At 43.6% G+C, this 72,089-nt stretch overlaps 1 long non-coding RNA gene across 2 annotated transcripts; it reads right to left on the bottom strand.

Annotated features, from left to right (window-relative positions):
- Positions 1 to 13,139: 13,139 nt before the first annotated feature.
- On the bottom strand, positions 13,140 to 71,539 carry LOC142767615 (uncharacterized). Of its 2 annotated transcripts, none has more exons than XR_012885054.1 (4): positions 71,321 to 71,539; positions 57,091 to 57,322; positions 14,616 to 14,670; positions 13,140 to 13,274 (listed from the first exon to the last, which is right to left on the bottom strand). It is a non-coding gene; the product is annotated as an uncharacterized LOC142767615 (long non-coding RNA). The 2 variants fall into 2 exon arrangements; XR_012885055.1 differs by lacking the exon at positions 71,321 to 71,539 and adding an exon at positions 57,978 to 58,218.
- Positions 71,540 to 72,089: the final 550 nt, after the last annotated feature.

The raw sequence follows: 72,089 nt of genomic DNA, 5'->3' as shown, positions 1-72,089 counted from the left end.
AGTGGCGACATCAGCTGACTGCACTGGCCCGCTTGCTTCGACTTGCTTCAGAGCAAAGAAATGTCATACCTTGAAAGATTGCGCACTGCACTATGTCAAAATGTTACTGCTTTGTAGCCGTTGTATTATTCATTGAGAATTGATAACTCTGATATCACTACTGTAGAGCTTTGCGTCGGCGACACGCACCGAACGTGAAACCGCACTACGTCTGTCGTAGAAGCAGTAGGAGGCTGTCGTCTGCTAGAACAAAAACAAAACAAAGACCTGCGAAAATATTCATAAGTTGTAACTTGTTTTTTGAATAACCGTTTATCCCTTTTAAAGTTATTTTGCCAGATAACATACATTTTTTTTTTCAGTTTATAGCAGCGACAGATGTTTTTTTTTTCCTCACACAGATATCCAAGCCAAATCCATTCACAGCTAAAGCCACATGTTGTTTGTCTTGTCTCTGTGGGTAGCTCTCTCCTGTGTTCGCGCTGCTACACACGAGAGCACGAAATGTTAAATTTACGCAAGGAAGCGCCGTTCCTCGTTCGTGTGATGTGCTAAGATTGCGCCCTATTCCCGCGGTTGTGCGAGTGTGGTTCAAGTGCGAGTCGTCCAAGGAATCGGCGGGTTTGGCGGGCGCTCGAAGGACTCCGAGGTGACGGCTGACGCATGTGGTTGCTTCCCTCAGGACAGTGTGAAAGAAACTAAAGGTAAGGGGGACACTTTTTTATGTAGACCAAATATGCCACTCAGTGCAAGTGTGTGTTGCTGCACTCGAACGAGGCGTCGTGAAACGGCAACCTTACGCGCCTTTGCGAGTGCGGTTGCCGATTCGCTTTGACAACGCTAACGCTAGCAGAGCCATGGCGCATCGGCGCGGCCTTACTGGAGCTCATTCGAGACAACTGCGGCAACATGCATGTGTATGGTGATCGATTTTTTCATATGTGCAGTGTAGTGAGGAAGACGCACACGGCGCTTGCTACGTTGTTGATTAAACGAAGCCTGCAGTGCCATTTGATGGAAAGCAGCATTTTGTTTACGTTCGCGGGCGATACAATTCGTAACTTGGCTCGATTCACCTAGCCAACCGCCTAAGTGGGTTGATTAGCATACGTTCACGGTAGAGCGTTATTATGCCCCTAAACAGTGGCGTGTGCTTGTTAAAAGATATAATGTGTGTGCCTAGTGTAGAAAGAGAGCTGTTCGTGCAATCTGCATATGTACCTGCAAGACGCTTTAGCTTGTAACTAATAATGTACCGGCCAGCACCTACATTGTACGCCTGACTTTGAAGAAAACTTGCATGCACAATGTGAGATTTTGTAATCTGCCAGAGTTGCTTTTTATAAAATAATACACTGCCAGCATGTTCAAAATATGTTTCGCTGCTGTGTGGCAGGGGTGCGGTTATCACGCTGTTGTGTAGTTGCTGATGCAAGCACTTATAGTTTTGATGCGTTAATATTTCTCATCTAACTCATCAGGTGTTTGGCTGTTTCAGCACAAACAAGGCAAAGAGAGAAGGAAGACGGGTAATTACAGGGCGAGTGTCGATTTTTGTTTGCAGGAGAATACCCATGTTGGTGTATTTATTGTGAGAGCCTTTCTGTGTTGCTTTTTTGCCCAATTTCTGCAACAACACAGTTGTCAGCAATATGAGAGAGAACACTGAAATTAGCTTTTAAAGATCATGGTGACTAAATGCCTAGTAATTCACAGCACAAAGTAACAACAAAAGACATCAGTATGATTAATGTGGACGAGTACAGTCGTGCATCTAGAAAATATATTGTGCAAAATGTTGCCTAAGTAAGAAACCTCTCTATGTTTGCAAATAGTGTGATGTCACTTCGAGCGCCGTGCCAGCCATTCCCTCCCTCTGTGCAAAGGCTGGTTGGCAAGGAAGTTGTTTGTGACGTTCCTGATAGACCACTGAGATGTATGCGATTCTAAACCTGTAGCCTAATATATACGTAATCTTTTGCGCAGTTACATCGCTGCATCTGACACCTACAACTTATTTGCATATTTACATTGCTCCCTTAGGACCTAACACACAAACTTGTTGTTTGCGTTGTCACTTCATGAATATCGAGTGGTAAAGGTACTGAGTATATGTGAAACAAGAATCTCTGCTTATTACATGAAGACATATGAGGCCTTCGATAAAACGAGTTATACCTTTATTGGGCTTGCGTACTCGTCGGGGCGATTCATACATGCAGCTTCAGCAAATGGTATCTTCTAGCCCGGTGACCATGCAATTTTTTTCTGCACATAGCGCAAACATCGAGATGTACCCACTCGCAGATGGTCGCGTCAAGTGCATATTTACCTGGACTAAAATGTCGAATCAAGTTTTTTCATCGACCGGTCCTTGCCATGAGTGCTAACGTCTTCGCAAACAAGACACATTGTTTGCGAAGACACACCACACACAATACTCTCACACACCACACACAATATTCTCAGTTGAACCAATATTCTCAATACCTTTCAATGCACACTACATGCCGCAATCAACAGTGCACATTTTTGAAGACTATGCCACTGTTCCTCGCACAGGCCACCACGTGTGTTCACTTCTTCAAGATAAACAGACTGCGTGGCAAATATTTTACCACACAGCTAGATGTTTGCTGACACATACTACAGCTAATGTCGACATTGTAACGTGAAGTGTAAGCTTTGAAAAATTAAAACTTGCCCCAAACACCGCACGACTGTACCGGGCTGAGCCACCAGCGGGAGTGTTTTTCCAGCCACACCTTTTACATGTGCCAGTGACATCATGCTGTGACGTACCTCGGTAGGGGCCTATCGCTGCACACTTTATGTGAATGAGGGTCCTGTTAGTGAAAGCAGGCATTGTTGATTTCGTAACTTGTTCATTCCCAACTGGACCTTCATTTGCACGAGTTGTCTGACTGATATTCAGGCGAACTTTTGTGCAATAAATTATACAGTTGGCAGTCTGTGCTTGCTCCATACTGTTGTTACTGGTGTTTCTTGTTGTTACTTTGCACTGCTCATTACTGCTCACCTACAGAAACTAGCCTATCTTGCTGCTGTTTTGGACAAGATGCAGCTGGCAAGTGCGATAGTGTTCATAACTCTAAATTCTCAAGCAAAAATTATCGTTTCATATTCAGTCAGTTGCATTCATATCAGTACATTATAAGAAATCATTGATTAAACATTAATCCATGTTCCTTCACATAATGCTCACAACTTTTATATCAAATTGAATGGTGTTTATAAAAAACATGGGTTTTAGCTAAACTTCATGCTCTTTTCTTGAACAGCTGACAAAATGCGATTGGATGCTTACTTGCCATGAATTGGACTGTGTTTGAAATACATTGCAATTCTGCACCGGACTGCCAGTACACTTCACATTGGGGGAACATTTATTAACCATGGATTGATTAATTAAGAACGGAAAGAAAGAAGCGGCAGGCCGGGATACTTGATATTGGCATCCGTTTTGCTACCCAGCACATTATCATGCAAACTTCCTATAGAGTGGTTATGCGTCTTGCATGTGTGTCTGTAAACCAAGAACTTTGGGTAGAACTATATTTTTCTTACAAATGGTTGCAGGACTGTGGAGGCTGTAGGGCTGCTTAGGAATGGTGGAATCCCTGGACATGTGTTCAACCTTGCTGCATCAGCTCCTTGGTGTTTTCACGGCATCTTTACAGAGGTGTTGGGTGAGTAAAGCAAGCAGGTTTCAACACAAGAAAAAGTATAATATGGCAGCACCTCTTGTGCGTGCCTTACATCCCAAGTATATCAAATATTTATCTTGCCCCTTGTGGCCTGTAATTTTTAAAGAGACACTTCTTTTTGCTTTATATTTGAGTCTTGATGCTTCGACAGCAATGTATTTGTGTTTGACAGCAAGTGTTCTTGAACAAATAACTGATCTCAATAATGACAAAACACCCTTCATACTTGGTCCTTAGCATAAGCTAGCACATACCTGTAGCGGATTCAATTACTCATTTTTTGCTGGGATTATAATGGGCAAGTAGCAAAAGCAAGTTCAGATTGGAGTGGTCGGTGACGTCTGTTTAGGCTCTGCCATATTGCTTTGCAACCAGAGTTACTTGTGGCCACATATACAATGAAGCCACATGACGTGCATTCTAAATGAGATTACCATATCACATTTCGCTGCATCTCAATGTGTACCAAACAAATGCAGATATCATTAGCTTGCCACTACAAAGGGATACTAAACCAACACAAGGTTGAAATTTAGTCGTGGTGTTGCAGCTGTGTATGACTCTACAATGGATGCATAGCCGTGATAATTTGTCTATATGTTGTCGCAATAGTAATGTTACACACATTGTACGATACAAAAGAGGTCCTCGCTTATTTCGCGTTTTTTCGCAATGCTTCTTTCTTGTCTCTTCTTGCCATGTGCTCCTCCTCACTGTACAAGGAGCAAGAGTAGTGGGCACACAAACACGTATTTAAAAAAAATGTTGTAAGATGAGCACTGAGAAGCTGAACACTTCCGAAAGGCTCAAAGAGGTAAAGGTATTGTTTCTAGCTACTTTTTGGGCACCCACAGCTAGTTGTGCTGCTGCAGTTAAAAATTGAGTTAAATGTTAAAAATTAATTGGAGGTGGTTTGGCACCCATAATTGCAGTTACATACAGAACTAGGTTTCAATTCGTAAGCAAAATCTGTTCACTCTAAATCAATCCTAATGATATCTGAAATTCAAGAAATATTCACAGAAAAGCTCAGGAAAAGGCTAAGTGGTTGCCCCTTGAACGTGAAGGAGATACCCTTCTTCTGAAAGGTCAATAGACAGTCTAGTAGTCTCGATATTACATGCACTATAAAATATTCTGGTGTGGTGCTTTTCATGCATGTTGTAATGAGAGGGGTTTTTAATAGAACTGTTGTAACTTTGCCCTGCGTTGCTGAAATTGTTCACATAGTTATAATACATGAATCACTTTATGCCTTTTGATTTTATGCATATGGTTTGCTTACCCAGTCGGTTTAACTTGATTTTGATAAAAACATAAATGCTCTAAACTTTTTTTTATTATACAGCAGGTTTATTTTTAAAATACGCGACCATTGATGTGAACACAGTTGGTGGCGTGCTCGATTAATCCTTCACTATCACCACTCTAACTACACCTGCTACAGTGCATAGTGCGACAAAAGTAATGGTACTTAACATTACTGGCAGCATACACTTTTATGTCTCAAAATGTGTTAAAAAGCCTGGTAAAAATGTGTGTACGTTTTTTTTTTTTTCGCTCCAACTAAATATTCTGGTCTACTCAAAATAGCTTCCGCTCTTTTAAGGTCCTCAAACTATTTGGTGTTCAAAAGAAGTATCAATGCCATATGCTTTCTTTGTCAGCCTACTCACCACGCTAATAATGAGAATTACCCGACAACATTACCCAGTAAAATATAGGGATGTTATAAAAAGTAATGTCAATTCAATTGTCAAGAAATGTTGCCAAGTTACGTTTTTGTTCACTTTTCTTTTCATAATTTTGTTAAAGTTACTTTTGATAACATCTCCTAGAGTTTGTTTGGCATCATTTTCTGCTAGTTCTCATTATAATGTGTTTAACAAAGACAACAAACCCTTAAATTTATAGTTCTTTCCTTTACTCATGAATCTGAAACAGTGAATCTCAGTAATCTTAGCAGTGTGTGACTTGTTTTTTTCTTTTTATCAGTTGTGCATGTGTTCAAGTACATGCATTTAGGTGGGGGGTGAACCATTGCCACCTCCTGTGACTAGCAGATTTTCTGAGAACTGACAGATGCATAATGCTGCCAAAGAAGTATAGGGATATTGGAAGTAATTGTAACGTAATTGCAATCGTAATGTAATTGCCAGTAGGCAAAAAAAAGGTGTTCCACACTCGCCATAATGGTAACAAGCAGCGCTGACTTACTCTTCCATGTCTAAATGCACATATATACCGTACAAAACGGAAGAGGGATAGCCGCCATGGTAGCTCAGTTGATAGAGCATCGGACATGTTATTCGAAGTTCGCAGGCTCGGTCCCTGTACAGGGCAGGTTATATTTTTTTCCTTCTACTTTTCTTTCTTCACAATTACAACACTTCTATTCTTCTTGAAGACTTTCTGGTGTAAAAAAGGTACCTTATAATCTGAAGAGGCAAACAGAATCCGCCAGTGCACGAGTTAGCTCTTGTAGTGGTTACAAGTAAGATATGTTTTGAAGAATAAATCATTCTGCCACTTGCCTAAAGAATGGCTACAGGACATGGCACTGGATGCACTTTGTTATTTTTGAATCAAGCTATCTTGTATTCTATCTTTATAAATTACATGGGATGCACATGACAGTATCACACACTTTAATGCCACAAAGATTATGCAGCGAACAATGTTATAAATGCGAAATTGCATAAGGATAAGGTGAAAACTGCACCCTCAACGAGAATGTACAGGGAGCACAGGGTGCAGGCGTCATTCCTTCTGCCCGTGCTTTTCAAGTGCGAGCTGTTTTCACCTCGTTCTGACCAACTAACTAAATTGAGATGTGTTGTTATAGTGCAAGAAGATGCTCCACGGGAAACTAGGTTTGTCTCAAACTCTGTGTGTGTCTTTCAATCTATATGGTGCCCGGTTCAAGAGTTCATGCAGACCAGATCGTGTAAAACAGGACCGTGTAAAATGGACCGTGTAAATAAAATAAAATGGACCATGTAAATAAACAGGATCGTGTAAAATGTCGTTTTCGTGTGCAACTGTAGTTGTGGTTGTGCTGAATGACCTTTCTTTATATACACTACATAACAAACTTGCTCCTTTAGAGTCGAGTGCATCTTTGGATCGATTGTAAATGTTTGCATATGCGAGGCCTTAAGTTTTATAAGAAACTGCTCAGTGTGCCACGAGGAAATGTGTGTTCAGCGAAAATTTGCATATCATTATATACAACTCTTAAAGCCTCGTCTACAACTTTGTGCAGGTTGGCCTTGAGCAGAAAACGAGGAGCAGCAGCAGCCCCCAGAAAAGAGCAAGCACCCTCCAAGCTCCCGAAGCTCTCTTCGACAGGAACATCATGGTCACTGTGTGTCATTGAAAGCCATTGCAAGGAGTGCCTTATCAGTACACTGTGCTGCTCTTTCATCGCAGAAGACGAAGTTGACCACTCCAGAGGAACTTCACGCTGTGTATTGTGAGTGCTTCAGTGGTTTTGTTTTTGTCCAGCCAGCAGTTAAGAAATCATGTGTCAGATTCAGCCGGGATGGCTAGAGGGAGTCGGGCAGGCATGTTTGGACATTTGTCTAGCCAAGTAGTGCCAATTTTCGCACTGGTCCTGTTGGAGTTACTGCCACAATCACAGAAGCTACGTCACCTCTCTAAATGTACAGATGTGTCGGGGAAGATTAGCTGCATTAGGTTTTTCTATAACTGATAGCTGCCAACATTCTTCATTATATAGGAGTTTTGTTCCTCACTTATGGGTGTAAAGTCCTCCACAGAAAAAATGCAACACGTCTACTTCCAGAAGGCTCCAAGGCCCTACTTGTAGGTTTTTTCGGCTTGTATCATAAGCACCTCGTTTGGGTGTACATGAACATTTTATAAACATGTACAGCGAAAAATTTGGGTGGCCGGTCGTTTTGTCGTTATCATGTTCCTCGCAGTATTCTTAAGCATGTTGTGCATTACGTTGTCAATCTGGTTCATGTGCATAGAAGACATTACGAAGTTTTAGGCTACAGTATAAAAAGCCTGGAAGCAAGCTATCAATAATTTTTTAACAGAGTTGCATAATCTCATACATGATACATCACTAAACTTTCGTGGGTATTCATCAATGTAAGCTCGTCTTAGTGTTATCCAAAATGAAGATGTGAGTCGACAGATGGAAACATCTAGTAATCAGGGTGAACAGTGGAAGTGCCTCAGACAGGCTGGCCGATGTTGCGAAAGGAGGACCTAATTTTTAGAAGTCACCTTGTCATCCTTGGCGTGTTAGTTTAAATAAGGTCAGTAATGACATCATCTTTTGGTGTAGGCGTGTGTGCCTGTTGGAAATGTTTGTCTGAAAAAAAAAAAACCTATAACGCAGAAGAGTGCAGCCCTTGCGTCTTTTCAAGTTAGGTTGCGCTGATACAAAGTGTTCTCCTGTCGGAGGTTGGGGGTAAGGGAAGCAAAAAAAGATAAATGATAGAAAAGAAGAAAAAAGAAGAAAGAAAAGGGGGATGAAGTAGTGCTACACTGCTCCTACTTTGCATCCCCCCCTTTTTTCTTTTTTTCCCTTGTTTTCTTTTTTCACCCTTTTTGTTACATTTGCATTGTCCCATCTAATGCATGAATCAATGACACATGGCTTTGCTATAGCAAAGATGCCTATGTGGTGTTGGATTGAACAGTGCATTGTACTTCATTCAGTTAATTACAGACTGATCATTCTTGCAATAAGTGCTTCCTGTCTATCACCACACATGTTCAAATGAAAAGTTTGTGCTTGGCTCTTAGTATGCTGGTATATAGCTTGTGTCTTGGACTACTCAAAATGAATGTTGTTTTGCTGCTGTTTATGGTAATGAATTTATCCAACATGAAAATATCTTGCCTTGCAAACTTTGTCGGACCTGCCTTTCTTTTTCTTTCCTATGCAGGCATTGTATGTGAGGGAGGCAGTAACAGAGAGGTGATAGCTTGAGCTTCGGAAGAATAAATGCTGGCAGTGAAGCAATTACACATCAAACATCCCAGCCAATTTGCCAACCGTACTAAATGTGTTTTGAAAAAAAAAATATTGTGCTCGGTTACTGTATTGAAAACAGCAAAATGCTAAAATATATCGCAGAGAACAAAATATTAGGCCACGTTGGTGCCTTCTGGACTTCCCAGGATGTCGTCTGGGTGTTGTTTGTGAAAAGTAAAAAGTGTTTCAAAAATACTGCCTCTTTTACACCAAATTTGGTGTAGGTATTAAGTAGAGGTGATTGTGTGTAGTGTATGAAGCTCAGTAATATTAGTGCAATTTTTTTGCAGATCAAAAGCAAGGAAGCAGTTCTCTTTATATGGCAAGTTATATGATTACACTTTGTCTTAAAGTAGAAATGAATTTTTGAAGTTTTGTTATGATGGCTGTTTTCTGCATTTGATATACGACAGCTTCCATTCCGAAGTTCTCCATGGCCCTCAATAGGAGACTTCAAAAATCATTTTCCTCATTTAAACAAAAATTGTAATGATAACACTTGTCATATAACAAGAACTGTTTATTTGCTTTCAACTTACACATAAAAGTAATATTCAATTAGACAAACACACAGCTCAAGTTGCATCTCAATGTGGACAAAAACGATTATATAGTGATATTTGTAATCTGGACCTAACATTATTTTTTTTCGTGAAATATAACTTCTGTGCAGTGAGTATTTGTGGCTCAAATATTCATACAAAGTGCAGTATTGCCATACAAGAAATGCAAACGATAAACAGTTTGGCTGAATTCTTCAAAGCCTATGTAGGGGGAAAATTGCACTAATGTTACTCGGCTTCAAATACTTTAAGAAGCACCTTTACTTAATATGTAGATCAAATTTGATATGGCAAGAAAAAGCGGTACTTCGAAATTTTTCTCACAAATAACACCCGCACGACATTCTGCGAAATTCTGATGGTACCCACGTGACCACTACTTTTTCCTCTTCAAAACATTTCTGCAAATTGCTATTTTCAGAAGAAAAAATTACCATCATTTTTTGAACTATACATCTGTGATGGTCGCCAGACAGTATGGTTTGTATGTTTGGTGTAGAATAGCCCAGTGCGAAAAACAACAAATGTCTGAGCATCCTTTGACGCTCCGGCAATTTCGAAAGCATTTGTTTGTTAGCAGCAATTCAGTTAAGCCCTTGTCTTTATGCTTAGGCCCAGAAACAAAACACAAGTAACCAAAGTAGTCCTAAGAGTCATGCAGTCTCGCTGTTCCAAGGCTTGTGGAGCCTAATTTAGTGCAAGCTTCACCATTTTTTAAAAATTCAGATTCAACCAACAGGTTTTGGAGGCACAGTGCATTTTCAGCTAACTTGTTTCACACCAGTTACTTCGATAAAAAGTGGGAAGTAGAGGTAAAAATACCATTTTAAAGGCATTGTAGATAATAACAAAAAGGACTGCTTTCTTTTTTTGTGTGGTGCTTTGCCTGAACGCTGTGCTTTTTCTGGTATATTTCGTTGTCTAGTGAACAGAGGCCTTAAGAACTAACATCAGCCATTTTGAGGTCGATTTCTTGGTTATAGTCATAGTAGCCATATTAAAAATATATGACTTCAAAATGATTGTTCTTTTGAAGATGTTTTCTTGCATAATGATATTTCAGAGTCTTAGTCAATTTTGTTATAAGAAAACGTGATGTCATAATAGGGTCACTTTTTGTAGGGTCGTTCAGTTCTACCTTACCTTTTATATTTCTAATAGAGCAGTTATTTTCAATATTGGTATTTAAAATGGAATGAGCATGCTGTATGTAGTAAGGTGTAAGCACTTACAGATAGCACATGCACCCAACTTTTCTGTTGGCAGTTTATTTCTGTTATTCTTGATTTATAAGTGGGGTTTCACGTCCGAAAACCACGATATGATTATGAGAGAGGCCGTAGTGGAGGGCACTGGAAACTTCGACCACTTGGGGTTCTTTAACGTACACCCAAATCAGCACACGTGCCTACAGCATTTCTGCCTCCATCGGAAATGGAGCCGGGATTTGATACCGCGACCTGTGGGTCAGCAGCCGAATTTCTGGTACTCTTGCTCCCCTATATGTGTGCAGTTCAATTATAGTTATCTGGCTTGCACAGATATTTAATGGCACCTGCCTTGTCCTGCTTGCTTTCATGGTGATTTTAACCTTCATAAGTTACATAGGTTTAACTCTCAAAATTGTTCAAGATGCCAATTTTGTGCACAAACTGTATAGTATAAAGGCAGCAGATATACATGCACACACTATTAAATGTACATTGAGAGCTTTCACTTGCAGTTTCTAAAGTTTTACTGTGCAGGAAGCATTTAAATCATAATTTCATAAGGACATATTAATCGATTATCTCTACCATTAAAAAGCGTGACAACCTAGTTATTTTCACTGTGATAAGCATGCTGTTTTCTTTGATGTGGCAGAACTAATTTATACACTCATTCCTTCTATTATTCACATATGCATAACATGAAGGATTGTGTGCCTTACATTTTCAGTTTCATTCTGTGTGTTATATTTCTTGTGCATGTGAACTAATGTGCTAACATGTGTCTCTGACATTATTTGTGCCAATTATTTTCATTTCCAGGTGCCTATGAAGGACACATAAGTTCTATGGCAGTGACCTTCCAAATTTACGGTGGTGCCGGAGCCTCAAGCAGCATTTCGCCGATCTCCACAAGGCGTTCATGATACAAACACAGCGCCACACTTTCACACTGCTATGAATATTATTTATGTTTAAACATTTCGTTCTAAAATTGCTGTTACATTGTGTTTTGTGCCACCATCCTGTGGCTTAGGTGGAGCTCGTGAAATTACGGTGTAGTCACCTCATTTGTGTACCATCAACACTGCAATGTCACTATTCTCAGCTGGAGCATACAGACAAATAAAAAATATATTGATTGTAGCAGGGCTGGTGTGTATAATAATGCTTCTCTATTGATAATAATAACTTTATAAGCTCTTTAGGTCTTGCATAGAACACTGCAATAATGTGTTGCAATGTAACCACCATTATGATCGCTAGCATGTTAATTTAGTAGTTTTGTAATCTATTTTATTTGAAAGGTAATTTTGCTTCCGCATCACGACAATTAGAAAGATGCCGATGATTCAATCCCTCATTAAGTAGCTTCTTAACACATTTGTTTCTTTCAAGCCTTTGTTTACTCATCAAGGCTGTTTCAGATAGCATATTTCACCTTAATGACACATTAAAAATGAAATATTCATATATATTTCTACACTGTACTTGCTTTTGCGAACAACGTGAATGGCCAATTGCTTTTACTCGAAATCTAGGATGTCCATTTGATCTTTGCAAGATGCAGCAGATAGCTGCATAGTTTCTGCATTATGCTAATTTCCGTAAGCTGCTTATCGGGTAATTTAGCATGATATGGCACTTTCCGTAAGCTGCGGATGTCCGCAACTTTCTGCACGATATGGCGCTTTCCGTAAGCTGCGGATGTCCGCATCTTTTCGCATGATATGGCGCTTTCCGTAAGCTGCCGATGTTCGCATCTTTCCGCATGATGCGGCTTTCCGTAGTCCAATAATTGCGTATGTACGGATCCGTATATGCGGAACGTTTCAGTAGGGAAATCAGGAAATGTTTTGGAATCTTACCGATTCCAAAAAACATGCACCCCGAACATCACAAAGCAAGGAGAGCTGAAAGAGCGAAAAATATACATAACAACGTAAAAGATTTACCGGAAACAACATACGTAGACGCGGCCAAATACAATGGAAATGACAACATGACTATAGCAGTAGTGGACTACAAAGGAAATCATAAGGTCAGCGGCTCGGTGAGAACGAGCTTTGCAGAAGAGGCGGAGGAAGCAGCTATTGCAATGGCCATAGCATCCACCTCGACTTCACTCATTGTTAGCGACTCACAGACAGCTGTGAGAAACTTTGCACGAGGGCGAATATCCCAAATAGCTTTAAGAATATTGGCTGGATGCAAAGACCAACAAACAATAGAAATAGTCTGGGCACCCCCTCACTCCTCCTTGCCCGGCAATGAGGCTGCACACCAGACAGCTCGAGGACTTACAGACCGAGCCTCTGGATTGCCCTGGTCGAACGGGGAGGACAATGAGAGATTTGAGAGGATGACCACTTATAGAGATATTACGCAGTATTACAGGCTAAGCAGGAAAATTTATCCTCCCGCACACTCGTAATTGAACAAAGGACAGGTGGTGGCGTGGCGCCTACTCCAGACCCACACGTTTCCTAGTCCGGTAACAATGAACCCCTGCGTGCCGGAACTTCATTCGGACAAGTGTAAATTTTGCCACAACAGGGCCGACTTAAGCCACATTTTATGGACATGCCCGCAGGCCCCCATGAGAGGCGAATTTCCAGACGGGAGTGGATGGGATGCCGCGCTCCTCAGCTCTGACTCTCAATTACAAGTCCGCTTAATACGGCAGGCCGAAGACGCCGCCAGGGCCCATGGGATCATGGCCGTCGTCTAGGTTTGGTCCTCCCTTCTCCTCTCGCACCTGAAAGGCGAAGAGGACCTTTCTGTTAATTAAATAAAGTTTGATCATCGTCATCATCACCACCAACTAGTCCAGCTCTCAACTCTACTGAACAAACAGGACAACCTGTTAACGTTTCATTAAATAGGCATCAAGCAAGCATGGCAAATGACTGGAAGCAATGGTGCAGCAATTTATAGTGGCAGGACATATCTTCAACAATCTTAAACCTTAAATACAGTAACCAGCTTTTCGAAAAAGTAAGATTGCCACACCTTATTCACTAGTTTAATACATTCCAGCCAAAAAGTATAAATGTTTCAAAGGAGGCACTTGAACCGATTTGACATTGCACATACACAACAAAAAGCCTATAAAAAATAATCTATTCTTCAAGGAATTCTTAAGGCTAATTATCCACATTGTCAGGTGGTGCTTCCTCGAGGCAAAGACAATTCAGCAAAATGTCTTCTCCTTTCCTACCCATCCATGCAAAACACTTGCTCCCTCCTGCCCCTCATTTCTTTCTGTTTCATGAGCTTTTGATTGATTGCCCCTTTTACCCTGGCACAATTTATTACGGGGGATTGGCTCTTAACTCACCCAATTCAGCGTGCCGACTTCTCGTTTTCATCTCCCCGTTTTCGCATGTGACCTACCCTGCTTTGTTCAGGTTGGTGGAGAGGGTATGAAGAATATACAAAATGCACTAAGGTATGCAAGGGATGAATTTCGGCCTTGTTGGTACAACATATGTGAAATGTTTTGTGGTCATTTGCTGATTGTTAGCACCAGTGTACCCCACATTCTCTTCATCTTGATAAATCTGCCCTACACAATTCAGATAGGTCGGCAGTTGCAGCCTTGAAGAAGTCTGCATGTTGAGACGATGGCTATAGCGACAACCCGTGTTCACAAATGTTTCATCTTTTTAAGCTTGTCTTCCTCCCAACTTCTGTGTTTTTTGGTTTCATAACATGACACTTCTGATTTCAAAAAAAATAATAAAATTGGTACTGCCTTGTATAATCCGTGTTAATAATAGCTCATTTTTGTCTGTATTTTGGTAAATTTTCAGTGCACTGATTGTCTTGGTTTCTTTTGAGCAATCATTTGACTGAGTTAATGAAACAACGATTGCTCTTCTTCGTTTAATTCCTGCCATCTTTTGTTTATTTCCTACCATCTTGCGTCTACAGACTAGTACGTACTATACTAAGACTGAAAGTATGAAAGAAACAAAAAGAATGATGTTTTTACACTGTAGCACCGAAATTAGAATATTTAGTAATTGCGTCTTTTTATTTTATTACCAGCATGTCAAGTGCCGGAGGCATGAAGTGTCAGCGCAGCCGATTTTACCTGGTTGGAACGCTCCCGCTGCAGATTGGGCACAGCAGAAGAGCAACACGTGATCCTAAAACAAGCAACGTGTTTAAATTACACACACAATAAATGGACATCATGAGTACACGTATCGCAACAAGAGAAGTACGCAACACGTACGGCGGAAGTACAGTAAACAATGAAAGTCTTACTTTTGTTGTCAAGATTTATATTATCCTTTACGATAATTTCATCAGGCTGCTGTACAAACCGAGCAACTTGTGCAGCGAGAACGTTTTCGAATTGTGGTACGTTAACACAGAGCGGTATTACTATCACTGCCACGAAATTTACGGTGCAAAAGTGCGTTCACCCGGAGATTAGTTAGAGGTTGACAGCTTGCCCGTCCTTGACATTAGGTGCACTATGAACCTGTGAACATTTGTGTTCATCACTGTCATCACTGAAGAGTAGATTTATCGCAAGGAAGAGTGCTTGCCGCAAATAAACACGTAGCTTGAACTTCGCGCTGGTTCAACGAGAAAACCGGAAGCCGTCATGCCCTTTTTCTCACAGGAAACAAACGCAGTGCCAACGAGTCAACATAAGCCTAAGTTGTTGCAAGCAAAATTCAACGCAGCTACCATCTCAGACACAGAAGCGATAACCGGCGATTTGTGCTTAATACGTTTTCGTTTTTAATCTGTCATTTTAAATGTTTGACGAAAACGATCTCTTCACATGCTTGAATACCATAGTCATCATCATCAGTAAGCCTGCAAAAATTGAATGCGGAACTTCAATGCACCCAAAAATGCCATTTTTATTGTTATTATTAATAATAATATTATTATAACTTGCAGAGAACCTGCAAGGCCCCTCTGAAAATGGAGCAGAGCCACAGTCGCATGCATTCTCAGCACAGCCCTAGAACACTCGTGTGCGAGACCTTAGAACAAGAAAAAAATTATGACTTAGAGAAAATGAACAAAACCATAAGTACATTGATTCCTAAAATGCAACTGCAGTCAGGTTAAAGCACTGGGGCAAGAAGTAAGCAAACTCTCACAAATCACAAAAAAAAAGAAAAAAAGGAACAACAATCTACAAAGGCTACCCACTCAAGATCTAAAGTTTAATTAACTCAGCTAAAAGGGCTGATGAACAAAAAGAAAATTGCCGACATGGGGATTTATAGCACCAAAGAATTACAAGAATTCAAAGAAAGGACAGAGCATGACAACAGGAAAATAATTACGAATGTGCACTCCAGCAGATAGAGTAATATAATCAGCAGTCTCAACATCTATTGTAAGGCGGCAGAAAGCTTTTACTAGAGCTCATGAATAAGCCACCTAACAGAGAAAGAAGTCAAAGCTCAACAAAACACTTAAACTCCATGAGTGAATGTACAATGGCTCCATTTTCACAAAAAGAGTGGGAAAGAGCTGAAAAAAGGGTCCCTAGTAGTACATCAACAGACCCAGATAGCAATCCAGTTATGCTGATAAAGACATTAAGTCCGAAGTCTAAGCACACTTTGAGAGAGGCAGTGAGCAAACTAATAATCGATGGTGACATTCCCGATGGATGGAAACTTAGCAGGATGAGCATGATCTATAAAGGAAAGGGGGACAAAGATGACATAAACAACTACTGTCCTATAACAGTGACATCAGTGGTCTACAGGCTGGCGATGCAGATTATAAACCAAAGGCTGCAGGCATGGATAGAGGATGAGGGGGTGCTGCGGGAAGTGCAGAATGGGTTTCGGAAACACAGGAGGTTTGAAGACAATCTGTTCTCACTGACGCAGTGCACCGAAATAGCAGAAAAGGAACACAGGCCCCTGTGGCTAACATTTCTGGATATCAAGGGAGCGTACGATAGCGTGGTTTAAGAGGAATTGTGGGGAATACTTAACACACTAGCCGTCGAAGATGTAGTCACTAATCTTTTAAAGGATATCTATAAAGGTAACAAGGTAATTATAAAGTGCGAAAAACAGGTATCCAAGCCTGCAGAGGTAAAACGTGGCAGGGGTGTCCCCTGTCACCGTTATTTTTCATGATGTACCCACAAGGATTAGAGGCTAAATTAGAGGGAAGTGGACTGGGCTTCAACCTCTCTTTCGTCAAACAAAGAAAACTCATTGAACAGGCACTACCAGCATAGATGTACGCAGATGATATAGTGCTAATGGCTGACAACAAGGAAGATTTGCAGAGATTGGTGGACATCTGCGGCAATGAGGGAAATAGGTTAGATTTCAGATTCAGACAGGAAAAATCAGCAGTCATGATTTTTAATGACAACGAAGGTAGTGAACTTAGAATACAGCAGGTCACGCTAGAGATATCAGATAAATACAAATATCTGGTCGTATGGTTAAGCAATTGGGCCGAGTACCTAAGAGAACACGAATTGTACGTGTCGACTAAAGGTAACAGGAATGCATCGGTAATGAAAAACAGGGCACTGTGGAATTACAATAGGTATGATGTTGTGAGAGCAATATGAAAAGGGGTCATGGTTCCTGGTCTGACATTCGGCAATGCGGTCTTGTGCATGAGATCAGAAGTTCAAGCAAGATTAGAAATTAAGCAACGTGAAATAGGTAAGCTTGCGTTAGGAGCTCACGGGAATACACCAAATCAGGGGGTACAAGGTGATATGGGATGGACATCATTTGAGGGCAGGGAAGCTAGCAGCAAGATAAAATTTGATAAGCGATTGAGAGAAATGGGGGAGGAGCATTGGGCTAGGAAGGTATTCAGCTACTTGTACATGAGGAATGTCGATACAAAATGGAGGAAGCGAACCAGAAAATCGACTGGTAAATACTTGGAATACAGCAGGGGGCCAAACTAAAGAGAATTATTGGCTAAGAAGAAGGTGAAGGAAGCTGAGATCGATATGTGGAGAATTGGCATGATTAAGAAGTCCGCACTGGAGATCTATCGAACTTTTAAGCAGGAAATTGCCAAGGAAAGGATCTATGATAATACTCGGGGTGGTTCTCTACTGTTTGAGACCAGGCTGGGAGTATTGCGAACCAAGACATATCGGGCCAAATACGGAGGGGTACACACGGAATGCAGTGCGTGTGGAGGGGAAGAAGAAACCGCTGAACACTTGATAATGTTCTGTAAAGGGCTTCACCCTATAGTTCAGGATGATGGCGCAGAGTTTTTCAAAGCACTGGGGTTTAGGGACAGGGAGGGCAAAATAGACTTTAAGCGGGTAGAATTAACTAGAAGGAAGTTATCTGATTGGTGGCTAAAGTCAAGGCACGAGTGAAAATTAAACTCTTCACTGCAAAGTACGAATCCTCAACCTCACTATTTAAGGGAAAAAAATCTATTTTTTGGTTCATCAAGTATTACGGCTTTGTGGCGCTAGCCACCACCCGGTCTAAAGGGTACAGCCATATCAATCCATCCATCCAGCAATGGTGCTGGAATGTAATGTCGCCACCCGGTCATAGTAGCCTGCGACGGAAAAACTGTAGACCTAAGCGCGCAGTTGATCCGCACGCGTCCATCAACCGCATTCAAACGAGGCGCGAAGATCAGCTGGATTCGCTGTGAATTGAACGAGTATATCTGTGAACTTGGCTGGCGATGATTCGCGACAATGCAGCGGCGGCGTCGGGAAATCCCGAGCACCAGCTTCCCCGCGTTGCGTGGTTGCTAGCGGCGCCAGCAAATTTAGGACAGATGTAGGACTCTGCTAACACGTAGTGACACGAGCATAGAGTTTTAATATACTGGCACGAGGGACACGTTGCAGTGAAACAGCAGCATTATACTATTTATAAAACTTCATGGCAGTCTATAATGTCATAGCCTCCTAGATTTCCCTTGACTGCCAAATGAGCGCGAAACACCCATCATTTACGGCGGTGCTATCTACGTAGGAATAAGGGTCTTTGTACTTAGCCTTTGAGATGGGCAATTTTGGCGTTTTTACGGCCATGCCTTGTATTGAGAAGGTTGCCTGCTGAATAACGACGTAACTTACGTAGGGTTATTTATAGTTACGTTTACGCATCTTAAAAATTTTTACGTTATTTTTGTTGCATATAAGTTCTAAAAATGTAAAAACTTATTTGATGAGACCCCTACTTAGGTAGCGCTACCACCATAGTTTCGACGACGGCCACTTTCCAAGTGACCGCCGATAATCCCGCAGGCAAGGGAAATCTAGGAGGCTATGGCCCAACAGCACCAAATCATCATCACCACATAAGCGCCATTCGTGTTGATGCGCCAATGCTCAAAAGCTTTCGCAAACCAAGGAGAGGCATTTTGCTCAAACTGTGATATTGTGCTCTGTGCCGTGGTGTTGGAGGAGTTGGTTGTACTGGCGTCGTCCACATATCTACCGTGGATTAAGAATTACCGCAACGGATGTGTGTTGTGAAGCTATCGTTCGTGAAACAGCTGCCCAAAAACTAACGGCGCTCTTTTCGTAATGGCGACCATTTGCTAACGACACAGGCCTTGACATACGATGAGGGAAGCTTCAAAAATGCCGGGAAAACGTTGTGGTGACCGCACTTCTGTGACGCCGTTGCTCAAGTACAGCCGCGACAAAGCCAACGGTTCATACGGCAGCACGAAGTGTGAGCTAGGCCTCGCGAAGGTTACCGACTACGTTGTTAGCACCGACACCTGGAAAGGTCGGCTGGATTTTGATCGTCCTTGTACAGCGGCGGTGCCAGGGAAGAGGTGCTGGTTGAGCAGTGAATTGACTTTGTGGAATCGTGTTTTGTGCAGCCTCAACTATGAGCTCGTTGAGACGCGGCCCGGCTTTAATTGCTTAAAGGAAGCTGACTGCTATAATTGCTACTCCGACAAGTCATTGGAGGATGTCGCCCGGGAGGCAGCGTTCCTGATCTCGCGGCTTTTGGAGCACCACTTCTGCATCGAAGAGTTCAGCCTGCTTTGCCCAATGCAATGTGTCTACGAGGCCCCTCCTCCTGCACCTCTCCCAATTCGCTTGAACGGGACGAACACCGACCGCTACTTCAGACACGTGGAAATCGAGATTGACCAGTCCCCCTGTGTCAACTGTGACACCGATGATCACGTAGGCTATTTGTTCGCTCTTGAATGCCTCAACACTGTCCATGGTGTCGAGGAGCTCGAAATTACATTCTGCAGCATCACATTCAAATTTGCCGTCGAACTTGAGTCTCTGCTTCGACACAACGCCAGCACCCTCAAAGTGGTGAAGCTCATGAAAGCGAGACTGCTTAGGAACGTCGACTATGCGCTGCGATGTCTCATGAACTGTGAGTCGCTGACGCTGTACCAGCAATTCAGAAGGAACTGCCATGTGTAGAACCTGGCCTCAGTGGCGCAACTCTTGCGCACGACAAGTGCACTGAAGGACCTCATCATTTATGTCGGTCCGATCAAAAGGCAGAAACAAATGACTGCAATCGGTGAAGCCATCAAGGACAACGCTTCCTTGACGAAGCTCTCTGTGCACTCTGAGAAAGTCAGCTTCTCACCTGAGCCAATACTTGCTGCACTTCCGGCAAACAGTACCATGAAGGAACTGCTGCTTCGGAACTGTACCTTAGATGTGTACTCTGGACAAGTGCTGGGAAACGCTCTTCGCATGAACATTAGCCTTTGCAGCTTGCGCATTATTGAAAGTGTAATTTCTCTCTACGGCATGCCACTGCTGGCAGACGCGCTGACGGTCAACTCCACATTGGAAGAGATTGAACTTTCAAGCAGGGGGTCATTGAACTAGGAAGAAATCGTATTTCTATTGTTTTCTCTGGTCAAGAACAAGACATTGAAAAAGCTAACCCTAGGCAAGTTTCGAGCTGACAAAGTAGAACGGTACGAGTTTCACATGATCCTTATTTAGCCATGTTGTTTCCAGTTCAAAATTGAGGAAACGTTTTGGAGCGAACTGAATATTTAGTTTAATTGTTTTCTGTCCGAATTCAGTTGGCACCAAAATATTTCCTCAATCATCAATTCTACATGCTTTTCTTTTGCAGTTTTGTTTTTCACGAGTACATGGTATCCATTTCTTGGTCAAAAAGGAAACGCTTGTAGAACTACGCTTGTAAAGCAAAAGGCAAAATCAGTGTCTTCCTACGTAAATTGTGTTGAAACTGAAGAATCGTACTTTATAAACCGCAGAGAAGCTCCAACTGAAATACCTTAGTGTTGTGTTGAAAACAAGTTTGTTCAGGGCTGCTGCTTCAGGAATGAGCCACGTTAACTTATGTAATTGGGCATACTTTCACACTTGAGGCGACCAACAACTGGTGAAAATGTGCGATTGCTGTATGGTGGAAACGAAAAGAATGTTCGATATACTTATTGATTCAAGCATGCTTCTGGTTGTTTGAATAGGATTACATATTTAAATCGCATTTAAGAGTCACAAGAGTATCTGTGTGTCACACCGCGTAGCAATGAACCTTGATGCCGCACTTTGATGCTGTCTGCAAAGTATTAGGACTCGGCCTGGTAAAAACAATTTATTGATGGAATCAGGACGTATTACTTCAAATTTTCAATACATTTCTAACAATACTAGACCAAGTACAAAGCAAATTCCATGCTAAAAAGGTTGCAAGTCAGTGGCCGTGACCTCTCTTAGAGATTCTATGACAGCTTGCTAAACAGGATGACCTACTGAGTTGACTTTTGAGGATTCTCTTGCGATTTGAAAACAGCGACAAGTCTGCTGGGCTTACATCAGGGTTGTATCGCGACTTTAGGCGATTGATAATCATAGGGTTCTCGATAGCAGACTTGTATTTCAAAACAGAACGGTCTTAATGCTGTAAAGTTGATCATAAACTGCATTGTAAGTATAAGCAAACTGATGATGCGCCTTATTTACATCATGGCTCGTAGTTATGTGTCAATGAACAATCTCGTTGATGGGTTCTGTGATTACATGTCCTTTGTGTTGTAATAACTGAACTCTGTCAGTGGCACCCATTTCCATCAAAGCCAACTTTTGAACTGCTTTACAGGGAGGCTTTGGCACGTATGCTGGCAAAACACGATAGCTAGGGCCACGTTCAACTGTCTTGGCGAAACCCATATGTCAACAACCTGAGGAGCATCCTCATCTCTTCTAAAACATGCCCTGAGGAAGTACGTCTTGATAACATTCGCAATCTATTAAAAGGCGGCCTTCGGCAACTCTTTGATGCGATTGCCTCGAGCAAGTGCGTTCGTACTTTCAGGGCTGCGTGGAAAGGGAATGTCCAGAAAAAAGGAGCTACTTTCTGTAAAATGCTCAAGTCCAATCGATCGATCGGAACTCTGGACATCTTCATAGGAGTTGCTAATGGCAATCTAACCCGAAACATTTTTCGCGCCCTTGCAGAAAACGAAGGGATAAAAAAGGTCATAGTTTGGATAGAAAGTGCAAGCGATGACACTATAGAAAGTGCAAGCGCTGAGACTGCCACAGACATCTCTTACTTTCTGGCTTGTAACAAAACAGTCACAACCTTTCACATGACCATGTGCCGCACTCTTGAAACTGAGTTTCTGAAGGAGTTCTCAAAGGGTATGTGGCAGAACAGTTCATTGTAGACTTCAATCTGGATGCCAACTTGTTTTGCCATGACAAAACCTTCACTGTTTTTGAAGCTGTGCGAAAAAACAAGGCCACTTTGAACCGTGCGGTTTATTTTATTCTCAATCAATCAATCAGTTTATTATCATGTCATAAAAGGATGTTACAGGGAGTAAAATATACAGACGAGGGTCCCAAAGTACACGACTGCAACGGGACCCTGGATGATGATTACAAATAATAATGCACAAGCAGCTGTTAGAATCGTAGAAACAAAAATATACAAAGCAGAATGAAAACAAAAAGGCATGGAATCAAAAAAACAAATAATACAGCATATTACAACACAAAGAAGATAGACTAACTATTTAACAGGTACTCTTTTAATGAGTTTTTAAATAAAATTAAAGAAACTGCATTTTAGAGAAGTGGGCAAATTATTCCATATGATGATGGTACAGAAGAGAGAAGATGATTTACCATAGTACGAACCTTAGGAAGTAAAAAGTTATTATTAGCCGCAAACCTGGTTGTGTTAGTTTTAACTAACATCTTAGGATCAACGAAATTAGCGGAAAGTTGATTTCTTATTTGTTTATGCAGAAAAATAATTAGATTAAACCTGGATAGATAGGTAACAGTTAAGATTTTATTGCATTAAAGAAGGGGAGCGGCGCTTCTGTCGCGAGAACAGTTAAAAATAGCGCGAATAGCTCGATTTTGTAGATGTTGTACGGGTGAAAGATGACACTGGTAAGTATTCCCCCATGATGCGATGCCATAAGTGATATGAGAATGAATGAATGCGAAGTAAAGTGAAAGGAGTGCTTTATGAGAAAAATAAGAGCGAGCTTTGAGTAATGTGCGAATGCCGAATGCTGCCGTTTTTCTAATGTGAGCAATATGGAGAGCGAAGTTAAGGTTCGCGTCGAGGTGAACGCTAAGAAAAGATACACTGTCGCTGATATTAATCAAATGAGAGTCAACTGTGAGCTGTAGGGAGGAAGTTAACTTGCGTTTAGCTGATCTAAAACCATAAACTTAGATTTATTTGGAATAATAATTAAGAAATTTTCCTAGCACCATTTTGACACGCTACAAAGTATAGCATTTAATTTATTAGTGATGTAATGGAAAGGGTAGTATCAACAGCATGTAAAACGCAGTGAGCCATGAGTATAATGTCAGGAAGGTCATTAATGTAAAGTAGTAACGGACCCAGTAATGACCCTTGAGGAACCCCTTGATTTATTGTTTTAGTAGAAGAAAATGAGCCTGATATGTAAACAGTATGCTTTCTGTTAAGGAGGTAACTGTTTAAAAATTTGAGGGATGGACCTGTAATACCGTATGATTCGAGTTTCTTGGATAAAATGAGATGATTAATGGTATCGAATGCCTTTGTGAAGTTTAAGAAAACTGACCCTACTACAAATCCTGCGTCTGTGAAGTGTTTGATGAAGTCTGATAGGGAAATAATAGCAAGGTTAGTATAACTTCCAGCGCAAAAGCCAAATTGACAGGGCTTCAGTATATTAAATTTAATAAGGTACTTGTTTAGCCGAGTTATTTATAGTTTTTCGATGACTTTGCTCAGGGAAGAAAGAATACAGATGGGGCTATAGTTAGAAGTAGATTGCTTGTCACCCTTCTAAAAATCGGAAGGACTTTGGCTATTTTTAGAGAAGTATGGAAACTGCCACGCTTGAACGCAAGGTTTATAATTATAGAAAGTGGTTCAGAAATGATGTTTACTGCAAGTTTTAAGTGTCGTGCTGAGATTTTATCTATACCAGGGTCGGTTTCTTTGAGACTTTTGATTGCTGTAGAAACATCATCAGGGCTCACGGGGAAAAGAAAAAAAGAATGATTAAAACGGTCTAGACTACAGCAAGAACTGCTATGTTTTTCACTACAAATTTTGAAAAAATAATTACTAAAAGCATCAGCAACTTTTAGGGTTATCATGTGTAACGCCTTTATATATGACTTTCTGCAAAGGTGAACTATGTATTGATCGATTTAGAAAATCGTTTAAGAGTTGTCATTGTCTTTTAGAGTTGTTTTTTTCACTAGATATTTGGTCATCATAATATTTTTTCTTGGTATTTTTCAAGAGACACGAAAGAACATTCGAATATTTTTTATAGCGTGAAGCTAAAGCAGTGTTAAACGGTTGTTTTTTGACTTTTCTGTATAGGTTATCTTTTTTAGGCATACTTTTTAGCAGTCGCTCAGATAACCATGGGTTCTTAGGATATTTGTACCTCTTTTTACATTTGACTGTTTTAGTACATTCTTCTACGGCTTTAAGGAAAAGGGAAGAAAACTTGTTGAATGCATTGTCACAGGGCAGACAGGGAGTGTGCGGAAGCCTTCGAGTTGTTGTAAAGGGCTCTTCATCTTCTTTCTTATGCTGTACAGGTTACTGGAGAAACGGAAGAGGAGGCATCGGCAGGCATGGTCTCAGCTGCCAATTTCTTGACTGACAACTACCTCACTATCACAGGGGTTGCCCAGTACTCTGTCGAATGCCATCTTGCTAAAGGCACTCAGATAGCTGCTCTGAACAAGGACTGCTGGCGTGCAATATGTAGCCATCTCAAGGTTACAGATGTGTTGGTGCCTTTGTAAAGATTGTGCCAAATATAAGTTTCATCAAATTATTACGCCCAGTGATGGTTCCCCACATACTGCTGCACATCATAACTTTTATAAACTGTGCATTAAGTATCAGAATTGCTACTGCAGTATATTTCTTAAGGTTGCATTGAGAGTTAGTATTGTTATTGTTTTTACCTTTAACCACCATGTGCTCTGCACAACATTCTTTTTGTTGATTCCTAACATGCATTATATTCATTGAATTAATTTTGTTCCAAGTGGCATTCTCTGTGTTGCATGAGTAACGTTATATCTATCAACATTATCGAACACTAAGGCTTCTACGGGCCAACATTTTTTTGTTATACCGTTGGCTACATAATGTACACTATGTAAGAGCACTATTCTTGATACTAACTTTTACTATTGTCATACTTTTAACTAACCTTTCTCGGCAACATCTGTAGCCATTCCAACTGCTCTTAGGTACTTCCTTGCCGTTAAAACTTCATACTTACTGTGCAGTAGCTTAATTCGTGCCTTGCTGAATCGAAAAGCTTCAGTTGTGGTTGTTATGTATTAATGCATGCATGTCGGTGATTGTATTTACTTGTTTCAGCCATTTATGCAATGAATTTTCTAGCTGCTCGTATTTTAATTGCTGGCAGAGATCCTATACTCTCTGTGAAAAGTTTTCTTTTTTATATACCTCAGTAAAGGATATTGTGATTCTTATGTTGTTCAGAATTGGGGACTTTTTCTTTTCTGTGTCATCATGGCTGTGGTGCTCAGTGTTATCAGTATTATGGAAAATGCGGTGCTCGGTGTTTTCAGTATTATGGAAAATATGTCATTAATAAAGTTGTTACTATCCAGGCATGCAGTGACTTAACCGTGATTTAGGATAATTACCTAGGTGACCACCATTTCCACAACACTGAGAGCTATTGACCTGTGTCCCGAAATAGGTATGATAATCTTCAACAATATCCGCGATTTCACACATTATTATTGTTTCACTGTGTTTTGAATTTAGTTGCTTCTGACCACTCTGTTTAAAATAGCAGTCACCCGCAAATTCTCCTAGCCGCACACAGTTCATGCCGCACGCTATGTGGTAGCTGTTTCGTGAGTCGCTGTTTCTTGGGCTCCCGAATTCGTATGTCAATACTAATAACTCTATTTTAATGTTGGATGATATTACTGTGTTGCATAAAATAGATATTCTTAAACAAATAGGCATTTGAACTTCAGCTTGTCTCCCTGTTTCAGATGCAAATAATTGTAATATTCATGTTGGCAAATTACTAGCGCATCCACGAGATGCACATGCCCTGCTGTGGACAGTGAAGAATAAGACGACCTAGACTAGGTGACGCTCGTGCAGTGGATTACATTAGGTTATAGCCACAGTGAGGTTCGCTCTGCTGTGTGTGTGCACGTAACTGCAACGAAAAGATTACCTTATTAGTTTATTGTTATTCATATTTTCGGCTCCGAGACTACCTGAATGCCTGACTGCTAGCTCGTGTAGCATTTTCATACATTTTTTACGATTTATTTTTGCTTTTTACTGAAATTCTACTTAATAATTTTAAATGCATAACTAACTCACTTGATGATCCTGTCGCCCAGTTCTTGGCCGATCTCCCTTTGTGGGCCAGTGCCAGCAAAGCAAAAGGCTCATCATCATCATCATCATTTGGCTTGTGTGGCATTTGTAGCCTGTGTGACATGTGTTTTATTATCTGTGAGTAAATTGTTCTTTTTATTACAAGGCTCGAGTACTTCAAGGATACCCACGAAGTAACATTCAGAGATTTAAAAATAAGGTATTATAGCTAATTTTTCAATGTGCCGCATCATCCCACGCCAGTCAGTGTGCCCTGCATTTTGCTAGAAGCAATGTTGTCATCCTATGATTGCCCACTCAGATGACAAGAAAAACATGCATATACTAGGATGTGGAAGCTTACCAGGACCCTAAAGAGGAAAACAATTTTTTGCGTATTAGTCCAGTACATTTTCACAATCCTGAAAATGCCACTTTTACCGTGACACGCCTAGTAAGCAAGAAAAGATGCGAAAAAAAATGCAGGTGGCGACACCACTTTGAGTTTTCTGCCCCAAACGGCATGATGCCAGAAATATTGAAAGCGTCTTCTGGGTCTTCCGTCGCTTGCAAACGATAAAAATGAGGCAAATTATCATCTGTAGTAGCCATAAACATAGCATACGAATTTTCAGACGTCATCGAGCCTACCCTACAAAAATACATTTTAAAATTTCTCAAACCACATGCGGAAATTCGGCGCGAAATTCACAAATAAAGCTTCAACCTTGATTTTCTCCACTAATAATGAACCTATAACAGTGAAATATATGAAACTAAAGTTCTCGGAGTGCAATTAATCCATCTGAACTAACTCATTGTCCCTTTAAAGATATCCATTGACTGAAGTCGCAAGGATAACGTACTAGGCTTGTACATGTTGAACACAAAGAAAAAACAAGGAGCCAGATATACAAATGCCTTCTTTGGTTTGTGGAGACCGCTACGTCCATTTCCTGGAAGACATGGCGACAGCCATTCAAATGGACCCTTGGTAGGGGCCCTGCCAAGCGATTCAAGTTTCTGGGAATCGCATTTACGTTCGACGGATCCACGAAAAGCTGTTTGGTGATTAGTGCAGCGTATTTCCCGATATTTACATAGGACACATGGACTGGGGTTCACTGACGAGCTAACTCACTGGTAGCTCCTAACTGTTCAGCATTCATGGTGGGAAAGGCCATCTGACAGGCCCACACTTTTTTATTGGGCATGGAGGACACATCTGGCTATCATCATTTTACTCCTTCCTCGAGGAAACTACTAAACGCAGTAGATAGCTCTACACAACAAGTGCACATGAATGAATATGAAGCATTTCAGCCCTGTCAACTGAACAGCATAAATTCTGTTATGCTACTGAGACATTCGTACCCACCACACAAAAAAACAAAAAAAAAACGCTGAAACAAAGCAAAGTGGGGCGAGGAGGTGTTGGAAGCCCCATTCATGCGCAAAAAAGCATGACCTGCCCTCTGTTGGGCACTACATAATGGGGTCATGAATGGTAATGCCCTACAGATGTGGAAGGCCCACAGGGATTTGGAAAGACACAGGGCCAGCTTTAGGGGAATTACCAAGTGGCCTCTGACCGACACAACACCCAAAGGACAACTTGTATATTGTGGTGCAAGCTATCAAGATAACGACAGAGGAAAGTTCTTAATGCTGACCTTCTTTTATATATATTGCTTGCCTATGACTCAGTGGAGCACTACACTGGGAAGTGTTAAAGGAGCAATGGTCTACCCACCAACTTTCAGCTAATTAAGGAGGCGCTGAACCCAAGAAATGAGGCTGCAATCCACTGGGAGGTTTAGTGTCACGCAACACATAAATATATTTATAGAACCGCAACAGGAGTACACCTATCCTCGCTACTCTTTATGCTCCTGGTGGCTGGCGCGGAAACAGAACTCACAAAAAATGCCACAGTCTTTATTCTTGCAGCAGCTGCTGGTCATAAGCTCAGAAAAAGCACAAGTGATCAACCAACACTTCAACACGGCACAGTTGGTATGCATGGTTGTGGTGAGTTAAAGGACTACATGCAATACTCTGCAGGCAGGCTCATACCCAAGCGGCTCATACCCAAAGGAAACTTTGTAGAATAGGCGAACACCTACTGATTCTTGCATTTCTTTCTGCAATCCCAAAAAACACACAAACCATGAGAGAGCAAGCTTTAGTCCTTAGGCAATGAGAAAGCGTGCTTTCCTAAGCACCTCGACAATTTCAACCGTTAAGTCGCCAGATAACTGGAAATTGCTTGCGGTCCCCACCCTGCGTGCTATGCCTGTCAATTCCAGGAGACGTCTTTCCCTGGAAATATGTAGGAGAGAAGTAAGAGAACTGTGCTGGGGGTCCACAGTGATGCAAGTCGGGTGTGGGAGGGGCTTTCTTTGAAGCTTGGGAAGTAGTCGCAAAACTCGTCCAAGACGGAAGACAAAGCAGAGCACCAAAATACAATAGATAAACTGATACACAATGGGCATTGTGTCACCAGCCGTTGTATTGCGGATGCAAATACATAGGGCAGGCAGGCAGACGCATGAACACAAGGCTAAAAGAGCACAACAAGAACATAACAAACGGAGACCAGGGACGTCTCCGCTTACACCGTGCTAATAAACCTACGCGTCAGCATACTCAGAATTGCAAACCCGAGTTCGACAAAGTTTATTGCCACAAGACCAGAGTGTCAAAGAAATAGTTGGGGTCGTCGAGATTGCTCATGCAAGAGATGGTTATGTCGGCATGCTATCGAAGGATGAAATCTGGTTTTTAGAAACTTGGCAATTAAGGCTTGTCGGTATCACCAGTCTATTACTTGCCGATTGCTTTTAGGGGCGAAGCTCCTTAAAGCGGCACCCGTTCGTCCCTCGTAGTCGTAGTAGTAGTCGTAATGTGTAACCAGTCTTACGTTTTGACCTACAAGGTGGTGCCGGTGAGAGATTTCTCCTGAGCATTGTTGAACAATAAAAAAATTTGCAGTGTGCGCTTTAACTAAAAGCCGAATTCTTCTGTCTCTCATTCCCCATTAGCAGCCATTGGCATGTACATTGAGCACTATCTGACAAGAAAGGGTTGCTACATCATACTCACTGGGCGTGACCTCCTTGGTTTTAGAAAGGTTTAGCGAGCGTTGAGCCGCAGTGCCATGAATACAGTGAACTAGTACATACCATGAACTCGAGGTGGTTAAAGGTGGGAAGTAGACACGAAGTGCAAGCCGTAAGAAAGCATGCGTGTGCCACCTCTCGTTTAGTCCTTGGAATGTCCGCTGGATGGCAGTGCTTCTATGTGGAGAATATATGATAAAAAGATGCGAGATGGTGGCACTTGGAGTGTTGAATAGATGAACGAACGGACACACAGAGATGCATGACCGGATGCACGGATGGCTGCACGGACGGGCGGACGCAGGGGCGGATGCATGGACGAATGCAGGAATGGACACACGAACAGACGCACGCACGGACGGGCGGATGGACGCATGGACGGATGGAAGCAAGAACGAATGGACGGACGGATGCTTCGCCCCACTCTCCATCATTCACTCCGTGGATATGCTGCCATTTTTTTCTTTTAGCTTTGCTTTATCTGCTGGCTCTAGTCTTGTATTTATATCTGGCGTCATCAGCGAAATAAAACAGTTGGTAGCCAGCGCTCTTTACACTCTGTGTTGTGTCGTCCTTTTTAGATTTATGCGTTGTTATGTGTGTAGCACATAGCCTGTAGCCTTATTTTACACAACTCTCGACATGACGGGCTTGAAAATTGCCTCCAGCAGATGATTTAGCACACCAAAGTCCAGTTGCTGGAAACATTTAACCGTAAATCGGCCAATGGCATACCTGCTGTGTCAGAGCACTTTCAGTTTAATGCAATATCATAGACAACTGATTTAGTTGAAAAGCTGTATAGAGTGTACCAGTATACAGTCGGACCCACTAATAACAGTACCGGTTTTGACAAGATGTCGGTTATAACAATGAGAAGTTGCTGCACCGTCGTTCCCATGTTTTCTATAGTGAAATTACCCACTTACAGCAATGCGTGCATGCCGCATTACAAATGATAACAATCTCGCTATGGAATGCTTATGCCATACGGTAATGAAATGCGAACTCAGACAGAAAAACAAAAGAAATTCAGGCTGAGCCCCATGTCCCTAGCGCCCCTTCGGATTCCCATTATGCTTCACCGCATAGCGGGATAGCATTGCGGCAAAGGCGACTTAATATTTGCTTCGGCGTGAGAGCAGCAGGGACGTATGTTAATGCACTTTCAGACATGCAAATTGAGTAAAAAGTCGACAATTGAGTAAAAAGTCGACGGCTGCTAAATAGGAAAAAACGTCTTTTTCGGGTCGCCAAGAAATCAGACTGTCAATCCAATTGGGACAGGTACTTTGAATGTCTCCGTGCTTACACAAATCTTTTAAAGCGCTCAAAAAAGAAATTCTTCCATACGGACTTGCAAAATATGATTCTAAATAACCCGAAAAAATTCTGGAAGGTTCTGTTACCCAACCATAACTCTTCACAAAATATAAGTTTGCATGACCAAGATGGCACAAACATTCCTCCTGATCGTTGTGCTGATGTTATTAATGACTACTTTACCTCTGTACTTACTCGCGAGCCTGTAGGCAATATACCCCACTTTCCCAGCCTTAATTTTAGCCAGATGCCTCCAATTTTCATATCAGCTGAAGGCATAGCTAAACTTATCAACAGCTTGAAGCCATTCAGTGCTCCGGGGCCTGACATCATAACTACAAAGATCCTAAAAGGCACTAGGGACATTTCATGCCAGATATTAGAAACAATTTTCAGTCAGTCAGTATGCACTTCTTCAATTCCAGATGATTGGAAATTAAGCAAAGTCACTCCAGTTTTCAAAGCAGGCGATCGTTCTGATTTATCGAACTATAGACCAATCTCATTAACGTGTATTGGTTGTAAAATGCTAGAACATATCATTTATTCACAAGTCGCTTCTCTTCTAGACAAAAATTCTTTCTTTTTTTCCAAGCAACATGGATTCCGTTCTGGATTTTCTTGCGATACTCAGCTTTATGAGTTCACGACTGAACTTAACTTAAATTTAGATTCTTTATTGCAGACTGATATTATCTACTTAGATTTTTCTAAAGCCTTTGACTGAGTCCCACATCAACGCCTGTTGGCTAAACTTTCCTCCCTATCTATAGATCCCTTAGTACTGTCCTGGATTTCGTCGTTCCTTTCAGACCGCACTCAGTTTACTGTTATTGGTAACCACCGCTCCAATATATCTCAAGTTATTTCAGGCAAGCCTCAAGGCTCTGTCCTCTGACCACTTTTATTTTTAGTCTTCATTAATGACCTTCCTAGTGGTATTTCGTCCACGATTCGCCTGTTTGCGGACGATTGCGTTCTTTATCGTCGCATAACTTCCACCACTGATCAGCAACTTCTGCAAAGAGACCTTGATGTAATAGAAACCTGGTGCGCCCACTGGCTGATGAAGCTCAATGTATCAAAATGAAAGAGCATGCAAGTATCACGAAAGCATTCCACCCTAGATTATTCATACACATTAAACTCCATGGCTCTTTCATGCGTAAATTCGTACCATTATCTCGGTGTCCTTATCACTAACAAGCTCAATTGGTCCGAACACATCACGAAATTAGTTGCAGATACATCGAAAACTCTTGGCTTCATTAAACGCTCCCTGTCTTTGTCTCCGAGTAACATCCGGAAACTTCTCTATGAGGTATACGTCAGACCTAAACTCGAGTATGCCTGCGCTACATGGAGTCCACATCAAAACTACTTAATTGAATTATTAGAAAGCGTCCAGAATAGGGCCGCTCGCTTCATCAGTTCTGAGTATAGTAGTTGGGTCAGCATTAGTGATATCAAATCATCCATCAGTCTCGACTCCTTAGCCCAACGAAGAAAGACACTGCGTCTGGCACTGTTTCGCAACCTGTATCATAATCGTCCTGACCTTCGAACCTCCACTTTAACAGCACCTGTGCGAACATCATGTCGACTTTTCAATTCCATGAGTGTGCAGCGTATAACTGGCTCTACAACCGCATTCAACAAGTCTTTCTTGCCTTTGGCCATAGAGGAATGGAACTCGCTTCCCGAATCAATAGTACATCAACGTGACAATTCGAAATTCAAGCAGTTAGTATCAGCCCATTTAGCAAAATGAATTCGACCGACAACAGACACCTGTACTCCACCGACTCACACAAGAAAGTGGAAGCTTACTTTTAAGCTGCTGCTTCTTCCAAGTGTATATTAAATATTTTGTACCGTACCTGTTTTATTCTTTATTCTTTCGTAAATATTGTACCGCTAAAGTTATATAGTACCACTGTCCTCGACACCGTAACAATGTATAACGAAACCACTCCTTATTGTAGATTCTGCTTAGAAAATCAGTCCATCTATCATTTTGTAAACACGTACTATGATATTTGTTTGTTTATTTGTTTTTTATTAGTTTTTCTTTTTTTTCCTTTGTTTTGTGCATGTCAAACCACAATGCAAATACTTTGCAAACGCATGCGGAAACACGTAGCATGTGTCATTTTTGTTTTTATTTTCAGTTTCGTAGCAGTGCACAGAGCTAACATGCCTTTTTCCCTTGTAAATGTGACCTTGTATGCATATTTCGATGCTTATGTAATGCCTAACCCAGGGCCCTTAAGGGACAATAAATGATGATGATGATAATGATTTGGTATTTTTTCAGCGTCTCACACTTCAGGTCTTACTTTGGCTTTGTAGGGCTTGTGGTAGTTCCGCGAAAGTGTCAGAATTTTCAAACATGTCCGAAAAATTGGCAGCTAAAATCATCTTCATCGTTAATGTTTGTTGGCATAATCCACCTGCAATAGTTTTTTAACAACAGCTTGCGGACTCCGAATTAATTTTTTATTAGAAACCCGTTTATAACAATTATCGGTTATAACAAGTGAGCGAGTGAGTAAAAACTTTATTGAACATGTCCGGCGTCATTGAGCGGGGTGGGGCTACAAGCACCCCGGCCTAGGTGACGGCCTCGAGTCCTTGGACCCGGGCGGCATCCTGGGCTTGCCGGACGGCCCACAGTTGATCAGCAAGGTCGTGGCTGAGCAGAGCCGCCTCCCATCGCGCCTCGCGGTTCGAGACTGCCATGTCTACCGGGTTCGTAGGGGACTGCTGCGCGTTACCGGTACACTTCCACAGCATGTGCTAGAGCGTCGCTCTGGCTCCGCACGCCTTACACGCGTCGGACGTATAAATGCCTGGGTAGCAGAGGCGAAGGATCACCGGATTCGGGTACGTGTGTGTCTGTAGTTGTCTCCAGGCAACCTGCTGTTTTTTGTTTAGTTTGGCGTGGGGTGGTGGATATTTGCATCTGTTCAGTCTGTAGTGTTGCGTGATGTCTCTGAAAGTGGTCATGCGATCCCTCCACGTCTATTCCCACATCGCTGTCGAAGTGTGCGAGACATCGGGACTGTCGGCAGGCGTCGCAGCTCGGCGTGTAAGTCCTCGAGCCGCGGCGTGGGCAGTCGCGTTGCCCGCAAGCGGAGGGTCCGTGTGGGCGGGGGTCCATACGAGGAAACTGTCGTTTTTGCGGCAGGTGTTGCGTTCGTGAATTTGGAGAATGCGGGCCGCTTCGCGGGAGATCCGGCCGCTGGCGTAGTTGCGTATCGCCGCCTGCGAGTCACCTATTATCACCTCGGCGTCCGTGGTGGCTATCGCGAGGGCTATGGCAGCTTCTTCGGCCGCCTCCGTGTCTTCCGTGCCTATCGTCGCACTCGTGACGCAAGTTCCTACATGATCCGTGATCGCGACCGCGAAGCCGCGGTGGCAGTCGTAACGGGCCGCGTCCACGTAAACTGTGTCTTTGCTGTTGCCGAATTTCTTTTCAAGGTCTTGGGCGCGCCTGTTGCGCCGACCGATGTGATGTGTCGGGTGCATGTTCTTAGGCAACGGCATAACGACGATGCGCTCGCGAATACGTCTGGGTATCCCGACCTTTTCGCCGCGCTGCGTATGGTAGTTGATACCCAGTGTCTCGAGAATGTGTCGACCAGTTCTGGTCTTCGCCAGACGTTCGTACTGGGCGATGTTGTGTGCTTCGATTATCTCATCTAGAGTATTGTGCAACCCCAGCTCGAGAAATTTTTCCGTGCTGGTATTGGCCGGTAATCCGATTGCGCGTTTGTACGCCTTGCGGATGAGACAATCTAGTTTGGTGCGTTCAGTTGCCTGCCACTTGAGGTAGGAGGCGACGTACGTTATATGGTTCATAGCGAAAGCATGTACCAGGCGAATGGTGTTGCTTTTCTTCATTCTGCTATGCCGATTTGTTATTCGTTTCAGCAACCGGATTGTTTCATTGACCGCGCCCTCTAGTCTGCGAACGGTTTCGCCGTTGTGGCCGTTGGCGGACAGGCGCAAGCCCAGTACCCTAATGGTGTTAACTTGTGGGATGACAGCGCCGTCTGATGTGCGTACATTAATTTCTCTATATGCACACTCGAATGCGGAATCGGCGTTCTTGAATTTACGGCCCCTGCGCGATGGTCTATAGAGCAGGAGCTCCGATTTAGCTGCAGAACATTCGAGGCCAGTGTCGCGAAGGTAGTCCTGCACCACGTCGACGGCTTCCTGCAGCGTTTGCTCTACGTGGCCGTCATTTCCCTCGGCAGCCCAGAGGGTGATATCATCGGCGTACAAGCTATGGTGGAGGCCTTCTATCTCAGCGAGTTTTCGTGGTAATCCGACAAGCACGAGGTTAAAGAGCATGGGCGAGATTACGGAGCCCTGCGGCGTGCCCGTACAACCCATGTATATGTCCTGCGATTCTAGTTCGCCGATCGCTAATCGGGCCCGGCGGCCCGTAAGAAAATCCCGTACGTAGTGGTACGTTCTCTCGCCAAGTCCCAACGCTCGTATACTTTCAAGTATCGCAGCATGGCTAACGTTGTCGAACGCCTTTTTGAGGTCGAGCCCGAGTATCGCTTTGGTGGATCGTGTGGGATTGTCTACGATATCGTGCTTGAGTTGAAGCATAACGTCCTGTGTGGAAAGGTTACGACGGAACCCCAGCATCATGTGTGGGAGCATGTTTCGGTCCTCGAGGTAGTTGGTAAGGTGAGCGAGAACCACATGTTCCATGACCTTACCAACGCAGGACGTCAGGGATATCGGTCGAAGGTTGTCAATCTGTACTCGTTTGCCCGGTTTGGGGATCATAATTATGCGCGCCGTTTTCCACGAGTTCGGTATAGCGCCCGCATTCCAGCACTCGTTCATGTAAGCCGTCAGTTGTTCTATCGACTCATCGTCCAAGTTACGTAGCGCTTTGTTGGTTATCCCGTCCGGGCCTGGCGCCGACTTTGTCTTGAGCCTGTGCAGCACCGCCCTCACCTCTGCAACGCTGAAGTCCTCGTCTAGCTCCGCGTTACCCTCACCCTCCCAGGCGTATGCCGAGTGCGCGAGGGGGCTACGTGACTGAAAGTAACGGCTTCGCACGTCATCACAGTAAAAATTTTTACACCCAAAAGGGTGTAAAAAGGGTGCTTTTACGAGAAAGCACCCTTTGCAACACCCTTTAACACCCATAAATGGTCGATTGAAAAAAAAAGCACCCATTTGTTTGGGTGCTTGCCTCGATAGCACCCTAAAATAGGCTCTAAGGGTGCTTTTGTGCCTGAGAAGGGTGTAGGTGACGATTCATCAGATGGAATATGCAGCATAAGAAGAACACATAATTATAATATTTGGGATTTTACGTCTCAAAAACCTCGATATGATTATGAGGGTCGTCGTAGTGGAAAGCTCTAGAGATTTTCACCATTTGGTGTTTTTTAATGGGCGCTGATATCGCACAGTGCACAGGCTTCTACCTTTTCGCCTCCATCTGAATTCGACTGCCACGGCCGGCATCGAACCCGCGACCTTCGGATTGGTGGCCGAGCAGCGTAGCTACTGTACGCACCAATATGTGGACCTTGCGTTAAATGACGGCCTAGACTTAGAATGTGTGAAGGTGCTCTCCGAATACAGCAGAATGCCAGCAGAAGCAAATCGCGTTTCATCTATAATGGCAATTAACTGCAATCCACGTTACGAAAGCTCACCTTGCGTTGGTTATAAGCTACATGTTTGCTGTGGATTATATACAGGAACATAATGTTCGCCCGAGTATGGGTGTGTGTGCGTGTCACACAGGTCCCGTTAATTAGGGAGGCAATCGCCGGGCTAATTCCAAGAGCCGATGTATCGGCCCCCCGAACCGCACCACGAAAGCGTGGACAATTTAGAAGTGGCCCTTTTTGGCGCGCCAGCGGGCGCCGGCTGTGGCCCAAAGAACAAGTCAGAGCCGAGAGTTGATAAACAAACAAATTATATTCTCAATAATGGCAGATCGAAAACAATACACAAAAATGCACACTCCACAATAGTTGCATACGATATGTCACCAGTCAAACCAATCAATCAACGTACTACACAATACAATCAGCCACACTTGAAACAACGGACACGGGCAACAATACGCACTACAATGCAGTCGCATGCATTGAACAACCAAGACACTTAAAGACTAAAGAGATAGAAAACCTATTCAGTCCAAAGTTCTTGGAACCAAAGTCTAGATGATACTCTTCCGAGAATCACTCACTCAAAGTCCAGCGTTGTTGTCGTTCCGCAGCCCTCGAAGTTTCTCTTCCAGGAAACCTCCCGTCTTGAATTGGCCACTCTTCAAACTTCAACTTCTTCGCCGGAACACGTCGGCTTCACACCCGCAGCTGTTGCCACGGGTCTTCGCTCGATAGCGGTAAACACACGCTCTTGCCTGTAGCCCGAGCCTTCACCCCTCAGGTGGAAATCCTCTTCATCTCCGGCTTCGTCCCTACGGACCAAAAACCTTCGCCGACTACACGGCGGAATCCCTACGCGCTCTGGCGTTAACTTCCGTCTCCTCCTCCTCTCTCGTCTCGGCCGCTCGATTAAATACCTTCCGCGCCACATTCTAGAAAGTTCTTGTCATTTCGTCGGCGCGATACGCAGCGAAAGCTGGGGAGAGGCGCGAGACTGTACGGGGGCCGTCCCCGACAGATGAGTCAACCCGGCATACACGCCCATTTCCTTCTGGAACGTTCCAGTGCTTGCCCGGCCGCCGCTGTGGGGTGAGGAGGTTCATCGTCGAAGCCACGCTTCCGAGGGGAGAGCGCGCGCCCGGGGAGCCTTGGATGTTTGTTTTCTCTTTTTTTTTCTTTTGACATCGCGGCGTTTCTCCCGCCCGTTATCGCAAGAATTTGGCGGTGCGCCCATTTTTAGCGCTCGTTCTGTGACACTGCCCCCCACTTTAAGAATATTATCTCATAATATTCAAAACCACACAAACGAGCGCGAACAGTCACCACACATTCTCACAGACTGTAACATAGTCCGTCGCTCATGACACGTCACGTTCACAATAGATCACTTAATACAATTGTACATTGTAATTCAATTACACAACACGTGAAAACACAACCACAAGCACATGAGTACAACAATCCACCACACATTCCCAATAATACAAATGTACAAAGTTCTCTCACTACAACAATAGTACAATACTATACATCACATCACAGCACAACACTTCGACACTTGTGACACAAGATACCACAACATTAACACAACATATGGCACTCAACACTGCCAAACACATTCTGCTTTGACCTAAGCACTTATCCTGCGTATTTCGAGCAGCGCTTGCGCCCCTTTTTGCGGTGCTCGCTCGATCTCTTCTTGTGCTTCCACGTTCTTTTTCGGCGAGCCCTTTCCAACGACGATATCTGAGGCGTCGTCTCAGCCATCGTTGTCGCTTCCGACACCGTTAATGCGTCATTACATTCGACGGGTCCTGTCTGTTTATTTACCCGCTTTATGATGCCTCTACATTTTGCCCGGCTGGCCAACTCCGTCTCCTTTACACTGTCGGTCGGTTGAGGTCGTGCCGACGTAAGTCCGGTTGCTCGGCCCGTGAACTGATTCGACACGATCGTCTTGTCCTTCGCTGTCTCTTGCGCCGCAGCTTCACCTTGGGCTCTAGTGAGATCCGTCACGGGATGTTCCTCCATTGTATCTCGCGGCCGCTGTGTTGGCGAGGGCTCTATCTTCGGGTCTTCTCCCAAACATTCTGGATCACTTGGCCCTCGCGCCCCGTCGATGTTTCCGATGACAAGGTCATACAGGGGGGTCGTCATGCATAAAGCAGTAACCTTCCCGCTGAAGTTTGGGGTTTCAACCTCAATTTCCGCTTCGGGAAGCATCCGAACCGTGCGGTCAATTAGGCAAACCGGTTTCGTTCGGCCTGTCAACCCACCTTCCCGTACCAAATTTCTCCGCACGATAACCGTGGAGCTACCGGTGTCTCTTAGAACCGTAATCTTCTTGCCTGCAACCTTTCCAGGCAGCGTTGGCATTCCCTTCGTAACACCGGTTGGCTGTTTTGACATTACAGCACCCACAATAAGACTTTTCTCCCCATTCTTCAACTCTACGAATCCATCGGTGACGGCATTATTATCAGATTTCGGTGCCGCTTGCACACAAGATACCTGGTGAGTTTGACTCACTCCGTTCCGACAAGCGTCTGCTTTGTGCCCAGTCTGACCACACTTGAAACATTTTACTGCCGTAGGGCTCGTAAAGATCGTTCGACAGTTTTTCGCGCGATGACCCACTCGGTTGCACAGAAATATCGCGTAATGCTTTCTGGTGCACGCTTCTTTTCTTCGGGAGCCAATTTCTTCGAATCATCGGGACAATCCTTCTTGACCTTGGCCAAATTGGTTCCACCTTGCGCTTCCAAGAATTGATCAGCCAATTCAAGCATTCCTTCAAGTGACTCAGCCTTCCTCTCTTTCAAGTACAGCGACAGGCTTGGGTGGCAACTAGTAAGAAATTGTTCTCTAATTAGGAGCTCTCTAAGTTCATCGTACTCCTGTGCTGTCCCTGAAAGTTCAATCCATCTGTCGAAATAATGGCAAAGTCGGGCGGCATACTGCGTAGCCGTCTCACCATCAGCTGGCTTTCCTGTCCGAAATCTGTCCCGGAATCCTTCCACAGTGAATCTAAATCGCTTCAACAAAGCAGCTTTCACCTTTGCGTAGTTGGCTGCATCGGTCGGCGTCAGCCTACCGTACACACTGAGCGCTTCACCACTCAAGCAAGTACTCAAAGCAGTTGCCCATTGATGTTCCGGCCAATTCTGGTTCTTCGCAATCGTCTCAAATCGGTGAAGGTACGCGTCAAGGTCGTCCTTCCTTTCATCAAACGCTACGAGCAGCTTGCTTGGGTTCAAGCGGAAGCCGTGATCTTCCCGTTCGCTGCTTTCAACTCTAGGTTGGACGGGAGTTTCACTTCGCTGTTGCAACCGGAGCCGCTCGAGTTCCATTTCGTGCTGCCGCTGCTGTTCCCTTTCAGCCATCTCCGCTTCTCTTTCTTCTTTCAGCTGTCGCTCCCTCGCTTCTCTTTTCTCTCTCGCCCTTTCGGCTGCCAACTTCTCTCTCTCCAGCTCTAACTTCAATTGCTGCTCTCTTTCTTCCTTCGCCCTTTCAGCTGCCAACTTTTCTCTCTCCAGCTCCAACTTCAATTGTTGCTCTCTTTCTTCCTTCAGCTGTCGCTCCTTTGCCTCTCTTTCTTCCTTCTCTCTCGCAGCTGCCAACCTCTCTCTCTCCAACTCAGCTGCTTTTTCTTCCTTGGCCCTCTCAGCTGCCAACCTCTCTCTCTCCACCGCCTCCTTCTCCTTCTGGCTTACCCATTTCCGTAGTTCGGCGCCAGCAAGACCCATCTTCTCACCAAGAGCAACTAACTTTTCGAGATCCATGGTGTCTCACAAATAGTCTTGCCGCGTATAAAAAGTATCTGCCTAAATCAGTCTTTCGGAACACTCCCCTGCACTCGTTAACGAGAACACTGAACAACACACAAAATCGTTCCGATAGCACTATCACATTTCGAGGCTCTTTCTCACTACTTTGGACACACTGTGCACCAAAGGGTCCTGTTTCGCGGACGCCAGATTAATTGTCACACCGGTCCCGTTAATTAGGGAGGCAATCGCCGGGCTAATTCCAAGAGCCGATGTATCGGCCCCCCGAACCGCACCACGAAAGTGTGGACAATTTAGAAGTGGTCCTGTTTGGCGCGCCAGCGGACGCCGGCTGTGGCCCAAAGAACAAGTCAGAGCCGAGAGTTGATAAACAAACAAATTATATTCTCAATAATGGCAGATCGAAAACAATACACAAAAATGCACACTCCACAATAGTTGCATACAATATGTCACCAATCAAACCAATCAATCAACGTACTACACAATACAATCAGCCACACTTGAAACAACGGACACGGACAACAATACGCACTACAATGCAGTCGCATGCATTGAACAACCAAGACACTTAAAGACTAAAGAGATAGAAAACCTATTCAGTCCAAAGTTCTTGGAACCAAAGTCTAGATGATACTCTTCCGAGAATCACTCACTCAAAGTCCAGCGTTGTTGTCGTTCCGCAGCCCTCGAAGTTTCTCTTCCAGGAAACCTCCCGTCTTCAATTGGCCACTCTTCAAACTTCAACTTCTTCGCCGGAACACGTCGGCTTCATACCCGCAGCTGTTGCCACGGGTCTTCGCTCGATAGCGGTAAACACACGCTCTTGCCTGTAGCCCGAGCCTTCACCCCTCAGGTGGAAATCCTCTTCATCTCCGGCTTCGTCCCTACGGACCAAAAACCTTCGCCGACTACACGGCGGAATCCCTACGCGCTCTGGCGTTAACTTCCGTCTCCTCCTCCTCTCTCGTCTCGGCCGCTCGATTAAATACCTTCCGCGCCACATTCTAGAAAGTTCTTGTCATTTCGTCGGCGCGATACGCAGCGAAAGCTGGGGAGAGGCGCGAGACTGTACGGGGGCCGTCCCCGACAGATGAGTCAACCCGGCATACACGCCCATTTCCTTCTGGAACGTTCCAGTGCTTGCCCGGCCGCCGCTGTGGGGTGAGGAGGTTCATCGTCGAAGCCACGCTTCCGAGGGGAGAGCGCGCGCCCGGGGAGCCTTGGATGTTTGTTTTCTCTTTTTTTTTTCTTTTGACCTCGCGGCGTTTCTCCCGCCCGTTATCGCAAGAATTTGGCGGTGCGCCCATTTTTAGCGCTCCTTCTCTGACAGTGCGTGAGCCTGCGCATGTGTTCGCGTGTAAGCGCGATTGTGTGTACACCCGTGCATGTGTGCGTGCGCGTGTATGTGCGAGTCCGTGCTTGTGTTAAGCGTGCCTGTGCACATGTGTACGCCCATGCATGCGTGCGTTTACGGTCGCGTGTGTGTGTTGCCGTATGTGTGTATACGTGTATGTGTGTGCGCCTGTGAATAAGTATGCGTGTGCATCAGCCCGTGCACCCTCAAATTTCGTGTGTGTGTGCGGGGGGGGGGCACTGCTTCTTAGTGTTTAAGGTCCCACACCTGTTCAGACGGGGAGTCTATATGGGAGGTGGCTTAAGAAATGGCAGTGGTCAACGCACTGTACACGGACTATTCAGTACATGGAAAACAGCTGCACATTTTCGTACCTCATCATTGCTTACGAACTTGCTGTGGTAGCTGATTAGGTCCGCTGAGGCGCTTCTACGCTCGAAAACGTGGGTTATGACCAATTCACACGGAAAGCTGTCACTGCACTTATGCACAACCATCGTTTATATTAACAACGTTTAACAAGAACGTGCCCTGCCTTTGCTACAGGTGCTTAGCTAGCTCATTAGGCAACTATATGGAATTATGTGCTGATCATGTGGTCAGCAAAAAGTTTGTTATAACAACCTCGGCACGTTTCACGGTGCGTGACAAGCCTTCTAAACATCCGCGATTGTGGATCAATTTGTTCCAGCTTCGACTACGCATTCAGTGTTTGCGGCACCATACGCGCAATTGCCAGACACGGGCAATGCGAAAAGAAATTCCTCTGCAAAAAGGTGTAGCGATGCTCTCCCGCTAATGCCACCGAGGACGAAATAATTATTTCTGGCCATTCCATGGCGTACTTTGTTTTCCGCAAGTTTTGCTTCACCATTTTTCGCCCACTGCAATCGCATTCCGTCAAAATACTCAAAGAACCCGAGGCTGGTAAATAACCTGCGTCGCTGTGCGACTGGCTGGAAGGAGAGTTGCCGTTTACAAGGAGTCATTCCGTGTCGAACGGCCGTCCGCCGTATGCGCCACAGCGTTTGCTCTTTGGCGCCGTCCTGACGGGTTTCCCGCTCCTCTCCCCCCCCCCCCCCTGCTCACCCTGGCCGGCGTTGCTCCCACAACGGCGGCGTAGATAAGCGAATAGTTGCGTCACCGAACACCTGCGTCGACAGCTGCGGGGCCGCCGCCAGTCCTCCTCTTTCTCTCTCTCAACGTCGCTCTCTCTGTCTCATCGTCTTTCAAATGCGTTGGGTTGGTCTGGGGTCTTGGTCGCTGTGTGTGTTCTAGCGAACAGGCGCATATTCAATGGTGGTCACGCATGACACCGTGTTCGAAGTGTCGCTCGGATTAAGGAATATTCATGGAGTGGCGGACACGGACAACGTGGGCCTGTTAACGGTGAGTGTACTGTTTTCGCAGGTAGTAATCATACAGCGCTAGCTGGGCGTCTGCAGCAGCTCTGCCGAAGTAGGCTGCCAGCCATTTACAACAGCATGCGTTTGCGGGCCTGTTGCAGATGCCCGATTAAACGTGTGACTTAACGAGTTCACACTGCTATGCGCGATGTTGTGTAAGTGCCTGCATCACTCATACAGTGAGTGATGTGATCACTTAACAAGGGCGGGATTAGTTGCTGATCGCACATTGTCTCTACACTGCACAAAGTGATTGATATTGTTTTAAGATGTGCTTTGGGCCACATCGTAATAACATTTCTATTAATACTCAAATGTGCAACGTGCTTCTGTAGGTGTAAGCGTAAAGAAAGAAAGAAAAAGAAAAAATTATGTACAGAGGCGCACTATACGAAATGGCTTTTTTTTTTTTTTTGCTTAGAGACGGCCTAGTTGGAAGTGCTGATATGCCGCGATGCTCCCAGCACGTGCGCCTCGGTCTTTTAAGCTATTTAGGACAAGTGTCACCAGCAACAGGGAAAGATCTAGCAGACTTCCAAAGGCGCGTTGTTGTGGCCATCGCCGTGCGTTGTTTTCCCTCGTTTCTGTTTGCTGTTTTCGTGCTTTGCCTTCATCTGCGATAACGTTCGGCGTTATAACAGAAATTACAATGAATTAAGATGATTGAATTATAGATGACGAATTTCTGTGCTAGATTAGGTGCACAAAACACATGTTCGCAGCCCTACGTCTAGAAAACAGGCAAATAGGAAGCACGGCGTCAGATTTGGATTAGATTCCATTGACGGAGCGTCTTGTGAGGGTAGAAAGAACGAGAAAATTGTTCATTTTTGATGCCCTTATAGAGGCAGTCAGAATTGCACTGATTGGTGACTTGTAATAATTCCTCAGATTGTTAGAGGCGTGATTAAAGTCAGTAAATCTTTTACTTTTTTTTTTTGCAGACCTCTTCGCTAGTGCCACGCCCAAGATCATTTGTTCTCATGTAAAAGAGAAAGCAGAGATGTCTTCACTGTTTGTACATGAAGAGGTAAGTTTCTTGTGCGTTTTGATTAATGCTACATGTTCTGAACGTTGTACTTTAAAAATTGTTTTTCACACTGGCTCACTACCCTAGAAGGAATTTGATTCTTAGGTGAGTTCAGGCTTTCGCAAGTGCCATTTTTGATCTGTAGTCTTACACTTCACCTCATCTCGGGAATTCGCTGTATGCTGGAAAACTCTTATCTTTATCATACGAAATTATTGGAATGTATGGGTTGTATGCTTCGAGTTCAGTGTAATGTCAATTACACGCCATTTCGAAGGATACACACTACACATTCTTTATATATGGTGCTGCCAGAACAGCAAGAACATCCTTTTATGAGAAGTCATATTTGCTCTTATTACAGGATGAGAGGGTGTCGCTGACGTCCTGCGTAGTCTACCCCGGACCCAGCCTAGAGCAAGCCTACTTCCTGAACCTCCACATGGATAACCGGAAAATCTTCCGTGTCAGTAATGACGAAGAAGGAGTGACAGCACTGATGAGTTGATTTTTTTTATTTTCAACATTGTCTACGGCCGCAAGGCCTTTAACAACCACCGTGATTCAGCGGCTTTTTCTCGGCGTGAGTTTGGAGTTTATCAAAGAAGTTGTTCAGGCAGTACGACGCTGAAAATTTTAGTGTCACAATGCTTGAACAACTTTTTCTAGTGTGGTCATGGTAGATGAACAAATATTGTTATTTGTGTAAGTTATTTTGCTTAAATATAGCTGGACCATTCCATGCCAAACGTCCCAGCCACTTTGGCGACCATCTGAATTGTATTTGAAAAAAAAATGTGCTGACTAACTGTGTTGAAAACAGTGAACTGCTAGAATATTTCAGCGAGAAAAAAAGTTTTGTTCATGTGGCTGGCTTATAACTTCCTGGCATAATGCCGTCAGTGTGCTGTTTGTGGAAAATTTTGTTTTAAAACTACCGCTTATTTTTTCTAAAGCAAATTCGGTCTACCTGTCAAGTAAATGTGCTTCTGTAAGGTATTTGAAGCTCAATAGTAATAGTGCAATTTTTTTGCCACAATCGCTTCCAAGAATAATGCCAAAATGTGTTTGCATTTTTTATTGCAATATTGCACTTTGTATGAATATCTGAGCAGTGGATACTTACTCCACAGAAGGTATATTTTGAGGAAAAAATATCTTTATACCTCTCAAGCTGCTGAAATATACGAGAAAATATCACGAATTTCACAAAATCGTGATTTTTGTCCGTATTGAGATGCAATTCGCTCCATGTTGTGATACAATGAAAACTCATCATTACACCTAAACTGTAAGAAAATTAAATTCTTTCTGTAATAAAAATCTTATCGCAAAAAGGACAGGAAAGAGCGCTGTCAACTGAATTTTATTGAAGGTTCTAGGAACGTTTTTATACTGAGCACAAGACCAGGGCTCATCTGCAACAACACATGTGTGACCATGACAAAATAATTATAACCGAGAAAAAAATACTCTTTTTCGGAAAAGATAAGTGAAGGTGTACTGATGCATTGATCCTTGGCCTTCCTGATAAAGAGTTCTAAAATCTCTCATTTTTCTGCTTGCTTTTTTTTTCAAAAACCGTGTTTTATGAAACCTAGGACTACACTTACATTCTTTACGGTGTCCGGCCATGAGACTACTATAGCCCTTCTTAACATTTAAAGCATGCTGTCTTGCTTGATCATTGAAGCATTGCCCAGTTTGTCCTATGTTTACTTTTCCACGTGTTAGCGGTATCTCACACACATTAGATTGGCATTCAGTAAACCTATTCTAGTGACGAATGGTGTAAGATTGACTATTCCTGTTGCTGTAAGTACATGCACTTTTGAAAGCTTGCAAGGGGTGGAAAACAACAATGTCATATCTGCTGGCTCTTTTCCTAAAATTGTGAGACACCTTATGTACGTAGTACCGTGTGACATGCAAAGGAGATTGGTCATTCTCTTTTTCTTTTGGTCCTGTTTCCTTTAACTTTACTTTCTGCAGGAGGGTTTTGCAAACAAGTGTGATGATGCTGTTGGGGTATTGGCTGGTGCTATCAGCCCAGGAGTGCTAAGAATGTTCTGCCTTTTGATAGTGGGCATTCAAAATTAGTAGAAAAAGGAATTGATACCACATGTATTCAGGCCACCCTTCAGAAGTCATGTTAGCACAAGGGTGAGTTCAGGCTTAAAAACCAGATTAAAAGACTAAAAGATGCTGGGTATCCCAACAGAATCATCACACCCGTTTGCAAAACCCTCCTGCAGAAAGTAAAGTTAAAAAAGACAGGACGAACAAAAAACAATGACCAAAACCCTTGCATGTTATACCACATCACGTGTGTCACAATTAAAAAAATAGCCAGCAGATATGATATTAGCATGTTGTTTTCCACCCGTTGCAAGCTTTCAAAAGTGTGTGTACTATACAGCAACAGGAATAGTCAATCTTGCCCCATTCATCACGATAATAGGTTTACTTAATGCCAATTTAACGTTTGCAGAAGTATTTTTTATCAGGTATACCAATGATCAGTGCATCACTACACGTTCACTTATCCTTTCCGAGAGGGAGTATTCTTTTCACAGTTAAGATTATTTTGTAGTGCTCACACGTGTCGTCGCGCATGAACACAGTTCTTGTATTCCGTATAAAAGCGCTCGTACCACATTCATTAAATTCAGTTGACATTCGGTGCTGTTTTCTGTCCTTTCTGTCTCTTCCTAAAGTTGTCGCGCTGTGACTAGCACACAACCACGATGAACCGACTCTCCCAAATTAAGCTCTTGTTACGTAACACGTAGACCGAGTTTCGTATGGACAGGAGGAGCGGTGCTTTTAAAATAAAATTTTTCGCATACAACACCTAGACGGCATTCCAGGAAGTTCAGAAGGCAGCCACGTGACCAAATATTTTTCCTTTCCTAAATATTCCCGAAGTTCACTATTTTCAATGCAGCACGAGTTTTTCGAATACATTTGAGATGGTTGCCAAAATGGCTGGGACACTTGGCATAAAGTCACCCAGCTGTGTCATTAGCCATAATCATGCATTACCTCTTTTGTTTTTTGTGTGTCCTGACTCAGCTTTGTGTTCGTTTTTAGCTTATTGTGTTTCTGATCATTGTATTGGTTTCTTAAGTATTTGCTAAAGTTATATGTGCAAAAACCCGTATATGTTTGCATGTACATCATTTCTCATAACCAATTGTTATACATCCAGGAATACAAAGCTTAAACCACTGTGATTGTATACATTTGAAAACACTATCTATATATATTTTTGTGTGCATCACTTCTTGGGAACGATTGTGTACATGAAGGCGTATATAGTGAAATCATGGTTATTGTATATATTTGAAAGAATAATAAGTATATATTTGCCTGTATTTCATTCCTATTAACCGATTGTGTACACGAAGGAGTATTAAACTAGAAACCACTGGGATTTTAGATACTTGAAAGAATTATAGGGATATATTAGCGTGTATTTCATTTGTACTCTCTATGTACTTGAAGCAGTATACTAAACTGAAACCAGTGTAATTGTATGTTGCAAAGAAATGTCAATAAAGTGAAACTGAAAAAATATAATAAACATTTGAGGTGTTGCATGTGTAGTGTACCTATACCTGAACGTATATCTGGTGAAAAAGTTGTGTGGCAGAAGAAAAGTTTATGTTTTATTTGCCTATTACATAAACGCAATATGCAAGGGCAGCAAGGCTCCATTTTCTGTAATGCGCATTATGCATATACTGTGAAGTATATATAGATCCAGCACAAGTTCATAGACGATTGTACCTGTTTATATTTTTGCCCACACGCAATGAATGGAGCTCGACAGGTGGCGCACCATCGATAATCAGGACCACTTTCATCAAGTAGTGTTTAATCAGTGCATGCTGATATCTATTAGTGCAGTCTAAAAGAATACTGCCACCCCTGCCATGGGCACTCAACACCCTTGTGCACCCTTCTCGCACCCTCCTCAGAGGGTGCTAAAAAAGTGATGGACATCGAAGGCACCCTTCCTTAAGGGTGTTTTTGTAACACCCTACAGTTTTTTTACATGTACACCCTATTCTAAGGGTGCATGGTAAAGCACCCTTTTTGGAAGGTGCTTAATTAGCACCCTTAGGGTGTCGTCCACGGGACAAGCTCATTTACACCCTTCTGGGTGTAAAAATTTTTACTGTAGAAAGTCCGCGTGGGTGCCTTTGTAGTCGTGCAGCAACTTGTTAAGCTTATGTGCGTGCGATGTTTTCGTCTCCTCTGGATCCAAGAGGTGCCGGAGGAGATGCCACGTCTTGGCCCGTCCCAGCTGGTTCTCCATCCCATTGCAGATCTCTTCCCATTGCGTTTTGCATACCTGTAACGCGTGCTCTTCCATGTCCCTGCTTAGCCGTGCTATGCGTCTGCGCAGCGTTCGATTGTGGCGTTGACGCTTCCACCTGTCTTGCAGGCTGCGCTTGGCTTCCCACATGTGTAGGAGTTTGCTGTCTACCACTTCGAGCTGGGCTTCTGGCGGAACCTCCCGCGTCGCCGTTTCTAAATCCCCTTTGAGCGTCGCAGTCCAGCTATCTATATCCTCAATAGCCGCATTGCCACGATTCTGCTCTTTCCGGACTTTGCGAAACGCGTCCCAATCCACCAGCCGGTGGTTCTTGCCCTTGGTACCTTCCCGATGAACGCGGTGGTGAGGTTCAGCGTCGACCTGGATCTCGATCATTGAGTGATCGCTACCCAGGTCCTCCTGTGTATTGTGCCATCGCGCGCTAGAAACGTTCTTGGTAAATGTGAGGTCGGGTGAGGTGTCTGCACATACGCTGTTACCCCTGCGCGTAGGCGCGGAAGGGTCTGTGATGAGCTCGAGGCCCTCATTCTGCACATCGTCCCAAAGGCGCTTACCTTTTGGCGTTTCGTAGCCGTACCCCCACGCTGCGTGGGGCGCGTTGAAGTCGCCCGCGATGAGCAAGGGCCCGTCGGCAGCTGCCTCGCGCGCCTCTCGCAGTAACGTGCTAAAGCGGTGTCTGGCTTTGGGTCTGCTATACACGTTCAGCACAAACAGGCTGGGGCCGCGCCCTTTCGTCGGAATGAGCTCTATGAATACATGAGGTATGCTAACGTTCATAAGCTCGCGTTGCGCCACGGTGAGGTTGCGTCGCACTAGTGTGGCAGCGGCCGGTGGGGCTCCCGCGGTCACAGCTTCGTCTATAGATTTGTACCCCGCCAGCTTGACCGGATCATTGGTTTCCTGCAATAGTATTACGTCCGGTCGTTGCCGGCTACGTAAGAATTGTTGGAGAAGCGCTCGTTTCCTCCTGTACCCCCTGCAGTTCCACTGCCAGATAGTGAACGTGTTTTGTGTGTTATGCTGTTGTGGGCGTTGTGTTTGTGTGGTTTCGTGTCGAGCCATGGTGACTGTACGTGTTATGGTTTGCCGTCCGGCTGATCCTGCGCCTCTTCGTCGGGTAACGGCCTAAAGTACGGTTTCCCAGTCGTTCGTACTGGGCGACCCACTGCGGCCGGAAGTCGCATTTCGATATTGTCTATGCGCGTTTGCAGCGTCGCGACCATTTTTGTGAGCTGAGATATTGCAATGCTCAACTGTTCGGTTTGTGCGGTTTGCTGAGCGATTGCGTTGTTAAGTTGCGCGGTTTGCTGCGCGTGTTGGGTCATCATCGCGTCTACCTTGTCGTCGAGTCTATCGACTCGTTCGCGGAGTTTCTCCTCGCGTTTCTGCGATTTGGCGTCGAATTGTTCCGGGTCAAGTGCCTTACGTTTGGTGGGTGCGGGGTGCGCGTCTTGAGCCTCCATAACTTCCTCCACTCTCTCGGCTGTACTAGCAGCCGCGTCGGCTGCGACGGGTTTAATTGGTGGAGGAGGAGGAAAGGGAACTGTCGGGGCCTCCCCCTTCAACGTGGTAATTTCGTTTCTTAACCTTGCATTTTCCTGCTTTAGTTCTTGGATTAATGATTCGAATTGATCCAATCGTTTCTGCACTAAACTTTCTGGGTCGTTGTTGCGTTTGTAAGCAGAGCTGCCGCGTCTGTCTACATCTGGGTTTCTATCAATGGCAGTCTCCGTTCGCGTTAGCCGTGCGCTGGGCGCGCGTCCGGAGGCGACGTCCACCCACCTCAATTTATGGGGGTCAACCTCTCCTCCGCCTTTGGCTGCCGCTGAGTGGTTGGCTCGGGCCGTCGACGTGCTGCGAGGCTTCGCTGAACGGGGTCGGGAGACGCTGCGAGAGCGGGCTCGAGAACGAGTACGGGAGCGAGTGCGGCTCCGCGCGCGGGTCTCCCTCGAGGCCGATCGACTGTTGCCGCGACGTCGTCTCGGTGCGTGGCGTCGTCCGTAGCCCTCCTCCCCGTCGTTGACGGTGCTGCTACTGCTGTAAGCGGCCTCAGCCTCCTCGCGCATTCTGCGTTCCCACTGTCGGCGCTTGACTAGGTAGGGCGTCTTGTACTTAGCTTTGCACTTGCGGTCTCCGGTGAGGTGACCCTTTCCGCACAGTTGGCACACCGGCTCGCACCGATGATTGTCGGGCGGGTTACCGCATCCGCACCCACGGCACTTCTTGTCGTTCGGGTTGGGGCACACGTCGGCCCTGTGTCCCAGACGACCACACTCGTAGCACATATCGATATGTTTCTTGTAAAGAGTGCACCTTATCACCATCCCGCCGTAGTTCACGTAACGAGGCACGTAGTAGCCGTCGAAAAGAATTATCACGTTGGTCGTGTTTCCCATGCGCTTGGCATGCAGGACGTTCGGGTTGCGGTGGTTGACCAGACTTCTCACGACGTCCGCCGGCTTTTCGTCTAGCGATATGCCCCTGATGAGGCCTTTGGACGTGTTCTCCGGAGCCGCTCTGTAGGCACTCGCTTCGAACTCACGGTCGCCAATTCGCAGCTTGCAAATGCCTCCATATTGTCTAGCGCGATCTTCTGACGGCGTGCTTACCACAATAACGTTTTGTCGCTCATTGAGACAGACGCTGTCCTCCTCGGCTACCTCACGCCCCACCCCTGCAGCGTTGCGTATGCAGCAGTGGACGCGGTCCTTCTGGTAGTGGGATACGTTGAAGCCATCCCGGGGTCGCACGATGATCTTGTAGTCATCCGTTGGCAGGTTGGGCATTCGGCTCGTCATGGTGATCTTCCGCACGTACTGCGTCGCTTTCTGAATAAACGCCGCCTTCTCGGTAGACGCTGGCGTTGCTTGCTGGTTCTTCGCTGGGTCGGCATCTCCACCCGCCTTCTTGGTGTTTCGTTTGATCTCGCACCATCCCTGCTCTTTTCCGAACTCTGTCGGCGATATCTCCTCCCCTTCGACTGGCATGAATTCCATTTCGGGCGTGCGGATGGGGCACCCGCTTGCTCCGACGACTTGTCAGGCCTGCCGTGCCTTGTCTACTGGCTTGACTGTCGTGCCAGCGTGGCGGTACGGGCAATCTTCGAAAAGTGACCGAAACACGGGCTCACCTGCTCAAATAGTATCGGGAGAGACCGCAGGACTTTCGCAGTCACTTGGGAATACTCTGAACTGAATGGCTGGAAAGAAATCGCCGAAAACCATAGAAAATCTGCGGAGCCGATGCGACGCGCGTCCGCACACCGTCTCGGTTATAACAAAACAATAAAATTTTTGTAGTACTTGAGCATTGTCACAAGTTGGGTCAACTGTATGCTAATAAAAGTGTCTGGGGTTTCACCTCCCATAACCACAATATGATTATGAGTGAAGATGTATCATGACTATCTGGTGTTCTTTAACACGCACCGAAATGCACTTGGACTTCTACTGTTCCCCCTCCATCAAAATGAGACCTTCACGGCTGGAATCCGGTTAGCAGCTGAGCACCGTAACTACTGCTTTACCATGGCAGGCTGCATATGGGTATGATAAAATTCAAATAGGTGCGGCTTTCAAGAATTAAAAATAACGAACAAACACTGCCTTCCAAAGCACACTCACAAAGACTACATTTTACTGCAAACAATCAAGTAGACTTGATGTGCATTCAAATGCGCAAAAACGCGCTGTAATTCGAACGCACAAGCACTTGCGACGGTTCATTCGAGCATACCGCGCGCCGAAAATGCTCTCAGCACCACGCCCAATCCAACGGTGGCACCTCCGACACCTCAACGCTGCACACGAAGGAAAAGAAGAAAAGGAAAGGTTGGGGTGGAATGTTTGCTCTCTCTCAAATGCCGATCTGCGACGCGCCGGTGCCACGCCTCCCCGGGGACTCGCTCGCTGGATTCCGACCAAACGATTGTGCCCCACAATCTCCGACGACAGCGCACCTCTGGCCACCGGCTCGCCCTACACCTTCTTCTGACACCCTGAAGCTCTCGCTGAGTGGTATCCCATCATCAAACACTTTTGACCGTGTCCCCATCTTTATCTTACTTTTACTTTCGTATGTGGGTGTCTTCATCACTATATAGCTCTAACCCTTTGAATCCCTCGTTAACCCCATCCCTCGTGAGCCACTGTTGAGGTGTCGCACTATGATGCAGACAGTTACGGGGCGCACTTTTATCTTCTTTTCTCTCATTTAGAAATCACTCACCTCCCTCCCCCACCCATCCCTGACACGAAGAGACCCTTCTCCTTTCATCGCCGCGCGAAGAGAGCAAAAAAAAAAGTGCCGTGGAGTATTGGTTTTTATTTCTCAAACGCCCATCTGCTTCTCTTCGCGTGGAAACGCTCTTCTTTTCTCGTCACAAGGTGGCCACGCTGCGGCTGCGGCGCAGAGGGTAGCAGCGGAGATGCAGTCATTGTCGTCGTCGTCTTAACACCTAGTATGTATACAGGTGTTATAGGCCAGTTCGCAGGAAGGTAAAGAATTCTCTCATTAGACTCGATCGCTGTCTTCGGTAATTAAAACATTAATCATAGTTATTTAAATACTGTCTCAATTACAGCGTCTAGTGATTTTAAGATTTCTGACGACATGCCAGGAGCCAAAGCTGCCAAGCAAGCAGCATGCAGCCCACAGGCAAACCTCTCAGATGGCCGGTTTGGTGCAGGTTAGCGCAATGTACATCATTATTATCAGTTTGGCGCAGTGAATCATGTTTGGCACATTTGGCGCAGAAGTGGGATCCCTGCATATACTTCTTCACCAGTAGGCTGACCCACACTTCCTCCCTTATGTTTTCACACCACTTGATTGTCCTAATGTTCTGTCCTATCTGCCATTTTTCTAGTGAGAAATATCTAGAGAGGGTCTCAATCCTCTACTCTTCTCATCCCCGGCACATTCCACAAGAATGACGTCATATGTCGGCTCCTTAGCACACCGAGCTTCGATATACCCACAGTAATAAGACGCCAAAGACTACTGCCACTGGCATTTGCCGTACCATTCGGTCCACCACACGGACCGGCATTTTTTTACCTGTTAAGTCTGCCTCGGAGGCCATAGATTGCTTAATTAAAACAATGTTTGAGCCTGGGTCTCTCGGGGCAGAAACTCTTCGTACCCGTAGCATATAAGTTATTAGAGGCATCACCATTTTGTGTGTTGAGGCTGCACAGACATCAAGACAGTGCATGCCTCGTATTTATACTCAATCTTTTCCACTAGCTTCCCATATTCACCTTTCCCAAGACTGCAATCTGCAACCACGCAAGCCGTCTTGTTGCCTGGCCTGGCTCTGCATCTTTCCACTGTGTGCCCTCGGTGTTTACACCTGCTGCACTGCAATGATGAACCAAGTGCACAGCCCACCTGACGACTTTACTCTATGCCCTGCCTTGCCATGCAGAAAGCATTTGGCGAGTAAGTTCTTTCTCCTCAGAACCTTCTTATTCTTTTCTCTTAGCTGAATTCTTCTGTCCTTCAGCCTCTAAACATCGGTCCGCATACTCTGCCAGCTCTGTTGCCATCTCCAAGTTGCACTGCCCAAGAAATACGGCGACTCCCCAATAACATGATGCCAAAAACTGTTCCGCAATTACAATGTTCCAAGTAGTTAGAGATGCGGGCAGCAAACTGTTATCCTGTCTCATCCTCCTGAGGCTTCGAATCTCGAAAATTCCCTGTGAAACCTTCAGCCATCAGTCAGAAGCATTGCAAAAGAGCAACTTTCATCCTGTTGTAGCCAAGCACGTCAGCTATGGAATCCAGCTTAAAACCGCCTACACTTCCCCAACAAGACACATACTCAGCCCAATTGCTCAATTGCTCTTCTGCCACCCTTGTGCATTTGCGATTCTTTCGATACACTGAATATACACATTTAAATCTTCCCACCTCTCATCAAATGGTGCAATAATCTTTTGAAGGCACACTCTGTATCGTAAAATTTTTATATGCGCGTTCATCTGCTGTCTTAGCTATTTCTTCCGTGTTGTTTTGCAGCCTCTCGCACCTATGGTCGTTCCCCTCTCAATCTCTTCTCTTTGTACAACTGAATGACTGCCAGTACGGATAAGCCTGCGGCATGTCCAGCCGACAACAATGGTTCAAGATTTGTCCTGCTGCTCAAAACAGTCAAAGGAGTGTGAAATAGTAAAATGGATCTTAGCAGGCTCGTCAAAGTGCGCTTAAGCACCTGGCACATTCCTTTGAGAAAGCGCAATAGACACATGAAGGCAACAAGGTGTGACATGCACGTCGTTCCACTTTGTGAGACAAATAACACACGAGAATAATTAAAATGAATAAAAACAACTAGGTCCCCGTAACAAAATATGTAATCAACAAGTCCTGCTACGGCCATGTTCTACGCACATCCCTAATTATTTGTCATCCCTTCGTCAGCTGAACATTGAACGGGGTGCACAGTGTGTGCCACCTACAATGAATATCGTTCGCGCTTACATCTAACCTGCGCTCACCGAGCCAGTCATTACTGGCATCTCCGCTGGGGCAAAAAGATGCTGCGCACACAATGCGAGGTGCTTAGATGTCGTTCCCCTTGGGTAATGGGATTGGTGCCAGCAGGCACTCCGGGCACCTCCCAGCCCACTCTGGCTGGTGCGTCGTTGGCGTTGCAGACGAGAGGTGGCCGCAAGCCCGGGCTCGTTCAAGGTTGCTGGCTAAGTGCTGACTTCTCCCAGCAGCTGACTGCACTGCCAGCTAGCAGATGGACGACTGGAGAGAGCGGTTGACAGCTCGCCCAGGCAGAAATTTGTGTGCGTCTCTATGCTTTGCAGTACTGGGGCAGGACCCAGGCTTTTCTGCCCTCATCTCTGCCGTCCTGTCCACCGTTCTCCGATGCATGTGCTCATCCATCAATATGGCGTCCCTGCGCACACTTCTTGCTTCTTTGTCGTCTTCCATTTGCTTCTTCTTGTTCACGTTCCGTCTTTCCTTTTCATACCTTCATCTTCCTTTACCCACTTTTCTCCTCATTCGCGACACTGTACTAAGAGAAATTGAAGGACAAAGAAGGAATCTCCTGAAGATTACTCTAGTAAACTGCATAACTTGTCCCATGTGCCATTGCATTATATTATGCTAAACTTATCCATTGCAAGTCGAAACACATCACAATTCAGTATTAACATTTTTCAGCGTGTAGTATTGCTCATTTTATCTTGCATGCGAATAAATGGACCAAATCAAAATCGAAGCAAAATACAATGGGCTTCATTTAACAGTGTTCAATAGGCTAAAAGCTGGAAGTTATGGTTTGCAGAGGTATGAAACAGCATAAAACAGCAAGTGCAATTATACCTCTTTTCTAGCGCTTTTTTTTTCAGCTGCCAAACTCTTCAGCTGCCCAGAGGTTAAATATATATGCCAATACAATTAGGGAGTGCATCATTTAAACCACATGCAGTAACCGAAAACAGTTAATAATGATCCTTAGTGGGCAAAACTGTGAGGAACTGAACAATATTAAATAGCATGTTCTCCTTGGGAGTACTCAGAAGGAATCGAAATAGCATGGCTTATTATCAATCGTTAATTTAAAGCACTATTACCACAAAATTTTCGCAGCTACATCCAATTCATACTGTGCCCCTCGTTCAAGCTTCTGAACTAATGCCTAATGCACAACCCAGCCTTTTGCGCATATGCAGCTAAAAGAATTTTCTGGCGTGCTGTAAACAATACGAACTGCCGTTTACACTAAGCAGCCACTATGCATCTGATAACCATGACGGTCATTTTTTACAAGCAAGATTGAGGTGCATAAGAGCTTTTATTTAGGCCTTCCTTCATGTGAAAGAAAACTCAGCAGCCCTGCCAGTGAGAAATGGCCATTGTCGCACCACATCACAAAGGACATTTGAAGTCGCACGCTTCACGATTTCCTAGACTCTCAGGTCATTATTATTCTTAGCATTATATGCAGTAGCCTATGCTTTAATAAGCAGCTGCATGTAAAACATTCTTGCAACAGCTACGAATTGTTCATATAGTTTTACAAATGTTTATTGATGTTTGGGATTTGTTTTACCTTAGTCTGGTACTTTCTGAGGCACTATTTTCGGCAGCCCTCAGTATTTTGCGAGCTAAGTACTGTATGTGCGTGCGTATTTTACTAAACTTCCTGGTGATCTTGTGGGGCTATACGCACTCATGAAACAAAGCACTGCATAAGTCGCTAGGGGCCATCAAGCAGTGACAACACTGGCATTGGCAATGAACATTACGAATCACAACTTGCATTTCACTGATCCAGCACAATTAATAGTCGCCTGACGCTACTCTGTGAACTATAAGAACAATTGCCACATGGTACACAAACTGTGCACATACACTCAAACCTCATTATAACAAAGCAGCATCTTACACGAGAATAAAATCGTGACATTCAAAAATTCGTTATAAAGGTATATCTTAACACTACATCTATTGCAAACCTTTTTGTCATTTACATCAGTATAACCAATTTTTTGTTATACCCAAGCTCGTTATATCGAGTCCTGAGTGTCAATGCAAACAAAAAGTTTCAATGAAAATGAAGCTGGCATTTCTGATGCACAGTGGATTTAATGAAATCTATACAGGCAAATATACTACTGTAAAGCATTTGCTGTGCGTTACCAATTATAAAGGGAAAAAACTGACTTACCAAAGGGCCTAGCAATTGGGGAAATTGCGCGCATCGCATCAGGTTGAATCCTTCCTGCTAGAGGCTTTCCACTGTAGCCTTGGCGCCGACTTATCAGAATAACAGAGAGCGGTTGGTAACAGAGCTAGTCGGTACGTATCCATCATAAAAAGGCATTTGCTGTGTCCTGACTTTTTCCGGTGTCCGTGTTTGTGCTCCCCATCCTTGTTTGCCGAATTCGCAGTGCTCACCACTGAAATGAACCAAGCACAGTCTAGAATATTCCACAGAAGAACAACTGGCATGAGATGAAAGACAACAGCACACCTTTTGCAGAGGTCCTGCTTGCCACAAGAGTGTCAAATCATGTGTTCCACTAATAACCCACAGCACAAGAGCTCTTCTAAATTTTGTTTTGTTTGGAAGTAGGGCAATTACAATTTGCAGCTCTGAATTCAAAAGCTATGCACTAGCACTAGTATGGCTAGAAATGGCACAACCTGGCACGATTGCTCGGCACTGTCATATTTGACAGTGCAGGTACTGCAGCCGTCACGCTCAATATGGCAATGTGGAATATTTGGAATGTTATGAATTTATTTTTTATAATTATTTAAAGTGTCATCATGTACTTATAGCTACGCATCATTTATGAGTAGAAAGGAAAATGCACTATCATCCAAGAATAGTTTTGATTTAAAATGCCAAATCAACCGCCTTTTCAAGTAGGTACTTTAAAAAATAGAGCATGTTAGTATAAAGATGTGATAGACAATTTTCTCATCAAATGTAGTTTCTGTGCACATGTAAGCAGCCGGTATTTGTCAAAACAAGGATCGGGTGAACACCGATAAAGCTCACTCTAAACTTTGCATAAGATCATTCCCAATACTGTGCGTGCCACTTACGTTTTGAGCTGCTGACTGTGCTTTTTTCATAACCTGCAGTTCTTCAAACGCACTGCCATGGCTTGCCATTATGTGAGAGGCTGTATTTGTGAATTCTGTACTGGCGTTAATTACTACTGAAACATACAAGAGTAGTCAATCAAACAATATAAGGTAGCACTTTCAATACCGGTAAGCGGAAATGCAATTTCGCCGATCAACATATATTGTCTGAAATTCCAAAATACCCGGACCGTATTTACTTGTGCATACAATCTGTACACGATCAATTTATATTTACAATCTGTACCGTTTACTGTAGGATACATCACTCTTCGTCGTCAGTTGTCGAACTTAAGCACTATAAAAGCTCTTTTGAAGTAATCAACCCACGACCACTTTGTTAATGAAGATATTCGCAATGCCTCCATCGCACAGCACACTGAGTGGAATGACTTAATTTGCTGTCCCTTTACAACTGCTGGAGCATCCAACGGCTGAAAATGTGGCAACAGTTGCCGGTCAGCCATTTGTCATCACTAGCATTTCAATGCGATCTACAGCATGTGTTCACACAGGTCAAAAGTGCTGTGTCCAACTGGAAATTCCCAACGAGCATAGTGGCCCTAAACCGGCCCATGCATGGGAACTTCAAATGAATTGCTTCGCCAATCACATCTAAAAACTTAGCAACAAAAGGAAAGCTTGACTCAGCAGCACTATTGTGCATGCTGAGTCACAAAGCTCTCGGTTGAATGCAAGATTTTCAACCCCAAACAAAACCAAGGTGCTTACGAAAACTGAAAGGTCCTACATTATCTTTCGCAGAGAAAGTTGTCAGCATGCGCAATGAAAATTGCACTATTGCATGCTTGCGAGGCCAGCTCGCAAGGATGCATGACGAAAACTGCCAAAACGAATTGCCGAGTAGCGTCATACGATGTTGGTCGTACGACAACAAATTTATTGCTAAAAAAAGAAGTTGCTGTAAAAATGGTACACTACCGCAATGAAAGAAACTGGTTTATTGCAGTAAATTATTTTAAAATTCTTATTTTCACTCTAAATATTTTGTACAAAACCATTACTTTTAAATTCTTTATAGCTGCCACATTGGAACCCCCTCGCTTTGGCTTGATTGGTGCCATGTTCATGTCCACGAACTCTTACATTTCAAAGCATCCTCTCGGAAACGCGTGATCTATTTTTCGCCCTCACAAAATTACCATATATTTTCATGATAAATTACAATGCCACACAACTCGAACATGGTGAATGCAGTTAAAGATGAAGAGCCAGCTGCCGTGCGCGAGGTGGCATAAAACCCTCTTGCTACATTGTGATCACTTGATGGTCACTTGATTATCACTTGATGGCCACTTTTCCATTAAAAAAAAAATCATCACCACGAGCATCTGATGGTGTTGGCAGTAAGTATTCAACAAGGAATGGGTTCATGGCATGTATCAGCTAAAGACAAGGAAGGGGGGGAGGTGTTGAGCAGCGGCAACATCGAACAAAGTTGTAAGTGGCAAAAATTGCGGCTTTTACACTGCTCTTACGCAAAATATGTACTGATTGTACGTATTAGAGACCTGTTTATCATTTTCGTGATACTTCCGATAATGTTGCGTTCTGAGATTTTTTTTTGGTTCTGTGAAATCTGAATGAACGATCTTGGAATGTGTATAGATAACGGGACAAATATATGTACATGGTGCCCCAGCTATATTTAGCCAGAGTTGCCAACACACGCAATGCCGACACACGCAATGACGACACACAAAATATGCCGACACACGCAATGACGATGCCATCAAATGCATGTTGCTGACTGTTGCCTGGAGTGAGTCACAGAATTTTATGTCTCCTGATTAATTGCTAAATTAGGCCAGTTTTATCAAGTAACTTTTTAATCAACAAAAATGAGCCAGAAATTGTCATCAGAAAGTTGTTCATCAGTATGAAAAATGTTTAATTAGACAGTTTCGAGCTTTACATCTGTTAATTTTTAGTGTTTTTGTGCTAACAACAAATGCCTGCAAAATACAAAAAAAACTACACGTGACAAGGATTCTAGTGCTCCCTAATGTTGCGCTTACAAACGACTGCACCATTTGCCCAAATGTGCTGTCTGGATAGGGCCACGGCGATGATGGTGGCTTTGCAATGAACATGCTTTGTTATCAGCCACAACAGCGATAACTGCTGTGACTGCTTATCGCTGTCATGAACAGGTGCAAGGAAAGCGTATTGTTCGTGCACGCACATTAGGAAGCACTAGAAAAACGGCACACGTAGACTTGCCAGTGGAGTTGTCACGGGGTAATTTTTAATATTTTGTAGGCAGCTCTAGTTAGCAGAAAAATACCAACAATTACCAGACATAAAGTTCAAAACTGTCTAATCAGACATTCTGCAAGCCGAGCTACAACTTTGTCACTGGACCAATCTTCGTTCCTTCAACAGTTGTAGTGACACGTATCCCGAAGGAGTACGGCCACTAGCGTGGGTTGTCTTAGCGAGCCGCAGGGCACGCGTTAACCGTCGCCATGGCGAGAACACAGTCCCGATCAATGTCGCAACACTTTATTGTCTGTGGCAACACCAAAACGCAGTATAGCCCATTGCAAAAGCGCAGCGGGAAAGCAAATGGGCTTATCCACGTCACAAGCGCAAAGTACTATACAGGGTGCCACGAGCACGTATCCGTGGTAAAAGTGATTCACGGAGACACCGGGACCAAGGCCCGATTGCTCGAGCGAGGGCAAAGGCACTCGCGTTGGCTTCAGAGAGATACGGGTCGGCGTAACCTGGCCACGCTATAGGAAGCCACAGCACTCTTCGCCCTAAGGTTCGAAAGGGAAAGGGCGACATAAGGTAAGCATTCGCCGCAGGCGCAAGGCGCGTTTGGCGAAGTCCGAACGAGCTCCAAAGGGAGCTGATGGACGGAAAAGAAAAGCGTGCTTACCCCCATGTCGTCCCCGGAGAGGTCTCTCCCACTCCTGACGCACGCGCCCGAAACGTCCGAAAAGACTTCGCGCATGGCACCACAGTCGGCATCCGCTACCAGGTGAGAGGGGTTAAACGTTCCTCTCTGCCCTCCCAGCGCGGCAGACCATGGAGGAGGGAAGTCATGTTGGGAAATTTGAACGGCAGAAAAGGCGGCACAGCCCGTGCAAAGGCAGCGGGCTAGCCTCAATATCCACACAGTCAACCAATTAGAGGAACCTAACTAAACAAATTATCAGAAGACAAAGCATAGTCTGACTCAGTCAAGGCAACTGTCAGCAACATGCATTTGGCCGCGTTGGCATATTTTTAACCACTGGCTAAAGATAGCAGCGTCACCCTGCATATACTTGCATTCACATATCCCTGTCTCTGTGTGCGTACAGTTGAAATAGATAATAGTAAATGTGTGACAGTGCAGCATATGGTGCTGTCATTGTGTATTGCAGCGAAGCTGTTCACGACCAGGCCATTGGTAACTCTGCAAACAGTAACCCTGTGAACAGTTACTCCTGAAAATCCCTAACAGGTATGTGCCACAGAAATTGGACAAACTTCGCTACTCACTACTGGTCCCCAACAAATAAACTTAAAGAAAGTGAATTGATGAGCAAGAAAATAATAACTAAAATGTGTAATATTAAACACAAAATATGACAAATAATTAAGCAGCTTAATCTGTAAACAAATAAGTAAGAAATGTACAAAATCAATTAACTCCGCACTACAATTATAGGCCACGCACAACAAAGTGGAGTCGCGAATTCTAAAAGAACTTTGTTTCGTTCATCCAAATTCAATGTCTTTTTTTGCCGTGTACTACACAGGAACCCACACACACACATGTCAGAGTGTGTGTGGGCAAGCGCGCGTTTGCTTCGATAGTTGAGATATTTTCCCAACGGCTCAAAGCAAATGGCTTGCAAACATCAAGTGCCAAGCATTTTGATATGGCTGCAGCATGGCATGGCTTGACTTGGTACTACATGCTTCAAACTCAATGATGCCATACCAAGCCGGCTAGTAGCCAACATGTCTTTCCTGCACTAGTGACTGCAGAAGGAATCCGTTAGTGGTCCTGAATGCACACAACCTTATTCTGACCCTTCTATAGGGCAGACTCTGATAACTGAAACCTTATGTTAATTCAAATAAATTTCAAAATTTTTGGTTAGCCCACTACGTGTCGTATGTATGTATATTAGAGCTGCTGCAAGACATACATGCAGTGCATTCATACCTTTTTGCTTGTGTATGCCTGAAACTATTTGCTACCGTAGTTTCTTCAAACCTAACATTGCCATTGTTGTACGACTACCAGTTGCCAATAAAGTTGATTGCCTGCCTACAAGGCAGCTAAACTGGTCAATCCATACGCATCAGCAACTGCTGTAGGGAAAAAAATAAAGAAACCATTTGTCTAGGGTGTATTACCTGTCAGACGCTTCTCAAGTCACTTTCGCTGCTTTATAGCAAATAGAATGTGAAAAAGCATGTTCAGATTGAGCGAAACCGCGATCTTGGAAAGCGACACCAGTGGGAGGATGAGATTACCATTATAGCCGTGGCATACTGTTACGAGAAAGACTCAAGGAACAGCTCAAAACAGCAAACGTTCTAACAGAATTCTCTTTTCAATGTATGTGCACGGACATGGCTTCACATGCCCCCCTGACAAAGGAACCGAGCACAGGTCCAAAATATCGTGTATTTACGTGACTTTGGTTGGAGATAAACTGAAAGTTTTTCCCAGTTTACTTACCCAACCAGACAGATTTCTGTCTAAATGTTTACCTGCAAGGCACTCAGATTGGTATGTGGCTACAAGCTGTCACAGGATACAACCCATTTTCTCCCTTTCAATTAAACGTACATGCACAAGTTGTATTTAATGAGTGCCAATTTGATCACTGGTGCCTAAAGACCTATGACATTGCTGCAGCCCAAAGAAACAAAAACGTTAGAAGGCAAGTTTATTTATTTATTCATGTACACTAAAGGCCCGAGGGCATTACATAGAGAAGTAATAATAGTATACTTATATAGAAACTAACACGAAGAATAAAGTAATGAAAGGTATGAAAAAGTAAATAACAGCGTATAAATAAGGTACATAATTGCAGAAAGCTAATTATAAAGACAAAACTATACTAAAAAGGAAGGCGTAACGCAAGAACAAGCGAGGTTGAACATTTCTATGCTAAACAATGCTGATCATAGTCACGTAAGCGAGTTATACAGCGTACTAAAGAAAACGTTATTTAAGCACAAGTACATCTGGGTCAGTTATACTAGGTCATTAAAACACCAAGATGAAGCTTTAAATTGTGAATGATTTATTCGTGGTTTTTTATACAGACAATATCGTTGGGAAGTTGATTTCAATGATTAACAGAAAGAAGTAATGGTGAATGTAAAAACAGGTTTGTTCGGGCAAATAAAGGTTCTAGTTTGAATTTGTGGTCCAGATGAGCAAATATTCTATGAGCAGGTTTAATAAGTGCAGACAGTTGCGAATGGTTATGGTAGAGATTGTGAAAAAGAGACAGAAGGGAGAACAGTCTGCGTGACTGCAGAGACGGCACCTTTAGGGACTTTTTAATTTCAATTATGCTAGAAGTTCGAGAGTATATCTTTGTTATGAACCGGGCACTTTTGTTTTGAAGAGACTCTATTTTATTTATGAGGTAAGTCTGGTGAAGGTTCCATATTTGGGAAGCATGGTCAAGCTTAGAGCGGACTAGTGTATTGTAAGCTAAATGTTTAGTATCAGAATTGGCGAAATGTAAGTTACGTCTGATGAATCTTAGTAAGTCCTATAAGGGTTGCTAGTGACAGTGTCAATGTGTAGGTTCCATGATAGGTCACTCGTTAAGTGAACTCCCGAATACTTAAAATTGAATACATTTTCAACTTGTTCCTCATTCAATGTGTAGTGATTAGTTATTGGTGTTTGTTTTGTAGTAAATGAAAGGACCTTTGTTTTGCTCACGTTGACTTCCACCTGCCAGTCCTGGCACCACTTACCTAATATGTTAAGATCGTTCTGCAAATTATTAGCATCTTCTATATATCATGCAGTCGTCAGCGAATAACCTTACTGTGGAAGTCATTGAAGTAGCTATATCATTAATGTAAATTAGAAACGAAATCGGCCCCAGTACAGATCCTTGAGGCACTCCCGATTTGACGTGCGCTAAAGGGGAGTGTTTGTTGTTGACTACAACGAATTGGTACCGGTTAGTTAGGAATTCCGATATCTAATTAAAAACGTGAGTGTTTAAGTTAAGGATGGTAAGCTTTTTTATTAGTCTGGTGTGAGGGACTTTATAGAATGCTTTTTAAAATCTACAAAAACGGCATTGATCTGGCATCGGCCATGCAAAGCAATATGAATGTCTGTAATTAACTCAAATAATTGTGTCACAAGATCAACCACGCAGGAAGCCATGTTGGTTGTCAAAAAAGAAATTGTTTTCCGCTAAGTAATTTATGGCTGCCGATGATGTGTTCAAGCAGTTTGCTACCGATACTAGTTAGGGAGATCGGCCTGTAGTTAGTTGGGCTAAAACGATCTCCAGATTTAAATATAGGTATTAAGCGGGCTAGCTTCCAGTCGTCGGGTACACAGCCTGTATCGAGGGACTGTTTGAAAACGGCACTTAACAAAGGACATAAATCTAGCTTTACTATCTTAAGCATTTTCACGCATATCTCGTCAGGACCTGGCGCAGAATTTGCAGAAAGGCGATCAATGGCTGCTGCGATGCCTTGCAAAGTGATAAGGACATCTTGCATGTGGGAAGTTAAAGGAATAGCAGGTAGGTTAGGTGGCATTGGACTTTCATCCGTAAACACAGAGCTGAAGAAGATACCGAATTCTATCGCGGTGTCTGCCGTAGGAAGGAGTTTTCCGTCTTTCGCTATTGTTATTATGGCCTTGAAGTCGTAACTTGGACTTACAACCTTCCAAAATTTTTCACTGTTGCTTTTTAATATGTTTGAAATATGATAGTTATAAAACTTGTCTTTTGCTGTTTCGATTTCCCTTCTACATATCTGCGCATGTTCACGATAACGCTTCCAGTCGTCCTCAGATGCAGTCGATTTCGCTCGCGAGTACAGTCGTTTCTTTTTGTTAATACAGCATTTTACGTGAGTCGTGCACCATGTGCTTCATGTTGATGCGGCTATGGTGACTTTGGGAATGTATTTTCCTCTTAGTGAGATGAGTTCATCCCGGATAAGTGTCCAGTTTTTGTTTGCATCACGGTCACCAATAGTGTTTAAAAAATCAATAGAAAAAGAAGAGAGTTGGCTTGATATCGCGACAATATTTGCTCGTGCGTAGTCGAAGATAGTTTTCTTTTTATCACGTGTTTTATCTCGAAATGTTTCAAATTTACAGTGCAAGATTTTGTGATCGCTGATGCCTTCTAACACATTAACATACGTGTTGCTTGGATCAGTAGTGAGCACGAGATCTAAAATCGATTCGCCGCGTGTGGGTACGTAAGCCATTTGACTTAAGCTAAACAAATAAAGTACATCAAGGAAATCCTGACGCTCACGTTTTCTTGTGCCACCGAAAGCCACGCATGCCCGGCAATCAATAATGGGATAATTAAAATCACCAGCCAATACAATTGGTGACAGTGGGAATTGGTTCTGTATTGTATTTAAGGTACTTGTTTAGGCACTCTCGGAAGTCGTCTGTTGAATCTGGCGCACGGTAGCAGACTCCGATAGCACAAGTCACAGGTGCAGAGGGACGGAATGCAACCCACACAATTTTAAGGCACGTGTCAGTTACAATGACACATGCGGCCATATTTTTCCTTGTAGCGATTAACACTCCACCACCATGTGAGGCCGATCTATCTTTCCTAAATATTGTGAAGTTTTTAGACATAGACAGCTCACTATCTGACACATCACCAGACAACCATGTTTCCATTCCTAGAACGATATCAGCAGAACACGTCTGGAGGAAAGCACATACATAGATGGTCGTGTTTGTGGAATATACTCCTGAAGTTGGATACTAAGATTGATAAAGGTCTACCCGAGCTTTGTTGTCTAAGTCAGTGCGTTGTATCCCGTCTATCAGACTTTGGTAGCGCACGAACTTGATTGCTCAATGAATCAACGCAGTACATGGTTTTGTTTAGAACATGCTTATCGAATAGCAGTTTATACCTGCCTTGAGGTTTCTTATTTTCTCGTGCGAAATCCCCGAGTTTCTTTCTGATTTGCTGTACCCTGGGCGAAAAATCTTCCTCGATCCATACACGCTGCTCTAGGTGCTTAAGCTTTAAGGCATTTGTGAGGATGTTGGTCTTATCTTTAAAGTTCAAGAACCTTACAATGATAGAATGAACGCGGTCCTCTTTTCGTTCACCCAACCTGTGGGCACGCTCTATTTCTCCTGCATGGTAAGCCCAGATTCTTGATTACAAACTCTTTGACGAGCACTTCAGTGTCTTTCAATGTTTCTGAACAGGCTTCGGGAATACCTTTGAGAAACCAAATTATTGCAACGTATACGGTTGTTAACTTCATCAACAGCCATGTTACCTGTGTTTGTTTGGATTCTATACTTTGTAACTTATCTTGAGAATCCTTTAGTAGTAGTCCCATATTGTCAATTGATCTATGAAGGTCGACCATGGTATCCGGCCTTTCTTCAAGTTTGGAGAGGCGCCGTTTTATTACAGTGACACTCAATTGAATGTCTTCTACTTTCGCTGTCAAACTTGTGAAATTTTTCACTTGAAGCCACTAATTCCTAAACTGCTGTGAGGAGTAGGTCAAACTTATCCGGCCCTGGGTTTGTTTTGATGTCTCCAGAACAAAGTAGCAAGTGTGCAAGGCAAAACAATACTATTGTTAATCAGCCTCTCATAAGAATAAGAATAAGATTTATTTGATCTTGACAACTTCAAGAAAGGTACAGGAGCTAAAGGCGAACAACGCCTGACAGGGGCCCCGGTACCCGTAACATGTTACAACATCATATTACATGGCATAATAGTAGTTCATTGGCAGTAAACAAAATATAAAAAAATCGTTACACATTTGATATACAATGCGTTAGGAATACAAAGTCTTTCGCATTCGTACGTCCACATAGTTACTGTGCTATTTTTTTTTTTTTTTTTAATAGACAGAGGCATAAGATAACAAAAGGAGTATTGATATCAGCACACAATCAAGCTCAATCAAACGCATGGAATGCAATAGTATACATAGATACATACACATACATCCATATATATATACATATATATATATACATATATACATACACATATATATACACATACACACATATATACATACACACATATATATACATACACACACACATACACACACATATATACACACATATATACACCTACATACACATATATACACACATATATATACACACATATACATACACATATATACACATACACATATATACACACATACACACACATATACCCACACACACATGTGTTGCAATAGTCATTCTCTCAAAGCCTGTGCAAGTAACAGTTCCTTCACCTTATTTTTAAATGCATTTCTAGTCGTGAAGAATTCAATATGACCTTCTAGCTTATTCAGGATCATTAGTACTTGGTGGCTGGTTGTTTGTGTACCATAGTTAGTCCTGGTTTTTAATGTTCGTCTTCTCTTCAGTCTCATGTCGTATGGGACTTCATTACTGCTGCTGTCGTCTAGATATAGTGCATTGGAATGTATATACTGCAGTAGTTTGAAGTCATAAACTTTGTTTGCTTGAAGCATTTGATATTTTAAAAATAACGGTGACGTGCTTAATTGGTACCATGGCCCCTGATAACTTTCATAAATGCGCAGTATCATTTTTTGTAGACGAATAATCCTATTGTAGTTGGTTTTTGTAGTGGTACCCCAGACCAGTATTCCGTAGCATAGTCTAGAGTAGAACAATGAATTATATAGGTTTTGCTTCAACCAGATAGGTATCAAGGGTGCAATTTTATACAAGCAGCCAACAGCTCGGGAGAGTTCAACGACTAAATTATTAACATGAACGTTCCACGAAAGATGCTCTTGGAACCAGACACCAAGAAACTTTTGCTCTTTAACCCTGGTTAACTCATGCCCTTGGAAAGTTAGAACTATTTCCCGGCTAAGTTGTTTGTTCAGAGCACGAAATATGACATAGTTTGTCTTTGCTATATTAAGCTGCAGTCTATTTTGGCCTAGCCAAGTCGAGAGCAACGCAAGGTACTCGTTGGCCTTAGTTTCCAAATCAGTTAAGTCTGTGGATTTAAAAAAAACATTAGTGTCATCGGCATACATAATAATTTCAGGAGAGTTTGCTATAGTTACAATATCGTTAATATAAACAAGAAATAAAAATGGCCCCAGTATGGACCCCTGAGGAACTCCTTGTGTTAGCTTTAGTTTCGATGATTTTGCGTTTTGTATTTGCACAATTTGAGAACGGTGACTCAGATAGTTTTTAATGAGCTCTAATGCTACTCCCCGCACCCCATACCTAGATAGTTTGTCGTATAAAATATTATATTTTATGGAATCGAAAGCTTTCTTCAAATCTAGAAATAAACCAAGTGTGAAATTTTTGCTATCTATGTTCGTAAGTATACTATCTTTGATGTAGCACAATGCTTTTTCAGTTGATCTGTTTTTCCGAAAACCATATTGGCTATTAGAAAGAATTTTGTGTTTGTCAAAGAAAGAAACCAGTCTTTGGTTAATCACACTTTCAAATATTTTCGACATAATGGGGAGGACCGATATCGGTCGGTAATTTGATAAATTATTTCTAAGGCCACCTTTAAATATAGCTGTCACCCGTGCTACTTTGAGTTTTTGTGGAAAAACACCAGTTGACAACATGAGATTAACAATATGAGCAACTGCCTCCGAAATAAGGTGGGATACTTGTTTTAATTCTTTCGCACCAATCTCATCAATGCCTGGTGCGACATTACTTTTCAGTAGCCTTATTGATGCCTCCACTTCAGCAGGAGATGTTGGTTGTAAGAATATTGTGTGTTCTATCATAGGTGTATCCGGGATATTAGTATCACGGTCAATGTCATTTGGCTCTTCATAACAACCGGCATTTATGAAATGTGCATTTATTGAGTTAGCCAAATCTTCAGCATATATAGTTGTACCGTTTATAGTCATTTCTTTTATATCACTGCACTGTTCCATTCTATTAGTTAGAGCATTTACCATTTGCCATACCTTCTTTGGGTTATCGTAAATGCTCTCAAACTTTGCTGTGTAGTAATTTTTCTTGGCTTTTCTTAAATCAGCATTCAGAGTATTTCGAATTTTTTTGTATCTACAAAACACTTCAGGGTCCCGACAACTAATGAATTCGTGGTATAATTTATTCTTAGCCTTTATGCGTTGATATAGACCTTTGTTTATCCATGGTTTCCTATATTTTTTGTTTCGCTGCACCATGATTTTCTTGAGCGGAAATGCATTGTCAAAACATTTATGGATCATCTCAAAAAACATGTCATAGGCAGTGTTGGCGTCTGCCTGGTCTAATATAATGCTCCAGTCAAGTCCTTGGACTAAGTTTCTAAATACTTCGCGCGAGATGTCATTTAGGTTACGTCGAGAACACATTTGCTCTTGAGGCTTATTTTCATATAAGGTGGCCAGTAAAAATACCGGCAGGTGGTCACTAATATCGGAAGAGAAAACGCCCGTTTTTATGTAGTCTGTGCAAAGGTTTGTAATGCAGACGTCCAGTAACGTGGCACTGTGTGTTGTGATTCTAGTGGGTATATCTACGTAATTTTTACAGGCATACGTGTCCAACATGGTAGTGAATTCCCTAGAGTACGTGTGTGATGATTTCAGATCAATGTTTATGTCACCCATAATAACAAATGAACCCAAAGTGAAAGAATTATCACACAGTAGCGTCTCGAAGAAATGAAGAAAGTTTACTTCCTTTCCAAGAGGTGGCCTATACACAACCACTGCGAGCACCTTGCCAATGCGTAGAGCTAAGCACTCGACGTCATCATTTATGACGGAAAGGTGAGGCAACTTTTCACAAGTAAGCGTGTCTTTAAAGTATATAGCAACGCCCCCTCCCTTCTTAGCGCTGCGGCACAGGTGCTCAGAATGGTACCCAGATATATAGGGCACTTCATTTCCGTGAATCCAAGTTTCTGAGAACATTATCACGTCAAATGATACGGTACAAGAGTGAAGAAAATTGGTAATCGCGTCAACTTTGTTCTTAAGGCTTCTGCTATTGATATGTAGAAGCGAAAAACGTTTTGCAGGAAGTGAGAATTCAGAATTGAAGGCATCAGTCGTGTAATAGTTTGTACCATGTTCTAGCTCAGGTATGGTGAAATGAGGGCAAAGATGTTAAAAAAGATGTTGCGCTAGGAAGTATGTCACTAGGCATTCAAAGCAGTATCAGCGCATATCTGAATAAGATCGGCCTGTGTGGCGATACGAACTACAGATGAGCCTTCATCCTTTCTAGCCAAAATTTTTCCGCTGTTCGTCCAGACGAATTTCCAGTTGGCAGCTTTCTTTTTTTGAATTGCGGCTGAAAGCAGTGCTTTATTAGCCTGTGTGAGATTCTCGTTTACGTAGATAGGCGTCTTCGCCTCACTTCCAAGCACTGAACTGTCTATCTTTTGTTTTCTGCATTTTGACAGAAACGCATTTCGTTTGCTTCGTCGCACAAAACGAGCGATAATGCTTTGCGCATTCTGCTTTGAGCTACGTACCCAGTGACACGTGTCGAGATCAGCTGCTTCTACAGCCTCACCCACGCTTTTCCCAATTTTTTGTATTGTAAGTACTGGATCATCTTCAGCTGGCACTCCCTTTATTTCTACATTATTGAGGCGCTGGTATTGCTCTAATTCTTCACACTTCTGCGCAAGCCTTTCATTTTCTGCTTTGAGTGCTTTGTTCTCGTTTACAATGCCATGCATTTCCTGTCTGAGCTGTTTTATGTTTTCTGCTATTCCCTTTACGTCATTACAAATGTCCGTACAGAACGACACGCTGTCTTTTAGTTCCCTCATGTCCGATCGGTAGTCTCGCTTGAAAGTGTCGAACGCTCTAATTAATTCCCTCATGCAGAGCTTACGTGTAGTTATGCCCGCACGAAGCCATATGAGACAAGGCGTCTCGACTTCTTTTCCACGGGTAGAAAAGTAGCCTGTTCGAGCAGGGTATGTGCAAAGATCAACACCCATCACTTATTCAAAGAACGCCACCATTTCACATGCAGTTGGGATTTGCAGCTAGCCAGTCTACAAAAGTGATGCACAAGAGTATGGTACACTCACCTAAAAAGTACAAGTGACTTGATTGGGTACAAGCATTCAGCTGCAAATCCCGCTGGTTTTTTCTTCGATGCCGTTTTTATGACATTGGTGGCGCTGCGATGCGTATCAGGCTCCCTTGCGCTGTGGCCGACGTAAGCAGTGTAACTCGTCTCGCCGGCGGCAAGCGATAGCAGCTGCAATCGGCGATGTGTCAGCCGATTTTCAGTGTACGACCAAGGCAGGCGCAGTGCAGTTCTTCAGTCGACTAAAAAGTACAAGTTGATATGTTTTCCCTAGTGAGGTTCATGAAAATGTCTGATAATTTAAGCTTGTGACATCACAAATCAAACAAAACCCTTTAGTCCCATTCAGTCTTGCTGAAAATGCCTCATATATGGTTTCTCATCGAAAGACACAATGGGTGCCAAGGGCAGTAAAGTGCAGTTGAGGATTTTAAAAAAATCACGTATTACAATGAATTTACCAAGTTTAGTGGCATTAGAAACCAACTGCTTGCTCAAGGCAGGTATGACTGGAGATTATTGAGGAAGCTCATCATCCTGCAGCAGACATAAAAGATGGCGATAATGATAACATTAATGACCACATTTAGCCGATTCTCTAAAACAGCTTCACTTCGCATGTTGTGAAACAAAATGCCTGGAGTTTTACATAAGTGTACAATGTTCATAGCTGTATATACTACAGCCCACCACACCAGTCTGTTTCAAGAAATGCAGAGCTCTAAAAAAACCTTAGGTTAAACAACTCACACACTGTTGCAAAGTCT

This window comes from Rhipicephalus microplus, chromosome 7 (assembly GCF_043290135.1).
Source record: "Rhipicephalus microplus isolate Deutch F79 chromosome 7, USDA_Rmic, whole genome shotgun sequence".
Taxonomy (NCBI): domain Eukaryota; kingdom Metazoa; phylum Arthropoda; class Arachnida; order Ixodida; family Ixodidae; genus Rhipicephalus; species Rhipicephalus microplus.
The sequence above is the reverse complement of the archived record's forward strand: the minus strand, read 5'-3'. Positions and strand labels throughout refer to the sequence as shown.